At 46.5% G+C, this 71,793-nt stretch overlaps 2 protein-coding genes across 2 annotated transcripts; one reads left to right on the top strand and one right to left on the bottom strand.

Annotated features, from left to right (window-relative positions):
* Window positions 1-27,922: 27,922 nt before the first annotated feature.
* On the top strand, window positions 27,923-39,969 carry CCDC167 (coiled-coil domain containing 167; the record flags this gene model as incomplete). The annotated part of the gene is made up of 4 exons (XM_081997046.1): window positions 27,923-27,961; window positions 35,227-35,321; window positions 37,799-37,851; window positions 39,866-39,969. 4 exons carry the CDS (start codon window positions 27,923-27,925, stop codon window positions 39,967-39,969), a joined length of 291 nt encoding a protein of 96 aa, XP_081853172.1.
* Window positions 39,970-43,799: 3,830 nt separating this feature from the next.
* CMTR1 (cap methyltransferase 1) lies at window positions 43,800-68,731 on the bottom strand (the record flags this gene model as incomplete). Its single annotated transcript, XM_081997571.1, has 23 exons — window positions 43,800-43,932; window positions 45,714-45,822; window positions 46,366-46,478; window positions 47,065-47,112; window positions 48,615-48,683; window positions 49,324-49,415; window positions 50,077-50,199; window positions 50,702-50,833; window positions 51,008-51,076; window positions 51,697-51,754; window positions 52,699-52,755; window positions 53,162-53,341; window positions 53,905-54,037; window positions 55,265-55,361; window positions 55,614-55,732; window positions 58,789-58,987; window positions 59,196-59,268; window positions 59,373-59,467; window positions 60,111-60,182; window positions 60,901-60,993; window positions 62,150-62,308; window positions 64,648-64,790; window positions 68,602-68,731. The coding sequence occupies 23 exons, from the start codon at window positions 68,729-68,731 to the stop codon at window positions 43,800-43,802; spliced, it is 2,496 nt and encodes an 831-aa protein (XP_081853697.1).
* Window positions 68,732-71,793: the final 3,062 nt, after the last annotated feature.

Here is a 71,793-nt window from a genome sequence, read left to right as displayed (position 1 = left end):
AGTCCCTCTGAGAGTGCAGCCTCCTCCAGATGCTCGGGACTTGTGGGCTTCCCTCTGTGAAAAGCCTTGCTGGGAGACTGCAGGCATGCAGCAACATCTACAGAAATTCAGGGTGTACTGCAAGCTGTACAGAGGGAAGCAGAGCCAGCAGCAACCGGGAGCCAAATTGACGCTCTTTCAATATACATCAGCTTTCCACATCACCACCTTCCCATGGCAGCCAGAAATGTGAGAGACACATCTCAAGCACTGCGCAGTAATTAGAAAAGGCGAAATTCGGGTTTGTTTCCATATTTTGCGTATCAAAGCTCTGAAGCGAGGGAGGCTTTGGTGCAATGAGCCTTGAAATATTCTCTAGTCTCCTGAGTCTTAAGAAGCAGCAGTTCAGCCTATTTCCATGAGAAAAGAGGAACCAATGGGCTCAGTGTGACCAGCCCTTGGCACTAGCTGGTGCTGGACTCTTCCAAGGGAGACAGTAAGAAACCTGAAGATAACCTATCCCTGGGGAAGTTTCTCCCACTTCAGTCAGCCTGTATTGCATGCTGTGAGAAAAGCAATAGGTTTGTGAGGGTCATGAGCCCTTAGGGCTCTGTGATCCACAGGTTTTTTTCCCTGGTGCTGCGGGTAGTTCAGGATTAAAACACCTGTAACATCTGGGGAGGTACCAAGCTTGGGACATCTCTCGTACCCAGGCTTGACCCAGTCTGGGCTCAATTTATCCAGCATATAATAACAGCCCATTGCCTATGCTGGGGCAGCCTCCCAGCTCAGGCTGGAGTTTATAGTGCAGATAGACGGCAAGTCTGGAGTGGCTTTGGGCTATGGCTAAGTGAGGGCACAGACAAGCTCCAGACCTGGTCCACTGAAACATGATTCACCTGCACATGAGAAGCTCAGGCTCTGTTCTCAGTGTTCCTCTAGCAGGCACCAGTGAGCCTTGGTGCACATGGGTGAACCTTTGTCCTTCAGTTAAGTCCCTTCTGGGCTAAGCTAGGAGATGCAGCAGCATCCCCGGCTGATCCCACAGCCCTTCTCTCCTGGAAAGCTTCTGCGCACTCCTAGGCAGCCAAGGATTCAGGCAGCTCGCAGAGAAGTGTTGAGTATGTGGCCAGGACCCTGCTGTGCACCCATCTTCTGAGGAGGCACCAGGAGCACCCCAACAGAGTAATACCCCCGTCACCTCCATGCTGGGTGCCATGCTGCTTTCACAGGCTTCTTGGGCCAGGACTGTTCAAGTTACAGCCTACTGAGGAGGAATCTACAGATTACTGTGTGGATCTGCTGGGTGACCCTGTCACTGTCACTTGCTTGCATTAGGGTAGCACTTCGAACAAGTCAGCCAGCAACACAGCCAGGAGTGAGCTCTGCAAATTGGAAACAGTGGGGGGAAACAAGAGGTGAATAAAGTGTTTGCTAGTGGACTCATTATCCCCTTTTTACTGACTGGAGGACTGGCACAACAAATGTGGCTGTCAGCCCTTGCTGATGGAAAAGAAGTTAGCCCAGGAACACAAGACCTCAAAAGCTCCTCCTGCCTTTTCCAGAGAGCAGACACTGCCAGGCTCACGGGTTGCTCCCTCCTCACTCCTGTGGGGTACAGAAAGGGCTGGCAGCTCTAAGCCCCCCTCCACTTCAGCCCCCAGCTTCGACGAGGGTCCCAGAGCAAGGCAAGGCTGGAGAAGGCTCTGAGCACTGGCTGCAAGGGGTGCTCCCTGGTGCTGTACCTCTCACCCAGTGTGAGCCGGGCCAGGTGGGACTCTGGCCGTAGCCAGAAAATGCCATGAGTGTCAGGAGGGATGCAAACAGGATCCTTTCTCATTTTTCAGATTCTATGCGCTCGCAGCAGCACTAGAGAGCTACACCGAAAGCCAACACCTTGGCCTCTCTAAGCCTGCCTCACCAGCTGACCAGACCACGTCCTACGGTTGGGAAAGCTGAGCATACGCAGCGTATTCACAGAAAGGAGAATATCTCTGAACAATACTTGCGAGTGCAATTGCATCATTACTCTGAGCTGCAGCATCTGGGCTGCTGCTGTGGTGGTGTTTTTGTTCGGCTGGGGAGATGCACTGTGACATTGCTGTTATCTATGATGCAGAGAGCAGAGTAGCAGAGATCCCCAGCGTGTCACGGATTATTGTCTCCTAGCTCAAACATCTTTCTGTTGTTCTTTTACAGTTGAAGCTGTCAGTAAAATACACACCTCAGTACCAAAGGAAAAAAAAAAGCAATGATCCTTCTTAGCTGACACATCAGTGTTTTGTTGTTCCCTTTGGCTTGCAGTTAACTCCATGCCACAGCTCCTCCATTAGCCCAAAATAAGACCTAACACTGACCAGTACCCGAGTGTGGGGCTGGGGAGTAGGACACGCTGATTACATCCTTGCCTGGATGAAGGGACCTGAATTTCATCTCTCTCCTTCCTGTGTTTATAAACTTCTAGCAATGGGAGTTTGGCTGCAGTAGCTGGCCTAGGGCTCATGGCAGAGGTTGGGGTGGGTATGTCCTGCCTGGAATCAGCTTCTCTCTGGGAAACCTCAGCTCCATAACGCCCTGAGTCCTGCAGCAAGCTGGCTGGGGCTCAGGAGGCTCCGCACTGCAAGGCACGCACCAAGGTCCGCGCCAGGCACGTACAGAGGCATGGCAAACACAGCGGGGCACAACGGAGCCTGCACCTGGGAGACAGCTCACAGAGCTGTCCCTGACCCTCTCCTCCAGCTCCTGTCACCTCCAAGTGACACAGGACCTGCACACCTCTAACCTCTCTCCCTGCCAGCCTTACCCCCAGGCAGGCTCGTGACAACTCCAGGAGAGCAAAGGTAAAAGCAGAGCGACCCACCAAGGGTGTGAGCTGCTGTACCTGAGCAGGAAAATTCAAAGTGGGGATACAGACATTTCCTGGTGCAACGTGTAGAGTGGGGGGCTTCAGCTCACTGCTCATGCCGTCAAGAGTGCTACATTTCTTAGCAGAATGCCCAGAGGTATGAAACTGCTGAATGGAGACATTTTCCCAGAAAGCGCCATTAAAGCTATTTGGTATATTACAGGAAAAGATAACCCTCCGATAATAGGAAATACTGCACAAATCTCTGTCAGGGAGCCGGGAGTGTCAGGGAGGCAGCCCAGGCCAATTAATAGTGACACATTTGATTTCCCAAAACCTAGACTTACAGCAACCTAGAAAAGCACAGAAGATTGTATCATAAGTTGCTACGTCTGTACTTTTTCCCAATTTAGGAAGCCAACAGGAAAAGGTAAACTTTCAGCAAGGGCTTAAAAATTATGATCTAGAAAAGGAAAGAATATAAAACATAACACTGGCCTGCTGATGCCAAGGGACCCACTCTGAAGCTTCAGGTTTGGAGAAATACCCTAACAGGTGGATTTGTCCTTCTTGGCAGTTCAAAAATACAGGTTTGCAATTGAAATACCTGAGCCCAAGCCCCTACTCCCTCTGGCAAGCAAATGACCATATTCCTTTTACATGTTGGCAAGCTCCTTCTTAAATCCCACTGGAGCTTTTTCTCCATGTTACATGTGCTGAGAAGCTATTGTGGAACCTCACTACTTTCTGATGCTTACAAAGCCTTTTCTTTCATTTGTAAGCAGCCCTTCTGATGGCAACAGTAATTCCGACTCTTTGCAGGAAATACCTTATTTGAGAGGACAAGCATTTGCCTTTCTCCTGGCTGTATCATTTTCACACAGAATCACAGAAAGTTTGAGGTTGGAAAGGAAGCCTGGAGGTCATCTTGTGCAACCCCCTTGCTCAAGCAAGGCCACCCAGAGCCGGTGGTCCTGGACTGTGTCCAGATGGCTTTCGAATATCTCCAAGGATGGAGACTCCACCATTTCTCTCTGGGCAACCTGTGCCACTGCTTGGTCATCCTCACAGTGAAAATGTGTTTCCTGATGTCGAAGAACCTCCTGTGTTTCAGTTTGTGCCCATTGCCTCTTGTCCTGCCACTGAGCACCACTGAAAAAAGCCTGGCTCTGCCTTCTTTGCACCCTCCTTTCAGGTACTTGTACACACTGATGAGAAACCAATCATCATTTTTGCCAGCCAATATGATGCAGTAGCACCCCCAGGATCTCAGTCTCTGACTGTTTCAAAGACGTGGACCCCCAGCTAATAGCTGAGCATAAGCAGTTTCTCAGACTTTCTGACACTGCATTTTGTAGTATCAGACCTCATTATCCCTCTGTTATTCCAGTCTTCAAAGTGACCCAATTTCTGCTGCATGATATTCTGATCCTCTCCTGTCCTGCTGCTGTCTCCCACCTTTGTGTGAATATCAAATTCTACCAGAGGACACCTATGCTTCCATTAATGAAAATATTCAATCAGTCCTAAGATTCACCCCTAAGAAACACTGCTAGACCCTCAAGCCTGGTGAGTACACTCTGCTCTCATCTCTTCTTGAGCCAGTTTTTTACCCTAATTGTCAGCTCTAGTGGTCCCCGAATAGTTCAGCTCCACTGGTTTCTCGGTGGCATCCTATCAAAAATGTATTTGAAGCATAAATAGATCTCCCACATCTCTTTGTCTAGAAAATCAGCTGAAAGAAAGAAATCAGATTGCTCATGATAAGCCCAGGGCAAAACCCATGTTTTCATTGTACGACCTTTTGCATTTACCTCTGCTAATTTGTCTGTCCTTCACAAGTTACTCAAAAGCTTTAAATATTGCTGAGGTCAGACATGGCCATGTACATGCCCAGAGCCCATTCATTGCTAGAGATACTACCTTTGCTAATCTCTAATCGGGTGTTATTCACAGTTTGAAGGATGTATCAAAGCTCCATGCCAGCTGCTTGTCATTTGCATGCAAGCCTTTCGGAGTTTGCAAATGCAAATTACCCGTGCTTCCCAAACTGACCACATCCAGCGTTTGAAGTCGGCTTCCACCCTGATGTGATCGCTCGGCTGCCTGGTACCTGATGCTCTCAGCTGGCCATCTAAAGAGGGAGAACGTGCTGAGAGTTTAATACAGCTGCCTCTAGCCGAAAAGCAAATCGAGAAGGGCTGGGGTGGGAATGAGAAGGCAGCAGCCCTGGGTGGCTCGTGCCCGGCGGGTGCAGGATGCTCAGAGACACTCCCAGGTGGCACCAGGACTGCTTTTCCAACACACACCACCCACAGTTTTGGTCTAGGGCTTTCAGGAACTCCAGCACAGAAGGAGATGTTTTATTTTATTCCCTGCATTAAGAAAGGTTGTTGAGCTGGCAGATGGGTAACTGTTGTGGTAAAAGGTTGTGCTAGAAATAAAGTAGGTTAGGAGTAGCAGATCAAATTAAGAGAAAAAACATGCTAGTAGCTTGGCTGAGGAACAAATGAGGACAGCATGTAGCATCAACAGTTAAAATTAAACACACTGTCCTCATTTGTCCCTTAGCTACCCAGGCAGGTTTCTTACATGTTGCTGCCAGATTATTTTCTATGCACACACAGAAAGAAAGTCCAGAAAGTAGCTTTGCAATAATCCAGCTCTCCAGAAGTTGTGTCATCAGTGTATGTCCTCAGGACACTGACTGTGTGCAGGCACTAGGTGGATGGGTATAAAAGAGGTATCTGGCACTTTCTGTACTACAAATCCTGTTGAGCAAAACAGCAGATTCTGATGCTTGTTCAGTGCCTACAAAAATGGGCATTTCTAATGGCATTCATACGGGCTCTCATTTTTAAGTTTGACAGCTCTCTACAATTTTTTTGAGTCTTTTCCTCTCCACATCCAAACCAATTTGACATCATGCAGCTGGGTGAAGATGTTTAGATATCATTGTCTGAGTTTGTACCCTGAGATTATATCAATGCTTTTTGTCATTATATCAGTGACTATGGCCACTTCATACTTGATGTTAATAACCATTTTCCCATCTCAAAATCAGACTGAACCCAGCAAAAGAGTTCAAAGTAACATGTTTCCCACATAGTTAAGCCACTCATCACTCCAGTATGACAGCTCTGCAGGCTCCCAGCCTCCCTGCCTCCCTGGGCTGCTCCTCGGAGGGCTGTGGGGCCAGTGAGAACCCCCTGGATACCCCAAGGTGTCTCAAACAGCACGAGGCATCTGTATTTTGGCAACTAAGTCCCTGAGACTGAGCTGCATGGCTCACTGTGTGGCAATTCCCGCTGGGGAGATGCGTTGCCCTCCAGACTGCTGGCTGCCTTGACTCCATCTCTGCTGGCTGAAGTGGGAGCGCTGAGCCCCTGCTTGGCACCGAGCGTTCAGTGGCTCCTCCATCCCACCCCTAACCATGAGACAATCGATGCTGGATGAGCTGGTTGCCTCCTGTGGAGCACAGCAGATGATAGTATTAAACCATGTTTTCCCCATCTCCAGATAGATAGGTTTGGACATAGAGGTGGGTAGATACTGCTGATGATTATGGTGTGATTTAGATGCGTGTGTTAGTAGCCACCACAGCTTATCTTGCGCCAGCAAATGAGAGTATATGTTTAAATGTCATACTAAGAGTTTTCAGACACATGTATTAAAGTCTCTAAGTGAGACATTACCAGGAAAATGTAGGATAAAATTTAGCTGGGGGTGATCTGAGCCACTGTTTAGAAACCACCACTGGATTTCTGATACAGCAGCCTACAGGAATGGAGAAGGCGGTTGAAAGGCAGATGCATACACATACAAAATCAGTATATTAAGAGGCAAAAGACTCATTTGACAGATAGTGAGTATGAGAAAATGAAAAGCAAATGGGATGCTAAAATGTTTTACGCTACATACTCATCACAGAGAAGGGGAGTTGTGTTTTTAATGAGCAAAGATGTATCATTTCACTTACTGAGCCTTCCAGCTGATGATAAAGAGGCTTGCTTTAGAGCAGCAGGATTAAACAAGGTGCAGATATGGATTATAAATTGCTATGTACCAAATGTGAACAGATTGCCCTTAAATGTCATTCTTATGTAGATAAATCAATCCTAGTTGAAAAGAGCAGTTCAGCATGGGAGGAAGTGAAGGAAAAGGCAATGTACCTGCCTCCTCTTATGCCTCATAAAGGACCTAGTTTTACTAAGAGATCTGCCCCAGGCTTTATTCACCCATAAAGTCATTTGTAAGACCCCCGACATGTGTGTAACTCCCTTTGTGGTGCTGAGGGAAGCAGGACAACAACAGACTCTTGTGCTAGCCCATGAAAAGCTTCTTTAGCCTCCTGCACCTGGGCTTGGAGGTACCATGGACCACCTTGAGCCTCCAACAGGAAAGACTTCTGTCTTACCCCCTGCAGCACTCGCAGCACAGCCTTTTCCCTGGCTTAGACCCCCAGAAAGCCCTTCAGCCCTCCACCTGAGTCAGCCACCAAACCCTGCGGTGTCCAAACCCCAAAGACCTTTTCTTCTCGGGGGCTCTTCCCCTCACCTCACGAGAGCTCAGCACTACTGAAGGAAGCAAGAAACAAGACAGCAGCAGTCTGTGGACCCAGAAAGTGATTTCACACTGTTTATCCCCTCTTTGCTCCCACTGTCTGAAATGCAGGTCCTGCCTAGGTGCCAGCCTGCAGCAGTTCTGCTGCCCTGGGGAAGCTGACCTGGGGAGATTCTAGCCCCAAAAGCCTCACAGAGCCCCACAAAAGTGATAGCAGAGACTCAGCCTTGAAGAAATGAGCTTTGCAATGAGGCAGTTTCCCTCCACAGCTTTCATGCCCTGCTTGGGGATGTAAAGAGGAGTAAGGAGTGCACGCTGGCCATCTGAGGCCTTACACCTGGTGGGTACTGGTCTGTACTTTCTCTGGGAACCACGACTGTCAATCCATGGAGCAAAATGGCTGGGAAATCTCTGTTCAAGGCGTTGCTGGGAGGAGGAAGCATTGCCAAGAGTCAACTGCAAGGGACTGAAAGAGACTGCTAGAGCGGGGAAAGACACTGCAGGGAAAGAAGGTCATCTCTCCTCGGCACTCCTCTCAGCACGTTTGAGGGACAGGGGAATAAGAAGATGAGTCTAGTCCAGGATCACTCTTTTCAAGCAAAATGGAAAAAGGATTGCAAAGAACTGAGAGGCTGAGAGATTAGGTGCAGGAACAACCTAATGCATCCACAGATCCGGAAGGCACAGAGCCTCTGTGGTTTATCCAAGTCTTCTAATGCTTATGATATTTCATTAAAATAAGCCACTGTATTGAAGGAGGATTAGAGGGCAGTAAAAGCATATCTATCTTTAAAATTGGCATTAGTGGTGATCCTGGGAATTACAGACCAATGAGCCTTACTCTGAACTAGGAAAATTAGCTGAAAAGATAATTAAAGTGCAAAGAATAAAACATCTAGATGACAGTGGTGACATAACAGGAACAAACCAACACTGCTTCAGCAAAAGTATTCATGCCTCACACATCTGCTAGGATGCTTTGTGCGTGTCAGCAAAACAGCTCATAAAGGAAAAGTGAGGTGGTTTATTTGGATTTTCAAAAAGCCGCCATCCACACTCCTCACACTGGCTGGCAGCATTTGAAAGCACAGCAGTCAAAAGTAAGATATAAGCAGTTATTCAAGATCAAAAACAGGTTCAAAGAACTGCTAAAACAATCAGTGGTCAAACTGGTGAGGGATTTCAAATGCAGCAGCACCTATATGGGTAATAGAATTAACAAGTGATCACAGCAGCAAGAAGACTTTAGCAATCTCCTCCTCGCTTTATGTAGCTCTATTACAAGTGTACCTCTGCCACCTCTTCAGCTCACACAAGAGTAACTGTGTCCATCAGTCCTGGAGGAGACTGTGGAAAGCCAGTCTTCACCTTTCTTCCATAAATCCTATACTATTTAATGAATAAGAGAAGGGGGAGTCTCAAATCCTCACTTCCTGGAGGCATGCTATTTCCTCAGCTTGCCTTCCCCCTGTAGATTTTCAAATGACATGACTGAGGAAAAGAAAGTTGGAAGCTCCATTTGCTAAGCATTTTAAAAACCCAGATAAAAGGAAACTCAACTAAAAAAAAAAAAGAAGTCTTTACAACAATACGACTTTGAAGCCGACTTCATTTTGGAGGTGCTTCCTGCCATATAATGTGTTGGGGGACCACAGCCGTGACGACGCAGGACTCTAATGACAGACATGAGTGGGGCACAGCAAGCAATGCTGATTGATAGGAAGCACACCTTTCCTTGCCAGACATGTCACCCCAAAGGATGTCCATAAGGCCAAGGCCATCTGGGCTATGTGTTGCCAAGGTCAACACAGCATCTTGGTGCATAAAGGATGAGATACAAAGAACAAAAGCCTGATAATAGCCTGTCCCTGCTCTGTCATTGTGTCACCCAAGTGCAGCCCTATTTGATTCTGTGGGATTGAAGCTTGGGACACACAGGGGTGAGTCCCATCTTCTAGGTTTGACTATGGCAGCTCTGCCTCCACAATGACACAGTAGGAACAAAAAGCGCAGCAAAAACAATTAGAAGCCAGTTAGAGCCTTCTGAATGAGGAGAGACAGGAAGATTGAGGCAGGGTAATATAGAAAGAATATGAATTCAAGGGATGAAAAAAAACAGGTACAAAACAATGTCTAGATGGGCAGAAGTAAATCATTCCCTCATATAGACTGCCCAATAGTACCAGAACAGAAGACATGCAATTAGAGCGAAAGCCAATGCATTTTGAATGGATAAAAGAAGAGACTATTTTTATGCAATGAATAATTAACCTGTGAAGTTCACTGCCACAGGATTTTACTGAGGACAGAGGCTTAGCAGCATTCAGAACAGGAAAAGCCATTGATATGAATAATATAAATATCCACCATTACACTTAACAGAATAAAATCTCTCTGGAAGGGATTTTAACTCCTCCCAACCCAGTGTAGGACCTCCACTGCTTGACTAGGAGTGGAGAGAGGAGATGTCTCCTGGGCATGTGCTCTGTTCTAGCTTATGGATGCCCGCCATGGTGGCTGCCACCTCCCTCTCTGAAACTCTTGGTGCTGGGAAGAGAAAGAGGACAGATACCAGGCTGAGGGACAGCAGAGCCGCTCTCTTATGATAACTCCAGATTTCTGGTAAAAGGGGTTTTAACTGTTTTTCATTTCCGTCTCTGCATTGTTCAGCCATCTGCCGGTTCCCAAGGCCTAAAAAGCTTGATATCTCTGGAGGAAAGGAGAATTCAGCCTGCTTTCTGCCAGATGAGGCTGTTGCTTTATCTCTTGCAAATCTGACCAAAGTATCCCTCCTTGACAGAAGAGTTGGCTAGTTTTCAGCTAGTCACCTTGACCTCACCCATACCCTTAGTATTTTCACAGGAAAGCCGAAGTTATAAAATAACTTCAGGTATCTGAAGCTGGAGAGTAAATACTTAGGTGCTAATGACCCTTTAATGGATTTACAGAGGAGAGTGGACTTGTTTCTGTGCCATTCCGCATTCAGTATTTAACTTCTCTCAGAAGAGCTCAGCCTTGTTTACCGCTGCTCACTAAGATCAGCACTGATGGTTCCCTGCGAGATGTGTTGCATTATCCCTTCTTCCCAGAAGGAGAGAGTATGGCAGAGGGATGTGGTCCACCATCTATCCCAAAGAGAAGAGGTATACCAGATATCCTAGGCCTTCATGCTCAGGCCACCTTCTGACCACGTCAGCTCATGCCTCTGTGGACCATCTTCCATCCCAGGAATGCAAAACATATCATTAAGATTACCTAGGCAGCCCAACACGCCAAGGAAGCAGGTGGGTGAATACCATCTCCGTTCGGAACTGAAAAATTAACATGTGAATTAAGCAGCATGTGTGAGCCCAAAACACACATCCTTAAAACATCCCTGCAGAGCCTGTAAGCTACAATTATTGCTCCACGAGCAGCCGAGCGCGTCACAATACATCAACCAGGCAATCCTCCACCTGCCTCCTTCCCCCTGCTAGGCCTTTTCAGCGCGTGCTGCCAGAGCCAGCCACCACGACAGCGCAGCCGGGGCAAACGGTGCTGCTGCCTTCCCTGCAAGGCCACAGCTCAGCCCAGCAGGCAAGAGGCATGGCCAAGGCACAGCCAAGGCATGGCAAGCCCAAGCGTGCCTTCTACCTCTGCCCCCAGAGAAGGACTGGGGAATGGCCTGTTGCCACCAGCTCTGGTGTTCAGTTTGGTGGCTCCTGTGAGGTTTGGGCTTGACTGTCCCCAGCACACCAATGGGAGCTCAACCCATCTCCCCTGTGGGGTGAGGAGTGTAACACCCTGAGGCTTGCTCGGTCACACCAAAGCCCATCTAACCAATTTTGATTCCTTCTCCATGAACCTATCCAACTTCCCCTTGAACATAAGTAAAGTTTAAGCACACACAACACCCCAGGGCAAGGACTTCTACTGCTTAGCTACATGACGTGTGAAGAACAGATGTTTCCTCTTTTGAACCTGCTAGATGTCAGCATGGCTTGATGAGCTCCTGGTTCTTGCATTGGATGGGTGAGAAGTGGAAGGCCAGTGTGAGGAGAGGATGTGTTTTTGGGCATTGCTTCCTGTTCTCAGAGGAGGATTGCAAAGGCTGAAGTGGGAGTACAAGTCCCAGAGAAGGGCTGTGATCTCCTCTCTCCCCATCAGAAAGCCAAGGTGCCTAACCTGGGGCTCTGTGGGGCCAGCTACTTCTAGGTGAGGTACCAATCAGCTCATCTTTGCAGGTCCAGGCGAGTGGCAGATGCTTGCTCGCTCTCATGCATCGAGCCCAACTGCACCCAGTAGCCCTTGCTCCCAGGTGTTGCTGAGGGATACACCCAGTCACATCAGGGTGTCACCCACAGGGAACAAATCAAACCTATGTGATACTGTGCGGGGGTGGCAGGAAGGAAGGAACTAAGAGCAGAATGCAAAGCAAATAAAAAACTGTTTGAGATGGAGTGCTATTAAAATATTGCTGAACTTAGTGTCAAAGAACAGTACAGTATATACCAGGCATGGGGAATAGTCCAACACCCATGAGGGTTGCGATAAACCCAGGAAATTATTAATCTGTCTAAAGAAAAAGACAGAAAGAGATAAAAATATTCTTCCTACAGAGGATAAAGTGGATTCTTTATAAGCCAAGCACCAAGGTATCAGTGCCGTTTTTGTGGATTACTATAGGCGATTATATACACAGCTAAGTAGGATGAAGTCAGAAGAGGGTTGATCATCTTCTGGGAAGACATGAATTAAAGGGATTTTAGAAGATGAATAAAGAACTCCAGATAAGGCTCTAATGGATCAGAGGATACCGCAGACATACTGTTACTACATTAGGGTAAGAGCTACCTGGGGGAGGCTTTTCATCAGCAATTAACCCTTAGTCAGTCAGCCTTTCTAAAGTAGGTAGCAAAGGCATGGTGCTGTTGCACTGCCTACAGATTGAGCCTGTCAGACCTTGAAATGCCGCTTCTTGGGCTCTCTTGTGTAGCCCCAGACAAAGGCAGCCAGCTGAAACCTCCAGAAAACCTGTGATTTGTCTCCAGAAAAGCTGAGGAAGAACACTGCTGGTTTCCCTCCCTCTGCCTTGTAATGAATCTGGCCCTAGTTCTTAGATCCCAAAGGCTACTGGATTCTTCACTGGCCATAGCCAGGCAAGAGACAAGCTCATGGTTTCTGACACCTATACCTACATCTTAGGATGTGAAATGAGCTTGCCAAACTTATTTCACACAGAAGCTGCCACGCGTTCACCAGGCCTTAATAACATTAGCTGACAAAGATTTTGCTAAATAGAAAATAGACTCTTCCAAGAGAAGCTAGAAGACCTGAATCTCTTCGCACCTGAATAAAGCAGAAGACAATTAGCCTTTTCCTTGCATGAAAGATTTCTTTTACTGAGCTTAGATAAGACTGGAAAAAGGTAAAGCAAATAACTTCTCGTCTCGCCTCTGTGATTAAAAGCCCACTGTCCTTCACCACAGGGCTTACACTAGGTCTCAGGGTGACCCCTCCAGAGCCTCTGGAGAACAGGTCCTGCGGAAGCAGTGCTCAGCAAAAGGGCAGGTGGGAAACGCCATGTCTGTCACTGCAGAGGCGAGGAAGCCAAGAATCAAATGCCAGGAACATTTCCACAAATCTTCCCAGCCGGCAGTGAGGAACAGATCTCAGTGGAGAGGAGCGGAGGGAGTGGTCTGCTGGCTAATGTCTGTGACTGTCCCCACAGCTGGGTGCGATACCAGGGACCAGCAGGAGGTCCTACAATTTGTTTTATCCATGTGGGATGAGCTACTGGTTTGTCTGGCCTACAAATCACCAGTTGTGCCTGGAAAGCTCTGAAAGAGCAACCTCCAGAGTGGCCATGAAAGTCATTGCCTGCCTCCCGTCTACACAACCCTCTCACAGCCAGGCTGAAGCATGGTCAGGGAGTCAAACCCACCTCAGACAAACCCAGCCTCACCTGAAGACGGGTGCCTGGTCACCTGGAGAGCATAGCACAGCGAATGGGCAGCCAGAGCTACCACAGTTAAAGCTGAGAGAGGCAGATGGCAAGGGTCAGGATTTCCTACAGTCCCGCAAGCTGCTTCGACAAACTCGGGGACAGACGATGTCTCGGGAGATGGCTGTGGATCGCCCTGTGCTGCCTGCGTTCCCCCATTAGCCTGCTCTGAGCAAACAGGGCCAGCTGTTTCCCCCCACCCAGTGCCTCCAACCTATTCACCTGCTTCGTGCTCTGCCGGCATCATGTAGGAAACACATTGCCCTTGTGCCTCAGTTTCCTCAGGTATAAAAGACTGATTACTTTTTTGCTGTGTTTCCCAAGGAGTTGCAACCCATTACTAATTAGTGTCTGCAAAATGCTTTCAAGCTCCTCAAAGGGAAGGTGCAGAAGAAGGACTAAATATCATTAACAGCTTTATTTTACACACAACAGAAAATTAATGAGGTGTTGGCTCCTTGTGAACTGCAACTACCATCCTGCTGAGCAAATTTTGCTTTCATAGCAGGTATTGCCCACATCTGTGTTCCCGGAGCGCTACCGTTTGGGCTGTTATCCTCTAAACCAAACTGCTACCAGCTCCTGGTGTCTGCTCTCTTGCCGAGGCCTGTGGATCTGCCATGCACAGCTTTTTCGTTCATTTCCCTGGAGCTGCCTGGGATGCTGGTGACAGGACATGGAGCCTGGAGCGGGAGAGCCAGGAGACATTTCAAAGGGGTGAAGGTGTCTGCTTCCAGGTTCCTAATAATAAACTGCAAGAGGAGGCAGAAATTAGCTAATATCAGTTTCCGAATTGAATGGCTCTGAGGGCTTCTCCAAGCAGCTTATCCAGGGTGTTTCTGTTGCCAGTCCCCCATTGTCGGGGCTTTCAAATGGCGGCTTTGGGTCCCTGCTGCTTGCAGTGCTGGCAGCCACTGACTGCAAGAGAAGTCATAAAAAAATTGCTCTTGCTAATTTAAAAGTCAGGTCTCCCGTTGAGCACATTTGGAGTTGGAAAGAGCGTTGCCTTAATGCAGACAGTTCACGGAGTGGGTCTTACCTCAGCTGGCGTACCTCCTGCCTTCATACGCCAAACATATGTCTGCTGGGGAAAAAGCATTTCCCTCAGCAGAGACAAGGACACGGTAGGTCCCAGCCATGCCCCAGGCTCCTCCGGGGCAATGCACCCAGGGCTGGGTGTTGGGGACCCCTCCTGCAGCTGTGCTCTGCAGCATCCTCCGCTCCCCAGGGCCCCTCTGCCCCTGCAGTGGGGAAGAACAGACCCAAGGGGTTCGTACCCACTGCTCCCCCTGCCCTGCTGTTTCACCCTGACATCAGCTCACCCACATGCTCCATTACTCCCCACAGTCCCTCAGGGCTGCCACGGAAAAGCAGGCAGGATCAACATGGAGTTAGGGCTTCCACAAGCTGGATTCCCCATCACGCCATCCCTTTCTTGCCCACGTGCTGGGCACCACTGGATGCAGAGCGCTTGGACAAAGCTGTCAGCTGCCAGGTCTGCCCAAAGTTGGGACAGTCTACACAGAAAAGCGCTGCCTTTGGTGCACTCCCATGGATCTGCATGTGGGAAATTCCAGGAGAACAAGGATCCCTTCCTGGCCTCCTTGTCTCTAATCCACTCCAAGCTCTGCTACTGGCAGGGACCTCCAGAAACCAAAGAGTGAAGCAGGGGAACAGCATGTTTTTTCAGGGAAGGAACCAAATGACCTCCATCTGCAAATTTTCCTGCATGGGTAACAGCCAACCTCACAGCAGCAGAGTGGAAGGAGAGCATCCCTGTGTGGGAGTGCTCAGGAACTAGCACTTTCATGATATTTCAATGTTTCCAGTCCCAGCCTAGGTCCTCCTTCTTTAAAGGAAGTTACAGCAACCTTAATACATCAGAGACTGGTGCTCTGGGCCAAGGTCTCCAACATGTTCCAGTATACAGATAAACAGGTCAGTTTATCTGTAAAGCTCTCAAAAGAGCATCTACCAGTGCGAGTGAGGTCAGTAAGGCATGGTGTTCGCTGAGTTGCATGTGAACCAAGACAAAGCACTCCCCTCTGAGGTAGAAAACCTGCAGGGATGAACATGTGTCGAAAACACCTGAGTACTCTCCACCTGAGAGCAAAATATGGCCAAGTTTGTCAGTCTTGGCAGCAGCTGGTACACAAAATGGTTCTGTCTGTCTATTTGTTTCCCCTATAGATGTCTTCCTCTCTTTCATGGCACTTCTCCAGCCTTTTCCAAAACCTGACAGCATCTCTGAAGCAATACGCTTGATGTCATTTCAAGAACTGGCCACTGGACATCTGAACTAAGTAGTTTGGCTGATTTCCTTCTCTCTCCAGGTTGTGAAATCTGGGAACAGAGATGTCCTTTTGTAAAGTGATCAAAAAGCGTTCAAATCCCACATGCATGTGCCATGCATAGTTCAAATCCCAAATTAGAAAAGAAAATGCATGCCTTGTGTTGCAGCCTCTTTCCCCTACTGCTTCCTTCCATGCCCTGGTGTGGTGAGTTTGCCCTTGACTAGATTCCAGGTGCCCATCAAAGCTGCTCTATCACTCCCCCATGTCATCTGGGTAGGGGAGAGAAAAACATAGCGAGAGGCTTATGGCTTGAGATGAGGACAGGGAGAGATCATTCAGCAGCTATCATCACAGGCAAAACAGACTCAACTTGGGGAAATTAGTTTAATTTATTGCCAACCAAATCAGAGTCGGATAATGAGAAATAAAAACAAATCTTAAAACACCTTCCCCCCACCCCTCCCTTCTTCCTAGGCTCAGCTTCACTCACGAGTTCTCTTCCACCTCCCCTCAAGCGGCACAGGGGGATGGGGAATGGGGGTTGTGGTCAGTTCATCACTCATTGTCTCTGCCGCTCCTTCCTCCTCAGGGGGAGGAGGAGTCACTCTTTCCCTGCTCCATGGGGTCACAAGTCCTGCCAGCAAACCTGCTCCAGCCTGGGCTCCTCTCTCCATGGGGCCACAGGTCCTGCCAGGAGCCGGCTCCGGCGTGGTCTTCCCACGGGGTCACGGCCTCCTTCGGGCATGCCCCTGCTCCAGCGTGGGGTCCTGCTGGATTTGCTCCCCCGTGGAGCTCCATGGCTGCAGGGGCACAGCTGGCCTCACCGTGGTTTTCACCAGGGGCTGCCAGGGAACCTCTGCTGTGGTGCCAGGAGCCCCTCCTGCCCCTCCTGCTGCCCTGGCCTGGGGGTCTGCAGGGCTGTTTTCACATTCTCACTCCTCTCTCTTGCTGCAAACGCTGCATGCTCGGGTTTTTTCCCCCCTTCTTAAATATGTGATCCCAGAGGTGCTACCACCATTGCTTGATTGGCTCGGCCTTGGCCAGCGGTGGGTCCATCTTGGAGCCGGCTGGCACTGTCTCTATCGGACACAGGGGAAGCTTCTGGCAGCTCCTCACAGAAGCCACCCCTGCAGCCCCCACCGCTACCAAAACCTTGCCACACAAACCCAATACACCTGCTGTCCCTACTGCCTGCCAATGCCATGCTCACAGCCAAGGTGATGGCTGTGACACACAGCCAGGAGCAGCACAGCCAGCTGTATCTGGCCTCATCTTGGAGATGTGGAAGCTGCCCCAGGTTCAGAGCCACTAGAGGAGCATAGAGCGGTCATATTCTTCCTGGGAGAGCAATGAGCCCAACCATTATCCTTAATATGTAAGGCAGGGCAATCGTTTTTCCAAATACTCTACCTGGAAAAGACAGATAAGCTTTTGGGTATTTAAACCTTTTCTCAGCTCTGAGACCCAAGCAGAGAACATCAGGTGAAGGACGAAATGGAGAAAATGGTGCTGATGTTTAACTTCTTTACATTAATCAGCCAGACAATCTGAGAGGAAAAGGTACTAAGGCTATTAGCCTGCTTCACACAGCCACAGCCTCTCCCGTCCACAGAAGGAAAACCTTGCAGCAAAGGCAACTCCCCTTTCACACCAGCATCCTGATGGTTGAGGTGCCACCCTTAAAACAAGACAGGAGCAAATCAAACTGTGCCTGAACCACCTCCCAGCTGAGCTAAAAAGTCTCTTGGGCCGTATCCACATTGCTCTGTCAGAGCAGCATGCAGAACCCGCAACAAAAAGGATGCTCCTGCATCCCCCCAGCACAGCTTGTACATGGGACCCCATCCAATCTTTAAACTGTGCTTAACCTGTATGCACGGGTTCACCTGTCTTCTAGGGGATCCCATATTTGAACACAGTTGGACTGGGCTAAAAAAAATACACTGTCAACCTTGAAGCAATGCTGAGAGACTGGCTTTAACAGGAAAGCTGGAATGGGCTCTCAGCAAGGGCAGAGACCCTGTAAGCATCTCCTCTGAATGGGGGTTCTATTCCTGCCCCCACAGCCAGGACTGCCCAGGCCCAAGGAAGGGCAACATTGCCCAGTACAGCCTATAGCTGGTAGCCTGAGCCCAGCTCCCCACAAGGGACAGGAAGACAGTTAATGCTTTGTGTGTCAGAAACACAGTCTTTGGGGTTCGCCCAGAGCTGGTTCATCTCAGCAGGAAAGGGAAAACACTCATTTCTTAGCACTGATTTTAGGAAGGTGCCTATCTAGGGAGGCACAGCCCACAGTCTTTTTTGTTGAGGGGAGAGGACTCGGGGCACTCCTCCGTGGGCTGCTCTGCCACTCATGCTTCAGGGGCTTACAAAAGCTGAAGGGGTGCGAAGCATCTCTTGAAACAGGGACAGTGTCGCATTGCCAGGAAAAGGAAGGAAGTGGGAGCCTGAGCCTGGTGGAAACACAGACCTCTCTTGCTAGCATTTTCACAAGAAGTGTCTTCCTGCTGTGTCGGAAGAATCCCAGCAGCAATTGACAGGGAAGATTTCAATCAGAAATCCATCTCCCATAAGGACTGCTTTGGGGGCTGAACAGAGAAGAAAACCTGCAATCTACTTTGTATTGCTGAGAAATAATGGGGCTAGCTCAGATGGAAAGCGGATGGAGAGAAAGTGAATAAGGCTCCCAAACACTGGGGAGAGTGGAAACAATCAGAGCACCGACTGCCACAATATAGGCCAACGCCACTTCAACTAGCTGGGCAATAATCAGAGCCCCCCCTCTTACATCTGCCTCATGACATTCAGCCAGTGAGCAAACATTTTCCTGACCACAGACTAGATTTAAAACCACTTTGGCTGCAGCTTATCTCAACAAATAAAAGACTAGGAGCTGGTCTGAGTGCGTGACTCTGGTCAGCTTTGCCTACAGGCAGCCCGTGCACAGCTGCTTTTGCTTTTCACTCTCCCTGCAGGATTAGCACCCAGAGTACTCACAACCAGACAGATAAGGTGCTGTCTGAGTCTTGCCTAAACTGAAGGCACGGCAAGCTGTTCCGGCTGCTGCTGCCACTGATGAGGGGGAAGTGAAGGGAACATCTGCAAGGCATTCAGGAAGGAAAGCAACAACTTGGTCACCGTGCACATCCCACCTCATCTCACCAGACAGAAGCAGCAAGCCTGCTTCTCCCAGGCCCTCCCTCTCTGGGCAGGACTTGGCTTTGCCACTGGTTCCTGCCCTCCTGCCAGGATTCTGTCGGCTCTGCCTTGGCACCTCCACCAGCTGCCTAAACTGCAGAGAAGCCTGGAGCTGCCTCTCAGCAGGTCAGCCGGGGACAGCATCACCCGGACATCTCTGCCAGGGCACGCTCCAAAAGCTTCCTTGCAGACAGACCCTTGCTCTGGAAGGAAGCCCAAAGGACACAGCAGTCAGCGCTGGGCAGCAAAGCTATCACCTGCCTTTCTCAGGTTGCTCAAGCAGAGGACTGTGATCTTTTTTGATCACCTCTGCATTAAATGGAAATCTTATGGAACTGGTTTTGTTCCCCACATCCCTGCCCCAGTAGGTTCAGGGTTCAAGGGACAACCTGGAGGGAACACAAAACATGGTTAGGTTGGAGAAAGGCTGGAATATATCAACTGAAGTAACACAGGAATTGCTTCATGGAGCCCAGAAGGATTTCTGGCCGAAACAGAAGGAACACAGACCAATTTAAGGCCCTGGAGTACCTCATGAGGAGAGGAACAGCACCCTGCTCTCCTCACCATGTGCCTTTCATTCAGGCACAGTGCTTGCCATGGGGTTCTCCTGAAGCCAGGTCACTGGCCAGACTGGACTCCCCATCTGCCCCAGTACCTCTGTTCTTCCTGAAGAGCTTTGGGAGGCCACAGTCACACCCCTGCACAGGGAGGCAAAAGGGACTGCAAAATCTCAGAAAGTTTTATATAACCACAAAGCTGTTTCCCAGGAAGCTGTATTTGTGCCACCTTTTTATATTTCAAGCCTGTTCCAGTTCTCTTATCTTTTTTTTTTTCCCAACACTAGCAGCAGCAGTGTACTTAGGCTGGTAAATAATGCATACCGCTCTCGCTGCTATGCAGACAGACAAAGGCAGGTAATGTATCAAAGAATAAAATTGTACAGTGAATTGCAGAGTAATAGCTGTAATTTAGTGCCCTGTGGGTGATCACAGATTCAGAAAGTATCAGAGACCCATGCTCTGCACTTACTGGTAGGTGACTGGAGATACAGCACAGTGTTTGACCCTTGGATTGTTTCCAACCTAAGCAGAGCCATAAAAAATTCAGGAGACCATGCTGTCTCCCAGCAAAATGGTTTGTGGGGTGGATAAATAGATGGATTTTGTGTGTACGCACACATGGTATATTTATGTGGGTGCACAGAGATAATCAAAGAAACACTGATCAAGACCCGGACTACTTATGTAACAGAAATGCCTGGGGAAGCTGGGGGAGTATCTGGGTTGGTTTTTATTGTCTGCCTGCAAGAATGAAGTCTTCGTTAGGGTGCCAGCTGGATCCCAGCTCAGGAAATCTCAATTCATTTCACATGCAGGCTAGCGGCTAATGATGTGTGTGCGTCTGTCTGATTTCAGTTCTTTGGCCATCTCAGACTTGGGGGCATTCAGATTCCTTGCCAGGTTCCCATTTCTGGAGCATTTGTCTCCACCAATCACCCAGGAAGTCATTTGAGGAAGCAGAAATGACAGCAGGAGAAATAATGCTATTTTCAGACTCCCTAGTAGCCCCTTGATCAGAGGCAGTGAGCCACACATTCCCTTGGAGCTCAGCAGAGACCTGGAAGGATATAATCACACTCTTTCTACCTAAACAACACAAAAGCATGCAGGGATGCAGAAGGCTGTCACCTCCCATTTGCAGACATCTCAGCGCAGGAGCAACCTCCTTTATTCTCCCTGCTCGAGGAGCCCCGAGAACCCCTTGTCCTCACAAGCCTCTCTCCCATTCCCCAGGGGAAACAAGAAGCAAAGGGTCATGATCCAGAAAACCACAAGGACACATTAGAGGGCAAGTCCCTCACCCTCCCTGAAGATGGGGACAGACTCAGCCTGACTTTGCAGTGAGGTGTCTGAGCCAAGGAATACATTTACATGGCTGTGCTCTCTCACAACAAGTGACAGCTCTGTTTGGATCACCTGCAGCACTCAGCAGCCTGTCCACCACGTGACAGGCCTGCAGAAGAGATGGTGTAGGAAGAGGCACAGATTTGGCTTCTCCCACCTCTGTCAGCAATGCTATGAAATCCTCGAGCACCTCACTACTCCAACAGCACCTGGAACCTTGTAGAACAAGTCCCCCATGGGATCTGGATAGAGAACATGGCACTTTTGACAAACAGCAGATGTGCTTCAGCTTTTCTCATTTCACAGCACCACCAAACAGCATTGGAGGTCTTACTGCTGCTGGGACAAGGAGATGAGGAAATGCCACACATAAATTGAGTGGGAAAGTCAAGATGGAAACAGAACAGAATTGGGCACTGGCCCATTAACTCCTAACGACTGCCAGGCAAAGGAGGTACAGCAGGTGAAAACAGGGTAACTGGGGCAGGAACAGAGACTGTGGGCACCAGATGACTGAGCTAGAATCCAGCTGCCCAGCACAGGACCAGAAATGCAGTTGCTGCCTCTGATGCCAGCACAGATGCGTGTATGAACTCTGTCTCACCAGGCCAACCTTGCCCCGCTAAATCTCTCCAGCCCATTTGCCAAGTAAGTACTTTCCAGCTCTGTGGAGCCTGCTCAAGGGGATAAATCTCCAAGAAAGGGCTTAGGCTTTTCTGAATGCAGCTGCAGGACCTCAAGTTAAAAACATGTTGATAAAGCCAGTCACCCAATTTTGAAATGGCATGGAAGCCCAGGAAGGTCTCCTCAAGAGACCTTCCAAGACCCCACATGCAGGTCAGAAGCAATGTCCTGGGGAACTGCGATGGCCATGTTTTCCCTCCCCTGATACTTGCCAAATGTTAAAAGCAGGGCATGCTGTTCCACTCAGCCATGCCCTGATTTAGAAATACAGAGGTCCCCGTGACTCCCCGGGCAACCAGTGGGACCCTGCACTGCCTCTGCACCACGGTGCCCATCTCTGTGATGGATGCACCTCTATTGGCTGCAGAATAAACTTGGCCACGGGGTTGTGGCCCCAATAACACAGCACTTCATAAAGCTGTTTGGGTCTCTCCCTGTGTTCTCAGATATTTATAAGGGGCCCATCCCTACAATATATCTGAGAACTTCACACTCGATCAGATATTTCTTCTTGTAACTGTGCTCTTATCCTTGCTCAATAGAGAGGAACTATGCCCACACAGCTTTTTAGACCCTCGAGATGATGCAGCAATGGGAGGACAGCAATGCTTTCATAAAACAAAGAATGTACGTGGCCAGGACAGGCCCAAAAAAATGCTTCAATCTGGCACCTGGCATAAGAAAACTTGGGCTGACACACCCTGGGGGAACAGGCAGAGACGAAAGCAGAGGGGAATGTCCAATTTTCAGTAATTCATTTTGGCAAATCTGCACCCCAGTGCTCAGATTTGCAGAGTGGGATGCACCCACTGGACTCATGGATCCCTCTCATCTCTAAAAGCTCCAGTTCTCCCGTGTCCTCCAGAAAAACACAGCACCATTTGGAGTTCAGCTTCATTCTGCGTCACAGCGAGATCTATGACTACACGCTGTGCCTGGCTCTGTGAAAAGCAAGACTCCATCTGTTCCCACTGCCATTACTGCACTGCGTGGACAGCCATGATCTAGCATGAGGCACACAAATCCTCAGAGCCCCACATGTTTGAGCGAGGCATGTAGGACACGGGATTTCATCCAAACAGAATCTATCGATGAGGGCAGGCATCAGCCCTGCCTACAGAATCCCTTCTTGTCCCAACCCTGCATTTCACCAATGCCAGTTTTGTCTCTGGGTAGGTTGTTTTGATTAATTTCATTTAATTAATTCTATCACCTCAAGCTGTTTGCAGAATCTATGTGGAGCCCATCAAGGTGGGAGCAGAGAACATGATGCACACAAACTGAAGATGCAGTCCATTGGCTTCTCTATATTTATCTTCCCTGAGGAAAAAACCACCCCACACTACAGGAACATCTTTCAGCCTGACTGTTTTCTGTCGCTCTTCTGTTCCCTGGTGGCATATAATTCTGCAACTGTCCCTGCTAGGGGCAGACATGTCTGCACAGGAATTTGTGTTCCCTGGTCATCACCACAAAGGTGCAAATTTATCCCTGCTTATAGGGTGTGGGGAGAAATGAGGGAATTTATGTGTTGGTTCTATAGGAGGGAAATGGGGGAAAAATGAAGCTCCATAGCTCAGATCTAGATGACAGCACCTCACAGCTTGTTGTCTGCCTCCTTTGCACTCAGGTTTTTCTTCCTCCAGGTCACCACACAACCTCTGCCCCTGGTGACATTTCCCGCTTATTTGTGCTGGGAGTCATCCTGTCCCAGGGATTACCCATCCTTGGTTGCCCTCAGCAGCAAGATGGTTTCCTTCCATCTCTTCATAGGTCCAAGCGTACAGACAGAGGAAGACTCACTCTGCCTGCTCTCACCTCGGCTTTCCCCTGCAGACAGGCTTCCCCCTTGACATGGCGTAGTGACTTCTTTCATTCTGTGACCCCAGTGACCAGCTGCATTTGGTACAGCAGGGCTGGGCGGGAAAAGGAGACGTGGCACTGGGCGAGAGCTGGACACCCACTAGTTTGGGGAAACCTGTTCTCAGAAGATCCCTGGAAGGTCCCCTCCTGTCTCATGGTTCATGAGGCATTGCCTGACAAGCTGGGGAAGCAGGTGCTTGGAGGACGGAGGACTGCTCCCCACGGTATAGCCAAGGACAAAAGGTCAGGCCCCTGAATTCAGTTCTCCCCCAGCTACTTACTTGCTGCAGAGATTAGGCAGTACTAATACTGCCTCACTCTTCACATCTATAAAGTGAGATGTCTGGCCTCAGCTTCCTCTCAGACTTGTCAGAGTTCTGATTCATTTGTGCTTACAAAGCACAGTGAATCTTGCAGATGGAGAAGGCAAAACTAGGTAGGAAGGCAGTAAATCAAGAGTGCCCAGGAACATTCTCCTAGACACATCCTGAAAACTAGCACCAAATGGTTCACGTCCGTATTATTAAACTCTCTTCACCTCTGAAACAGAGTGATCTCGTGCAAAAGCCTATTGGGAATGGTCCTCTGCCTATGGTAACTCCCAAATCATGCCTGGAAATTGTCTGGGACAGTCCTAGTGGGACCAAGCCAAACCATGCCAGGGGTGTGCTGACACTCAACACAGATGACCGAGTTTATATTCTGGGAACATTTCCTGATGGAGTTTAGTTTACTAGTAAAGACTTAATTACTACTGAAGACTTAATATCTGTTCTATTACATTACCCTCAAAGTCAGCACTGCCCTGATAAAAATCAGCAAGTGTCCCTAAACCTTCCTGAAAACGTTGATCCCTCAGCCCTCAGTCATTACCTTTCCATCTCCTCAACGAATGTGGAACAAATTATTAAATAATCAATTTTTTATCACTTAAAGATAATTAGGTGGTAAGAAAAATCCAGCAGAGAGAAAGCCAAGAACAAATCATGTCAAACCGGTTAACTTTGCCACACTAACTGGAATAGTGGAGAGAACAGGTCCAGCAATGCAGGCTATCCTGATGCATAGTAAGGCTTTTTGAAACAATCCTGTATGATATTTGTCACAGGTATGTACCCTGAAACTACTTATCAGTAGTTTGCCATCAGACCAGGAGGACTTACAGAGATCAGTCCCAGGGGTGCTGATCTATCAACTAGTTTCCTCAACGACTTAGGTGACAAAATAAAGTGTATTTATATACTTTAATGGACATATATTTAAGTATATTTTATACACTTTTATTTTTTATTTATATACTTCATTTTGGGGCATAGCTGGCCCCATGTCTGGAAGAGCTTGCAAGACTGAAGGCAGGATAGGGAAAAAAATGGTCTTGACAAATTGGAGAACCAGCTCACAATCAGTCAGCTAAAATTCCATAAAACCGGTGCAAAATACTGCACTAAGAAGGGAAGAAGATTAAATGCACCAGTAGAGAAATGGGGAACAACAGGCTAGACCACAGCACTGAGGAAACGGATTGAGGAGTTACAGGACCATGAACCGAATGTGAATCACTATTGTGAAGCTGTTGTATAAAAAGGCAAATTTAATTCTTGGCTATATTACTAGGGCATACTGCTTATAAAACAAAGGAGGTAATTTTTTGCTTTCTCAGTACACCCAAATTAGATAGGCTCAGCAAGAGAGGCTTAGTCTAGGTTTGGACTGGAGGAAAGTAACAAACAGTGTAAGAGGTACAAAATGCATAGGGTTGAAAGAGGAGGATTGAGATTAGCAGGGAGAAAACAGAAGAGGGAATATGGTAATGAACCTCAAATATATAAGGTTGTTATAGGAAAGATGCTAACCAATTGTTCCCCATGTCTCCTGAGAATAGGTCAAGTTGCAACAAGCTGAATTAGGTTAAAAAGAGGAGGGAAACCTTCCCTGCTATCAGTCAATGAGCAGTGTAACAGGTACTGAGGAGGCGGTAGCATCCCTAGCATGTGTTAAGGGCTGGTAAGGTAAACGCCTGCTTGGGTGGCATCAGTGTATCTGATCCTGCCTCTGGGTACGTAGACGAAGTGACTTCTGAATGTTCCTTTCAGACTGACGCTTGTGTAATTTTTAGTTTCTAACATCACTTCATCACTCATTTTGGCTGCAGATATGTGACCCCTAATGCAGTAGGGACAGCCTAATCAGAGACCCTGAGGGTCTCACCAGGGACTTACCCAGGCTCATCACTGGGTATGTTATTTTGGTGTTCACCCATCATCACATCCTGTGCCTTCCTCTTACAGGCTTTGTGTTAGCCCGTCCCATTCGAGAGCTAACTAAAAACTATTTCATTCTTTTCCTCTCTGGCAGGAGGTGTGTTCCATAACCTGATTGCTCTCACAGCTAGAAACTTCTGATTTCCAGCTTAAAAATGCTTGTGGCCAATCAGCAGCCACTTGATATGGAGTAGTTCAAATTCATACTCATGTCTGTGGATATTCTAAAATACAGAAGCTGATGTCATTGCATGTGAAAAACTTCCAGATCTGTTCTTCAGGTTTCAAGAAGATTATAAATTTGCAGAGGAAAAGGAACAGTTTTTCTTTCTTACATCAGCACGTAGATGACCTGAATGACATTACATAGGAAATAAAGATGTAACACAAGAAAGGCTGAAGAGAGGGTGCCAGCTGAGGCCAGAACCAGGCGACCCGAGATCAGGTGACAGGCATAATGAGGTTATCAGCTAGATGGATTCAGGAGGGTCAGCAGGAGTAACACGTGAATTGAAAACTGCTGCTTGCAATGGTGCAAATGGTGGTTTGCTTGTGAGGGAGGAACTGGTTCCCCTTTTCTGTCTTCCCAAAATATGTGACAACAAAGGTCACACTCATCTGCCCGCAAAATGGTATATGTATGTCTCTGTGGAGAAGTGCATATGTGAGAATTGACAGTCCTCCCCTGAATCAATACTCACCTTCGTAAAGGAGAAAATGCCTTCTGCTGAACTGATGGCTATTTCATCCCATTGCAAACCATAACAGATGGGTTTTCTTCAAACCTCTATGCATTTTAAGATGGTATTTACACTCACTAAGCAAGTCTTCTGTCTAAGAGAGGAAAAAAATAACATTCTCCCTCTTCTTCATTTTCTCCCTCCCCCTGGTGCTGTGCTTTCACAGGGCTGCTGGCTGAGTCCTACTCAGCTTCTTTACTGCCTTCTGACTGAGCTGCTTCTGCCTGGAAAGCAGTTATCTGTGTGTCACCTTGGAGGTGGGAGTTCTGGCTCCTTTGGGTTCAGCAGTGTAGGCTCCCTAACGTAGAGTCAAGTACCAGATTGGGTAGCAGAGAAAAGTACAACTACCCCTCCTTTTCTCCAGAGAGAAAATGAGACTAATGCTGTTACCAACACATGCCACCTCCCATAGTAAAAATCTAGGCTGTTTTTTTGAAAGAAAAGTGAAACACACTAATTAGGTATTAGTATTACCACTCCTTCTATGACAGGCATCTGCACTCCTGCCATCCTAGCAAAATTTCAGTCAGAGGAGAGTATTTAGCCAAAAGGAAAACTCAGTCTGTGCATCTAATAAATGCTGCTGCTGCCCAGCCATCCATTTTTTGGTCAGCAAATGGTTCTGCTGTTCTCTGTCATGTAACAGTCATGCCCAACCCTGAAGACAGATGCATTTCAGTGATGTTTCTTGCTTCTTTTTTCTTTTTTTTTTAATACAAGATAGTGTTTCACAAAAAGCTTTCTTGGGTCAGGACAAAAGCTTCCATGCATATGTAACATTGTGATTAGTGTCTTGCAATGAACTGGCTGGAGTGTGCAAAGTTGTATCTCCTGCTAGATCAAACAGCTGGCTTTCCCTGCAGCTGCTTTAGCATAAAGCTAGTGTTTGGGAAGGACAACGTGAAGTTCTCCATGACTGTAACAGACAGCAAAGCAGCCATCCTTGGTGTTGGTGCCTTGCTTTTCTGACACATTGCTTTCTCCCTAGGTGAGCCCTCAGCCCCAGCAATACCAGAGCTGGGCCGGAGTGGCCTGAGCAGCACAAAAGCTCAAAGCAGGATTGAGCTGGCTCCCCTTGGGGAAAAACCAACCCATCAGTCTGGATCTGCCCTCTGACTGGCCCAGAGGGTATGCCCAGCCAGACAGCACGCTGGAGACCCCCACTAATAACCCCTCCGAGGCAGCAGGCGTCTCTGAGGGGTGGAAAAGCAGAACCAGGCAGATAAGAGAGGGACTGAGAGGTCCCACCTCAGCTTCCAGGCCTGCTGGTCCTTCCCCAACCACCCTTCCTCCACCACCGCTGGGGCAGGCAGAGCTGGCTGCGGGCAGCACCGGCACAACGCTGACTGCAGCGGACCACCCTGCCGTATGTCTTCGGTACGCTTCAAACCACGCCAAAACGGGCTCACACGGCCAGAGTCGCCGCCGGCAACCCCCGGCGGCCTTGCCGCAGGCGGCCGGGCGGAAGCGCCCTCACCAAGATGGCGGCTGCCCCACAGAGCAGCCCCTCACAAAGATGGCGGCAGCAGCGCGGACGTGGCCGCGCTCGGGCAGTGGCGCAGAGCAGGGGGCTGCGCATGCGCGGCTGCTGTCGGCCCTGGGACCATGGGCAAGAGGCGACAGGGGCTGAGCGTGGCCCGGGAGGTGAGAGGCGGCGGCGGCGGCGGCGACGGCGACGACGTGCAGGCCGGGCTTGGCAGGGCGAGGCGGCTGCTGCCGCCACCGCCGCCAAAGCAGTGTTCCCCTGGAGAGTGGTGGGTGTAGGGGAGGGCCGGGGCAACGGGGGCTCAGGGACACTGCTCCAACCAGGCTGTGTTGTGTCGGTGCCAGGCCTGGCTTTCATCTTAATGTGCGACGGCACTGGAGGAGGCCGAGGCAGGACTGCCTGCGCCAGGCCCTCCCGCGTGTGGAAAGCTCAGTGTCTTGTCCTCTGCCCCAGGCCTTTGACTGGGCCGTGGTGTTCGGTGCCCTTGCTCCTGCTGAGCCTTTGAGCCAGTGCAGGGAGAGGCAGTAAGTGTGTGTGCCTATGGAGGGTGCTGCGACAAGCCCTTGCTCCTAGGGAGCAAATCCATGCACAGCACAGCCTGCGTGTGTGGTGGTGAAAGTCAGCAGTGTGCTGGGCACAGGCTGCTGCTTTTGAGGAACCCAGTGATCAACCAGCACAGGAGGTGCCTGTAAATCATACCAAGGAGGAGAGGAAAAGACTACAAGTTTTTAAGAGTGTGCCTTCCTTCTAAAGCTGCCTTTTTATTATTGTGCTTGGGTGTTTTGTCGTCTCCTGAGTGGCAGGAGGGCTGATGGTAAGCTTTGTTTAAGCTTTATACTTGTATTAACAAACTGAGATATGTTTGTTAAAGTCTCTCTGAAGCAGACATCATTCTTGCACTGAACAGTGCTATCTGGACTGATTTGCAGGAGGTAGTGGAGAGCCCATAACTCAAGTCTGTGGATTGTGGATACTTTGAGGACAACAAAAGCCTGAACTTTCCTGACAAATGTCTGAAATGGGGCAGGATTGATCCAGTCAATCTCACTGGTCATCTCTCTGTCCTGAAGTCTTTCAGATCAGCATATGCACAAAAGACCAAGATAGGCAGGGTGGAAAAGCCAGGGAGAGCACTTGGGGCTTGTCGTATATCCTTCATCAGCTGGTAATGTAAAAGTGAGCATCCTACTGTGCCATATGAATGAGAGTTCAGTTTGTAGTAGTTTTCTGATCTGTTTCACCTAGTGAGGCTTTCATGGGAGAAACAGACGTTTCTGGCCACTCTAACCCAAATATAACCACCAAAGTGAGTCCAGAAGGGAGTATGCTGACTGTCCAAGCTTCTCTTCAGTGAGCCTAGTGGGGAAGAGTTGAACTAATGAATTTTTCGTGGTGGTTGTTTGAGATACGACAGACAAGGAGAGTTGAGATGGTAGGGTCTACCTTACAAAAAGAGAGGTGGTAAAAAGGGTGAGTTTGTCAGGGACCTACCAGTCACAGAATGAAAAGGGACTGATTTTAGATGCCACAGAAAATTCTTAGAAAGTGTTTGGGGACTTCTGGTAGTTTTAGATTTTTATTTTTTTTTAGGAGTTATCATGGTAGAACACACTACTCCTGAAAGTACTGTAGAACTATTTTTCTTAGGTGTGTTAGAGATGAAAACTTAACCTGTTAGTACAAAGATTCTATTAAAAGATAAAATCTTTCCCCCTTGCAGTAATGAGAAAGGTATTAAATAGAAGTTAGGGAGGAAGAAAACAAAATCCCTTTAAGCCAGAGGAAGAGAGGGCTGTGTTTCAGATGTCAGAATGCATGACAACAAAGATATTGATATCATAATTTAAACTTTTATTTGGTTCAGTATTATCTTCTGAGCTGTTATGATTGTAAAGAAAACTTTCCAAATGAGTCTTAATATGACATGATGCATGGCTAGCTTCGAAAGGCCTAATCTAGGCAGAGTCATGCTTGTTTAACTGAAGTCATGATGCTAAATGAATGCAATTTTCTATAAGGACACTTACCAGATTAGCTTACACTTACAAATTGCAGGTGTAATTGATATGACCTGGTTTAAACTGATATAAATGTGTCTCCATAATGTTGTAGTGGTGTAAACTCATGCCACTTCTTTCATATAGCTCTGTAGTCTTTCGACAGGCAGCCCTATTGACAATGCTGAGCTGCACAGAATTTGCTTGAGGAAACTCATCAGGAAAATGAAACTGGAAAGACTGGGCCCTTTTATAGCAAAATAGTGAAAACGGAATGAGCTTAAGAGAGTGACAAGGATGATCGAAGGTGTGGAAAACTTCTATGCAAGAAACAACTAAGCATGCCAGGTCTTTTTAAGCTTGCAAACATGACTGCAAGGGGACCCTATATAGGTTTGTATTTTCTGCGTGCTATTTGTAACTTTAAACAAAGAGTGAACGTTCACTGTTGATACAAAATTAGGGCTATCAAACGAAACTAGCAGCTGACAAGTTCAGAACAAACAGGAGGGGGTTGGTTCTTCCCATAACCTGTGGCTGTGCTGTGAAACTCCTTGCCAGAGGATGTTGTAGTCCTTAAAAATATACCTGTGGCTCAGACAACAACTGAAAAAAAATCATGGAAGCAAAAAAGTGTGGCTATTAAATACAAAGAGAACACCCTGCGCTCAGGCATTGCCTGAGAGGCAAAATGTCAAGTGTGTGGAGAAAGTATTGTTACGTGTACTGCTGCTTCTGACAAGGCAGTGGCTGATCAGCGTCTATGCAAGAGCATAAAGAATAGGGAAAAGGCCAACATAGTCTTTACTTAGTAAAGATGTTCTGACAGGATTTTTCAAAAAGCTGTGGGTGGTGCCATGCGGTCATGTCTGTGTGCTGTCCTGCAAAGACACTGATCTGAGCTGAGGCAGGGTGGGCTGACTAGTTAGTCTCCAGATAGTCTCTGCAAGGCTGAAGGAGGACGGGCAGGTAGGATCCAGCAGTTTCTCCTTTACCAACACAGAGGGTTGATGTGCAGGATTTATCTTAGACTTTGCTGGTGGCTCATCCTCTATTGTGTAGTAGCTTGCCTGGTAAATATTTCCAAGCATGCTGTGGGCACGGCATCTGCAAAATGATTTGCCAGCACGCAAAATGATTCCAGAAGCATGGTGAAAATGGAAGTGTGTCCATGAACTGCAAGCTAGCATGTGAATTTAAACAAAACTTGACTCTGCTGGACTGATTTTAATAATCCAGCCAAATTTGTGGATGCAGGAACCACTGATTCTTCTGTGAAAAGAACTGCTCAAGTGTGCAGGCAGGTGACAAGGCATGAGAAGACTGCTCAGGGAAGGTTTTGGGTTTTTTTGCCCCCACCTCTTCAGTTGGCTTTGATCTGTTTTATGAGGGTCAGAAGACGAAAACCTCATTACCTAACGCTGTTGGATGTCGACGTATGTGTGATATGGCTCTTTGCCAGTATCTTAATTAGGGAATTCATAAAAGCGGAGGGTGGATGCCAGTTCTTAAAAAGTGCTTTTAGCCTTTCTGCTGGAAAGAAAGCTTTTATTAATTCATTACACAATGTATTAAAAGGGGTCCAGCTCAACTCTGTAAGCAAAGCTACTTCTTTTTCTCTTCTCTCTTTGTCTCTGCCTTTGTGAGCCATTTCAGGCTCCCTGCCCAAGATGGTCCCGACAAATGAGATTTGTAATAAGCATGTAAGTCAGTTTGGATTGAAATCCATTCCAGGTCTCTCTGGTTTAAAAAGGTCTCCAGATTGTGAGCAAGTGTTGCCAGAATTCAACAAAAATGGCTCAATGCCTTGTCATACCTTGTGGAGCAAGGGAGGCATCTGCTCTTAGATCCCTGTGAGTGCCCGAAGCTGCTGGGACTTGACTTTCTGGAGCGGCTCTTGAGGAGCAGAAGGGCAGCTCTGTGTGCCCCAAGCTGCTGCCTGGATGTGAAGCACCTGTTTCACTTGCCCCTTTTAACTGACACTACTTTAAAATGTTGCTGTGGGTGAAGTCCTGTGTCCCTGCTACAGGCCATGTGAACCTGAGGAGTTGTCATGAGCTTTCTGCATGCTGCACTTCAGCTCTGTCCCAGAGGATCCTCTTCATCGAACGGAGACTCAGAAGGAGCAGGGTTCATCTTTGCAACTTACAAGCCACTGTGCTGAGATTGCCACTGAAAAGATAAGTAAGTGTGAAGTGCAGTGATGGTTCAGCTAAGCAAGCTCTTCATTTTCATGCGGGCTTCCAGTAGGCCTAGGTACATGCCCCAACTAACCTTCTCATGTATTAGTAGGAGGGAAAGCTTTCCGTCTGCAACAAGCTTAGGTATGTGCCTGCTTCTAGGACTGCTTTTCTGGAGAGCTGCTGTGGGGAATTATGCCAAAGCTCTACAGGTTTTCTTGTGCTACAGCTTTACAAGGCTGTGGCTCCCTGAGAGTTTTGTCAGCAGACCAGAGAGTAATAAGTAATGCCCAGGCATTGCTCCAATTTCTCCCTGTGCTTATTTTCTATTTCTCTCTTTCCTTTGCCTTACAGTGATGAGTTAATTGGATGGCTTAGCTGCTGAGAGACTCCTAGCTTGCAGGAAGAGATCCCAAATCCCAAGTGAGGCAATGGCACATCAAGATGTGCTCTGCCTGTAGTTTGGGTCGGTGTCTGAGGCTCCTTGTGTAAATCCGCCACCTCCAGGAGACAGATAGTATGGTCCTAATTTATAAGTAGGGAAACTGAGGTACAGTGAATGGATAACATCTAGGAACCCTCACTCTTGCCCTGCCTTACAACCCTTAATGCCCCAGACTATCCTGAAGAAAAGTAGTAGTGAGATTCTGGAGGAAGAATATTTTGTTCATTCAGCAATCTGTTCCTCCTCCTTTTCTTTTTTTGATTATTTTCTGTCCCTTGTGCCCCCAGCTCAGCAAAGCTGATGGTGCAGTTCTAGGGCATGTGGTTTATTAGCAAATTATTGCTCTCCAGCAGGGGACCCAAACTTTGGTTTTGATTTAAGAGCAGTAAAGCCAGTTGAAACTTTTAAAGCATTATGTAGAATCTGGAGATTTTTAGTCAGCAGAAAGTAAAAGCATTGGCAGAGTTGGGCAGAATATCCTCTTGTTATGTCTCATGAAATGGTGGAAGTGTGGGCAGAGAGTGTACTAGTGAGAGCAACTGCAAACTGAGCAAGAGGAGCAGTTCTGGAGGAGAGGATAAGAAGTACAACGGCATGGATAATTTAGTGGTGGGTTTGGCAGCTGACTAACCAAAGCTCTCATTAAATTGTATTATTTAGCATGATTTTAAAACGTGTTTCCAGAGAAGGCATGGTGCATTGTAATAAGTTTACTAGCTAAGGATGAGCCAGGTAACACATACTGAAGTACCTCTTGCTGTGTGTGTATGTGAGGGTTTCCAACACATAAGGGAGCAGAGAGACAGTCATTTGGAAATGTTAGGGACTGGTGAGGGAGATGATCTGGTCTGGACAGACACTCCACCTCCACTCTACGGCACTCTGCTATTACATTAGCTTGCTGATAAGCGTGGTCACAGCTGACTTGGGTGAAGCAGACTAGGGCAGTGCATCTTGCTGACTGGGCTGTAGTGGATGAGAGACAGTGATGAGCAGCTGGAGTTAACATTCTTAACTGGCACAGCTGGATAAGGAGGAGGACAATTATCTTTGCCCTGACCAAATGCATTTTCAGCTAACATGCTTCAGAAATATCCGTGTCTCCATCCAGGCAAACCTAAGCATTGCCAAACACAGAAGCACCATTTGCTGTGCCCTGGGATCAGATGATGTGCCTTGGTGTGCCACTTGGGCTCAGGGGAAGCTGTGTAGGTGCCTCTGAGGAGCCTTACATCTCAGCAGCCTCATATAGCCCAGTTGCCTAATAATAAGGGACTTTGAAATTGCTATCTGGTAAGATGCAAAGATTTATTTGAGCCTTGTTATATGTGGCCCCCTCCCCAGCTCTACTGTGCTCCTTGCAGTGACACTATTCAGCTGACTGGCTAAACTCCTTTTTGAAGTCTGCTTTGTTCTCCCCTTTATATCAAGCCTCTTCTCCCGTCCTGCTTATTTATAACGCTTGCCTGCCTTTCCTGAGCAGAAAGTGTGAGATTGCTAATGAGCTCAGGATGGAGCTGATCCCCAAAGCAGCAATAATTAGGGATCACTACCTTTGATTTTGTTTCCTATATCACTGTTTATGGGAGCATTTGTGCTCTGGGCTACCTCTGAGGCTGATGTCTGGGCAGCTCGTTTCTCATTCCACCTCAGTACTTTACCTGGGACCACGCTGCCTCTTAGCTTCTGGTTTGTGAAGGCTCATACCACAGAGAGGCCATGCTACCAGCCATCTAGCTGGCGTTGGCCTCGCTTGGAGAACCAGACAAAGCAGGAGTGTTACACTGAGTAGCTAAAAAGAGCAGTCATTGCCACCTCAGGGCACCAAGGCCATTTTATTTCAGGCTAGGGTGTTGTGTTCATATTATCTGATTAGTCACACTGTTTCGCTGCTGGAAGCAAGCCTCAAAGACAAGGTTTTCCTAAAGATGTCTACACTGTGCTTGCCAAGCAGAAAAGAGGAACGATTCCCAGGAGAACTGTTGTCTGTGGTAGGATTCCCTCCTGGGCAATCCATTTGCACAAATGTAGATAACCCTCTTGTACTTATCCATGGTTACTCCCCTCTGCAGAAGGACATGGGGAGGGGGATGGCTGTTAGGAAACCTGGCAAGGAGACACAAGGAGATGACCAGTGTTTTTCCTGCATGGGAACATGTTGCTGCCAAAACTTCGTGCAGGTCAAAGGTGTGGAGGAGGTGGTGAATGCTCTCTTGAACATACTCTGCAGACTGCTGTTGCTGTTGTAGATTTAGTTGGGTAAAAGAGATGGTAGGTATCGGTGTTTCCCCTTTGTCCCTTCTTCACCCAAGCAGACAACTGAGGGTTTTTTGTAGTCATATCCCATGAACTTCTGCATCTGTTCACAGCACTAAATCAAGACCTTGTCCCTCAGGCTTTGGCCAAGGCCAGTCTCTCTCATTTTATCCTCTCTTAATTGCATAAAGACGCTTTAGGTCACATCTTTGCTTGTGGAGCCACATGCAAAGAAACTAGAACAGGCTGCAGCAGGATTGGAGCTTAGCAAAAGGTGCTGGCCAGCCACGCAAGTGGGAGTGTTAGAGATGGCTTGGCTGTGTCTGGGATTACAATGTCACAGTTGCCTGGGGTATAATACAGGCTGGTGTAAGAGGTGGTGGGCTCCCTGTGCTGTGATGTCTATACAGAGCTGGGGCTGTCGCTCCCTTGACTTGGCAAGGAAGGAGGTAGGGTGGCTAAGCTGCCACCCTTCCCATCCCAGGGAGGATGGATCCATGTTAGCTGGGAGAGGAAATGACAGTGACTGGTGTGGTGTTTTTCAGATTGATGGACTGGAGGAGAAACTGGCACACTGCAGACAGAGCATGGAGGAGATGGATCTTAAACTGCGCAGGGAGAAGCTCAGCCCTGAAGGAAGGTATTGATGACAACCTCCTTTTACAGCTGTGGCTGTGCACTTCAGCTAGCTGTCATCCTGCTGTAGTACTGAGCAACGGCTCTTGAAGGAATGGGAATGTGGTTCCCCATGACAAGACTCTCTTCCCCCAGCTTGGAGCTTACTTGAAGAGCTTGCTAGGGTGAGAAGCTCAGTGATACATGGAGTGAGCTTTATTTATCAACAGCCTCGCTCTATAAGCTGCAACGCAACCAGCCAAGTAGTGCCCAAAACTTGCCAGTTCATCTGCAGGGCTTACTCCTGGCCCTGCTAGGAAACAGCTCTGTGAGTCTGGCAAAGGTTCGCTGCAAGCTGCTACTCAAGCCTTGCTGAAGCTGCCTGAGTTCAGCCAGGGGAGATGTGCAGCAACTACTACAGAGGGCCAAACCAGGCTGGGATGCAACTGGGAAAGGGGCTGAGGGAGGTGGCTCTGTCTGTGCCTGTGTTGCAAATGTGTCTGGATGAAGGGATGCAGTGACACACTGGCTTTCCTTGGGAAAGGGAAGAGGGACAATTCCCCTGAAATCTGTCACTGACATAGAAGAGACAACTGTAGGCTTTTAGAGCTGAGACTCAAGCAAGGACTTTGACCTGGATTTTGTAGCAGACACAGGCAGAACCTGCTGTTTTTCTAGAATGTGAAGCAAGAGATCCTAGATCTCCTAGCTGATTCTCAGATCTGTCTGCTTGAGGACATTCTTCCAGTCGCCAGCATCTTACTGCTTTGCTCCTAGCAAAAAGGCTGGGAAGCTCAATCACAGGCCCAGGGAGCAGTCCTGTTGGTCGTGGCTTTACAGTACCGTCCTACAGAACCCAGTTATAAGTGATCCTAGCAGTGGTGGCATCTTCACACCCCAATATTTACTAGTCTTAGGTTATCTTCTTTGTTCGTCCTTTCCACTCTGTTGTTTTGCTCTGTCTGCCATTCCTTGAAGCCAGCCTCTCTTTCTCTTTCCTCCTCCTTTACTGGGAATTTTATATCCCCATCCATATTTGGACAGGTTCCTGTCTCCTTCTGTCCCTTGTCGCTCTAGCTCCTCGTCTCATCAGTCCATCATCTAGGCCTAAATTATTCGTCTTCTGTTTACTGTCTTTATCTGCTACTGAGGTGGCCAGCAAGCAAACCTACAGTTGTAGTAACTTGACAGGACAGAATATATCTGTATGATTTCCTCTCTGAAATATAGGGCCTAGAGAAAAGAATTAGGATTAGAGGTTCCTGGGGCCTTTTCTGAATTATATAACTTGTATGGATATGGAAACAGAAATTCTGTTGCCCTAATCCAGACCATTTGAAAAACCCTGCAGGAAGGTACCATGATCAAAATTACTGATTCAGTGAGTAGTACACAAAGGAGAGCTGTGCTTTCCCATTTTGAAGTTCAGTTGTCATGGTTTCTTCATGTCTTACTCTCAAAGCATCTCCCCTTGACTCTCTTTACAAGGCAAGTTTGTACATAGCAGCTCAGTCATGTTGGTAAATCTGTCTTCTTGCTTCCTACTGGCTGCACTCCACCTTGCTTTTCCCCAGTTGCCTTTAAGAGCCCTTTCCTCTCCCACTACTCTGATGTAGCTTGCTTTCTTGCCATCCCTTACTTAACTAGCTGTACACATAGATTTGGATCTCTTTCTTCCTACAGGTTCTTGCTCTGCCCCAAGGGGAACAACAAACTCTGTTACACTTACTGCCTTCTGTGTCTGCTCTGAACCAGGAGATAATTTGTTAGTGCAGGTTTATTTATATGCACACGGTCTGAAAGGAGTGACCGTGTCCTCCCTGCCGTAATGGAAATGCTGATGCTTTCAGGCAATTTGTTTTGTGTTTAAAATATAAACTCTGTATTAATTAATCATCTTGTGCAGTTTAAGACAAGGGCTAGGTTGGCCCAAGTTACTCTTTGTTGTTATTATCCTGAGTCTTCAGTCTAATAATAGGTTTTTTAACTGGTTGTTACTGGGCTTGGATGGATTCAGCTTGTTTCCTTGATTGACCAATTTGTGTAAATTGGATCCTCTGGCAAAGGGATCCCAGCTCCAGTTGGTGAGAATTACCATTCCAGCACTGAGCCAGAAGTTCTTGGAGGGGCAGGATCCTGCAGAGAGCATGTAGGGACCCTGCCCCATCCCGTAGCTGTGGCAGAACTTCCTTCCCCACCTGGGGGAACAGAGTAGGGGGCTGACACACAGACCTCTTTCTAGCCTGCTTGCATACACTAACACTGTCCTGAAAGGAGAGATATAAAGCAGTTTGGGGTAACGAAAAAGTAATCTAAAACTGCTGCATCTGTTCTCTTGCACAGCTGAGGGTTTCTAAACTGTCACCTCTCCTCAGTGAAGGGTGAGGGGCTCATTCTGTGAGCAGATATCCCTGGCAGTGTGACAGTCTCTCTTCCAGTATATAAGCAAAGAAATAGGCTGTGTTGTGCCTCACAGGTAATGAACTCCTCTTCTCATTACAGAAAGTCACTGGAGAGAGAGAGAGACTTACTAATGACCAAAGCTGACAACTATGGTAAGAGCTTCATTAAAAATGGTCCCTCTGGGCTGGATGGGACGAGTGCTGCAGCTTAGCTTTGTCTTCAAGCTCCTGCCACCTCTGACTTCTGCCTTTGAGTTTAGGCACAACCAAAGGGAGCTAGACTGAGGGAAATCTGGTCAGCATATAATAGGACTCTGGATCCTCCTGCTTGAGCTGTGCTATCATATGTTAAAAAAAAAAAAAAAGCATCAGCTAATGAGAGGGGAAAGATGTTACTCTCACATACCCCAAATCACCAGTCTTCAGATAATCTTAGCCAACAAAAGCTACTTGAGTAGCTTTTACCATCCCCCCCCCCTTTTTTTTAGTAGAGACTTGCTAAGCAAGCTTGCAAGTGCTGCAGTGTAGCAAAGTATTCTTGGGGACGGTTCTCACTGCATCAGTTTCTGGGGCCATTCAGCACCTGAGCATAGGGATTCACACTGATGTGCTGCCTGCAATTCCAGAGGGCCAGGGTCTTTCCTTGCTGCAAGTCCTGCTGTAGACACATTAAAATGAGAGTCCCTCTGAGCTACAGCACATTTGACAGCACTTCCATGCTGCTGGGGATGCCGCTGTGCATGTCTTCAGGCTCCTGGTGTTGATGAGTGTGTTAATGGCTTGACAGCACTCTGCAGCAGTGCAAGCACCGGAGGTCACACAAGGGAAAGAAGTGTTTTTCTAGGCCTGGAGAGTTGAAAGCTGAGGCATGGCCAGCAAATATATAATTTTAATTCATGTTAAAGAACTGTTTCAAGAAGACTAACGGTTACTTTCAACAGATTCAAAGCTGTTCCCTAGGGGCCTACCAGTAGAGACAGGGAAGATTCTGCACATTGCTGCCACCCTTTTACAAGCAGTCAGCCATCACTGAGAGCAGCAACAGCCTCACCTAATGGTGATGGCCGCTCCTCCTGGAACAGGACAGACAGTGCACACAGCCTTTTTAGCTCACTGCTATGGCCTCTGAATTAAATATGCTTATAAGTATGCTTATTCCAGCTGACACACTTGAGGCCATGAACTGCAGTTGCTGACAATGGCATTGCTCCATCACTGTAAGCTGGCACTGCTGCCAGCTCCTGCCCCTACCACCTCCTCTGTAGCCTTGCAGATTCAGGCAGTTTGCTCTGTGGTTGCAGGAGAATGCTTGAACTTAAAAGCTGCTTTCAGTAGCAGTACCAGAGCATTCCCCTGCCAGTGCAAACCGTAGAGGCCATAACTGTGTAGCCACTGCAGCTGAATTCAAGCAGCAGGAGCGCTCTGGAGACAGTCTGCACCCAACCTTGACCTGCAAAATAATTACTGCTGTTTGGCCATGCAAGGTGTAATGCTGTAGGCCTCACTTTGCTGCCTGTACCATCCAGCAGTCTTGTGGAACAGACTAGTGATCAGTAGGACTCCATACTTTTGGTAGCTGCTTCCATCCTCTCTCTGCATTTGCAATTCTTGCAGGGCCAGGGCAAGCGACCTGCCTCTAAACAGCTGCAGACCCCAATAGAGTGAGTGTCCAGCCTCAGACCTGTTCCACACTTGTTCTTCTGGGGCACAAGGAAACGCAGATTCTGCAACACTCAAAGGTGGCCACAGTTGTATTTAAATTTAAACACTAGGAAAAGGTTCTGGGCTCTTACGTCTAGAAGATAGTAGAAACAGCTCTCTACCCTCTGTCTTCATTCTCTTCAGGAACAAGCAATTATTCTGATGACCCATTCTGTCCTTAGTAGGGTACTAGAACAAGGTCATTTGCAAATCAGGAGCTGGTCTGGCACTGAAGTATTCCCAAGCACAGCTTCCGAGATTGACAGGATGACAGTTAGTTAGCAAATGAGAGGGTTCTTCCTAATTTACTCCTGTTCAGCACATCTTATAATAAGCACCTTCGCATACTGATCCCAAAAGAGTTGCCCATGGCCAAGGTAGCATTGTGCCTTCAAGACAGTTTTGAAAGGAGGTGTAGCTGCAATATGAACAACATTCACAGGCAAGGCTTTTGTTTGTTTCCCAGAGAAAGAACTGAGTGCACTTCGTAAGGAAAATCGCAAGAATGCTGCTCTTGCTGTGGCCATGGGATTGCTGATTGCTCTTATTTACGCTTGCTGGACAATGTGATTGCACTCAAGAGTTCTCCCTGCTGACCACATGACTCTCCTGCAAGGAGCTCTTTGTCTTCTCACCACTGTGCCTCCCCCAAGGGTGAGGATCAGCATTTCAAATTGCTGTTCCTTGTTTATCCTCTCAAAGCCTCGTTGTAGGGAAACTTTTTCTCTGAGAATTGAAGGGGACAGGAGACAAACCAGAAATCACAGCACACTTGCACTGGGAAATCAGGTCAAGCAGAGCTCAAGGTGGTGCTGTCTTACCCAATATGCAACTTGATGGAAGAAGGCAGTATGTTCTCCCTTTCGAAGAGGACCTCTGTGGTTGCAGAGAAGTGTTCTATGCCCAGCCCAGTCAGAATACATGCCACCTTCTTGGTTCCTGTGACTCCGCCATAAGCTGAAGGGACACCAAGCTCTTTGAATCAAAGGGTAACTTGGGTATTGTAACCCTAAAGACTCCATGTGTCCCCAGAGCAGAGCTAAACAAAGATGTTGCCTCCTCCACACTGACTTACAGGACCAAAAGAATCCTACCTCCACAAAAACAGATGGGAGGTAGGCATCTTTTTTTTTCTGCGAGCAGGTAGCATTCAACTTGAGATCTAGGTGCTCAGGCTTTGAGAAGAAGATCTACCTACCTCTCTAGTGAATCAACACTTGCAGAAGAGAACTATCAACTCCCAGGGATGGGAGTGCAGCTGCAGGGCTTTAAATAAAATAATTTGACCTTGTAATTTCCTGATTTTTTTTTCCTGTTTTGTAACAGGTCTCTCAGCTACTGCTTTATTCTCAGCCAACCATCTTCCTGCTGGCACACATTGCACCATAGTAAGCTGACTGGGTTAAGCCCTTAACACCCCTGGTCAGTGAGGGCTCAACGGTAGGTTATTGGTCTGTTGTGGCCTGGAATCTACTTGAGTGTTTGCTTGAGTGGAAAAGCAGCCTAGCATGCTGCAGAGGAGTGCTAGAGACTGTCCTCTGTAGTCCCCTTTCATTCTGACCCAGTGACATACATAAAGTGTGCTCTGACTTGCCAGGAAAGCCTTTAAAAGGGGACTGCCTTGAAAATTTAACTGTGCAAGGCATTTCTCTGTCTCCACAGTAACACACACTGCTGGCCAGAATTTTGTGGGAAGCAAAGTAAAGTAAACAAGCACTGTTGTGAACTAAAGGGGCTGTATTGGTAAGAGAGACAATGAAAGCAGAGAAGTCAACACAAAATGATACACAGCCTAATAACAATACATTATGCAATTAATGTACATAAACATTCCCTTCAGCAAGACCTCACCCCCCTTCCTAACATAGTCCCATCCATATTTACCCTGCAGCAGGGAAGCAAGTAGCATGGTGGCTCATGCTTGCCTTCTTGAAGGGGGATCCGGAATCAAGGTTCAGTGCATCAAAAATAAAATTAAAAATAAAAGCAAATTAAAATCAGGAGGAGCTGGAGACAACTGGGTAAACAAAGTATCTGTTCATAAAAGCTAGCCTGCAGGCTAACCAGGTTTGGGGTTTTTTTGTACCCTCAGAGGCCTACACTCACACTAGTGTACTTCCTAGTCACCCTTCTGTCTGCCAGCCCACAAGAGACCAAAGCCTTGAGTGGAGACCACAACACTTAGCAAAGGAGCCTGGCAAAGGGAACAGCATGCTTTGCTGGCATTGGACAGCTTCAGGGCAGCCCAAAGAAGTGCCAGAGCTCAAATTACTGGTTGGTTTAAAAAGCCAACTGCACACAGGCCTGGAAGACATGCAGTTGGAGGTTCTTTACTGCCCACTGGGAAAGATTTCTTCTCGACCCTCATGGAAGTTCCTTTACCAAAACAAAACTGCCAGTGACAGGCCTCTTATTCTTTCCGGGGAAGGGCCACCGTTCCTTTCATACATGTTTTACCAATGCTTGAGAGCAGAGGGGTGCTACAGGTCAGCAAGAGGATGCACTAACAGCATGCAGTCCCTCATTGACCAACTGTCCATACCAACTTCTGTGCTGCTGCTCCTTTAGCTGGGGGTGTGGTTCTGCAACAATCAAGCCTGCATACAATTTTCTCTGGTGCAAAGAGTTGCAGCTGCTAAGTTAATTCTCTACAGTTTGGTATAAATGAATACATGGGTATATGGAAACAATTTGCTCATGAAGACATGGAAGTGGTCCAAGCTCAGAGTGCACAGCCTAGTTGTAGGATGACATTCAACTGCGTGCTGAGAATGAGCACAAAAGCTACGCATGATGCTGGGCCTTAGAGGGTGGAGGTGGGACTTCTATGACATACCATCCTTGTTCTGGCTTCTTCAGGTGGGGTGCAGGACACCCGTGCACCTACAAGTGAAAGTTTCCATGTCTTGCTACATAAAGCTTGTTCAAATCATACATATGGGTGTGGAGAGAAAGAAACAAGATTCTAAACAACTGCTATAGATTCTAGGAGAACTATAGCTTTCTTTAAGGCACAGTTCAGACAACCCCTAAATCAGTTTCCTCCCTACTGCCAATCTGTGTTTAAGAACAAGCCAAGAACAACAACAAAAAAAGGGCCATTTTGCTGCTTGGCCAAAAGCAGTCGACTGTCAACTGTATGTTACCTTCCCATTTATGGGGAAGACCTGGCAAAAGTGCCATGGAAGCCAGAAGTGAAGGTAAAACATGCAGTGCATGGAGAAGTCTGCTGACACACAAATACCATGCTGAGAGTTTCACAGCTCTGTGCCTTCACCCCAGATGCAGTTCCAGGGCCAAGTGAGACATGGAGGGTTTCAAAACCCATTCTGACATGTAAAAAGGAAAGTCTGGTAACCTTTCCAGTGGGCACAGTCAGGGGACAGGATTTCTTCTGATTAACCAACATGGTCAAAGTCAAGATCTCTTCACTGAAGCCCCATTTTGTTTGTTTTTTCCCCATCATTTCCTCCAAAGACCTTCAGCATCCCAACCTTCCCGTGTCTTCCCTCCCACATCCGCATTCCTCTCTAAAGATTTGCGTAATAGTGTTGGGTACCAAGAATTGAAGCACCTTGGTCTCAGAAGTACCATGAGGCATAGACACTTTCACAAATAAACCCCAGGCTGCTGGCTCGGGATCAGTCACGGACCTGGAGAGGAGAAAGCCTTGTCACAGCAGCTTCCTTCTCTAGGTCTGAGAAATCCCTGGCACTGAGCACATCAAGTCTGTGCCAGGAACTCCACTCATCACCTGGTTGCCTTTGTCCAACAGGATACCATCACATAGGAATCGCCAGTGGCCAGCCAAGTGCCTTGATAAGCAGAAGTGTTGGAGACACCAACAAGAATACATCCTTGCATCCCAAAGCTAGCATTCCCCAATGACTTAACCTCCACTGGGTAGTGTAAGCCTTTGACGAGGCTGAGGAGACAGACAGCTGCCAGGAAAGATGCAGGGCCGCTTCAGTGTGCTGTTGCCCAGCTCTGCCACCAAGACATCTCTGCTCCTTCCCACACTTCCAGGGAAGCACAAGCCCAGAGAGTTCTGGCACACACAGAGCTCCACAAACTCGCTGAATGTTTGAACAGGAGCAAAGAAAGCTGCCAGCCACTTGGCCTCATGCATGCAGTAGTTCAGGACAAAAGGATGTTAGGCCTTGGCTCCAGGAGCCATGGGTACTCCAGCAGCAGGCACTGCCTGAGCTGTACTCTTATATACACTGCCAGGGTAGAGTTTTGCCCTGTGCCTTCTGCATGTCACCCCCCGGTTCGATCACCTCCAGGAAGTGAGCTCTGGAGAAAACCAGGATAGAAGTTTTGGAGCCTTCCCAGTCTCTTTAGTCCCTGAAGAATCCAAGCTGGGCTCAGCACCCCATGCACCCCTCAAGAGTGCAGGGTTAGGGGTAGTGCGCTTGGATGAAAGACAGGACAACTTCCTTTGACAGCTTCTCTGGATCTTGCCTTTTCTGAGAGTCGTGCACTTTGACACCTTCCCCCCACTCCCAGAATAGGCGGCTGTAATGGCAGACACTGTGGGCAGAGAGGAGAGCACGATTAGTCTGGCAGGGGATGGGAAGGAAAACACTGTCATCCTAGCCACAAAATGCACTACAGAGACAACTGCCCTTGCAATGGGAGCCATACAGAGATATTCTCTCTAAAGGGTGCCACAGAAAAAGACCAGTGCATTCATTCACCTTACAAACTCTACAGCCTTTAAGGTACAGCAACTTCCAAGCCTAAGAGATTTCCATGGAAACAAACTTGTTAATTCTAGCTTCACTCAAGATTCACTTCAGTATTTGCTGGAAGAGTCAGGTCATCAGGGAAATACCTGCCTCCCCCCAAGTTTCTGAGGGGACAAAACTGTCATTGCAGGCAACAGAAAGGCCTTAATGAAGAATTTCAAAAGTCTGCCAGCAACAGCAAGCAGCAATTTAATCACTCACCACAAACCTACTGGAATCAGTAACCACTGTCCTATGGAGCTTTGCAAACAAACAGCACTTCACACTGTACAAAAGCAGCTAGCATCGCCTCTTTCCCCTCGTGTGAAATAACCAAGCTCCACTTGGCTGCTGAGAGTTCTGGTCCTACAATGCCATCTCCCACTCCATCCACCAAGCACAGCCCTCCCTCACTGCATTGACATAGCCCCAGCTGTAATGAAAACAGAGCTGCTAATTACTGCTGACACAGCAGCCTCTAGTTTTGTACAGCTTCTGACATCTAATATTCATAGCTTATTTAGTGCTACTGTTCTAACAAGGCAGTACTACCATAGTGACAAGAGCACATGTCAGTAGCTAATTACAGACACATCAGTACTCACTAACAACACCACAACACATCCTTTCTGGAGTCCCCCAAAAGCACTCCCTCCACCTCCTCAGCCATTCATGCGGGTTCATGCTGCCCTACTTCCAAGTACACTGGTAGAACTAACACCATCCTGACATATGGAGGCAAAATGCATTGTGTGCCTCTGCTTTTTAAGCCCATCCTTCCATTTAGCTGATTAAGGAAAGCTTAAGGATTTTTAAGAGCACTACTGTAAGGTAAGTAAGGACATTCGAAGTGAGAAAATCAGGAGGCATATTTCATATCAAGCTCTCACTCAGAGGCTCAGTCCTGGGTAGTGGTGGTAGAGGGCATATCTTGAGATTACATGAGGGTCAGGTGTGCAGAACACCTCCACCCATGAGCCCTGAGGTGTCACAGGATTTGCTGTACTTAAGACATGGCCTTAGCCTAGTACTCAATAGATGCAGATGGGGTTCAGCAGCCACAGTGTTAATGACTGGCCAATGACAAGCCACGCCATCCTTTCCCAAGGAGCTGCTGCTTTTCTCTCTCACTCTCTCTTTAAACAGCTCCCAGCTACCTACAGCATATTCCAAAGCCTGGGCTAAACAAACTGGGATTTGCTTTTAAATTAGCAACTTCCAACCAAGCATCTTAAAATACAGAGATGCAGCCAATTACACTTGCTGGGCTCTATTTCCATTTCCCTGTGTGCAGGGAGGTTCAGTAACTTGTACTCTGCTGCAGACGGGAGGGGGGAAAGTTGCGAGATGTATGTTATTCATAGCAATTAGTTGCAAAATCCACAAATCCAGGTGAGCAGTTTCCTCAAAGTCTGAGAAGGTGCCAGCTTCTGCAGCACACCCTGCTGGTGACCGAGCTGCGCATGCACTGCAAACGACTGCAAGAACACAGCACACCTGAACTCCCCTCCAAATACCCAGGCACACACACACACACTCACACACAGCTGTCCTTCCATAGCCTCAGCTCTGGCCTGTACTCACTGAAAGGGTGCGATGGATTCGGGAGGGAGATCATACGTCGCTTTCTTGGTCACTTTGTTGAAGAAGAATTTCCTCTTGGAGTTTTTGCTATATGCCATTGTCCAGGGATCTTGCAGAAGAGTCACAGGGATCGGACAGAAAATGGCAAAGGGAAAAAAGCACAGTATAAATAGACAGTGCAAGCAGGGAGCAGGAATCTATAAGAATAATTGTGATCCTTCTCTTACTCCTTTTTCCTTCCCTTCCTTCAAGAAGACCTGCTTCCCAAGCTGTTCTCTATTCACTGAGAAAAATCCTTTCTCCCTGCATTTAAAAGTTGACATATCCAAATAGGGTATTTCCATGTGCTATTCCTCTGGAAAATACGTTCTTGATGAAAAGTTATGATCTCATTAAAAAAGAAAGCCAGTCATGTAAATAAACGGAACTACCCACACAACAGCTAATCAACTTGCAACAGAAAAACCTATCATATAAGTACCCTAAATCTTATCCAAATCCAAGCTACCCTCATTACGAGCAAACAGTTCTCTAGCCATTGGAATATTCCCATTAATTTTTACCAAGTTAGAACAGGAGCAAGCCTGGTCAATACTTTTTACTTGAAGATACAAAGAAAACTTAAATAAGAGCAGGGACTTTCTCTTCCTACCATTCACCGTCCGTATGATGTAGAGTCCTGTGGGCAAAAAGTGCCGGTCATCTCGGCCAGTGTAGGATAGCCGGGGTATTCCCCCTGAACTCTTGATGATTTTCATCTCTAACCTAAATGTTGAGAAGACAGTGATAGAGATTCCCTGTTTCTTCGTTTACCATCCTCTGGCACACAACATGCCACCTGCACACCCTCTCCAGAGTGTCACAGTGAACTGACAGCACTGCACATGACAGGACAAAATCATCACATCCTGGAGAGTGTTCAGTCTCTTGTCTCCCCGCCATGGCTACAGAAACCAGTCAGAGCTGTCTAGATCAGGTAGTAAATCAAGTGTTGCGATGAAGGATCTGTGACAATCTACCACACTTAATCCAAATGGGGTTCCCATTTCAGGTATGAACTCTTAATCTTTCAAGCCACCGAGAAGCCACTTCTGCATACAAACTTAAGCACCGTTGCTACTCCTACTGTTGTAAAGCACATTGGCCACATCTACAGCATTAGAACTCAGCAGGACAATGCTCTGAGTCAGCAGCATCTCAGAAACAGCAATCATCAGCTGCACAAGCTCTAACGGCTCTTTCTCCAGGACTCTTCAAGCATAAATCAGCACATCCCTCCCGTTCCTGTGCATTGGTGGCTGATAACCTCAGTGGGCCCTGAAGTCTCTTATTTGTGCCAGTCACCACTTACCTCACAAAAATCTTCTCCATTTCCTCCAATCTGTACACTTCCTTCACTCTGGGGGGGGGGAGGGGGGTAGAAGACAAAAATGTGATTAAAAAACCTAAAAATGGTCCTCTTTTTCTGTCCCAGCTACAGGGAGCAGCCAGGCAGTTCATTTTGTACAGCATGAGGTGGTCAGGCATGACTGAGGTTCACCCTTCTCCTCAACCATATGCTCCAGTGCCTTATTTCTGCCAGCTTGAGAAAACCTGACACCTGCATACTTACAGCTGGGTTGCTGTAAGCAGTATACAAGCATCCTCACTGCTAAGATGTGCATTTTTACCTCAGACTGAGTACACAGAAGAGGCAGAACACTGGAAGTCGGGTGCTTTTGTTTTGCCATGAGGTCAGCCCCAGGCAGGTTCTGGCCTCAGCATGCTGGCCTTGCAGCAAAACAAAACTGCCTGATCTTCACCGTTATTATCCTCAGGGACACCACAAACTCATTGGTTACCTTGAGGTAAAAACAGCTCTTTCTTGTTTTGGTTTTGTTTGTGGGTTTTTTGGGGGGTTTTGTTTGTTTGTTTTTAAAATCAGTAAAGATGATTTGGAATCATCATTCTTATCATTATGTCAAACTACTATTTTTTTTTTTCCTGAGACACAGAAAGACAATCAGAAAGTTTCAAAAGCACTGCTTCTGATCAGACATCCCAACCACTCATTTCCCATACACTGTTAAAAGAATCAGGCTTCAAAGAGCACAGTTTGAACACCTTTTCACAAGAGCAGCAAAGGACCCCTCTTACAACCCATTTCTACAGCTCTCCTCCTCACTTCACCTTCAGCCCTCCCCAACATTTTGAGCTCCTCCAGTTACTGCAGCCGTCTGTTTGTCTTGAGTTTAATTGAGATCCTACTCATTATCTTTCATTAAGTCACCAAGGAGAACATCTTCTTTCCCTTCCTCCAGCTTCTCACAATATCACAGCACTTCTAGCTTCTGAAACAGAAGCTGTTTTGTCCACAATACCTATCTGATACCTAGCACAATGATGCTCTTAGGCTCCACTGTAGCAGAATTAACGAAATGGAAGGTCAGGAGGCAACTAAAGCTGAAGCCCTTTGCCAGGAACTTTCTTGGGATTGTAACTAAAGCCTTCTCCTCAGGCTATCCATTTGGAGATTGTAAATGCTGGTCAGCATTTCATTTATCTACTAACAGTCAGCATCTCTGTACCGCTGCTGACCCTTCAGGGCAGACGAGGACATAGAAGTCTTTGCAATGATAAAGCCAACTGGGTGCTTGACCTACAATAGCACGTATTTGAAATCAGCACCAGCCAATCCACCTACGATGAAAACATGACTGTCTGGTATGTGAAAGGAGAGCACAACTTCTCCACCATCAACCTTTATCTTCTGTATTTAAAGGGCTTTTAGACTCTTTCCATTTAACATAACAGAACTATGAATTTCAGCTTGAAATTTAACTCTCCTTCAGCTCCTTACCTTCATCCTCCAACACACTGAAACCAAAACACGCCAGGCTGAGGGAAGAAGTTGTCACTCACCGGATAGGGTTCATATCTGGCCGGCTAGGTTTAGAAACAGCTTTGACAAACTTCTCCGCCAGCTGAATCCTGAATGAGAACAGAAAGAGAATCCAGCAATTTAGTGGGATCTTTGGCACAGCAGGTAGGTAACAGTTTCAGCAGAATAACTGATTCGACACTTCAGTACATGCAGACTGCCTCCACTGCTAGCCAAATGGGTACTAAGCAAGACTTTTTTCACCCTGCCCTCCCAGTTCAGTGCCCAGTGACACTGCCTATTAACCATTAGCAATGGGTCTCCATAGCCTCCTCTGCAAGCCCACATGCTTGCTGAACATGATGTATCAGCAGGAAAGTAGAACTAGTAGAGACATCATGTCCCTAAGGAAGGAAACAGAGAGGTTTGATCCTCTTCCCTCAGCCAGTTATCAGTTATGCTCATTCATATTCCCAGGATGCTCAGTTTACCCAGACTGTGCCTGGCTCACCCCAGACTACGCAAGGAGCTAGACCTGCTCTCAACCTTCTCTGACACAGAGAAGGTACAGTTGGAAAAGGCTATACACATTTCCCTTCAGAGCAGGTTCATTCACAGTTCATCTTTACAGCGGTGTTTCAGCTGAATGCACCATCTTCCTGTGCTCAGCATTCTGCTTTTAGCGTGAATGCTGTCTCCCAGTCACTCCTACTCATGTTCAAGAAAGAAGCTTCTCCAGATCCCACATACCTCTGGTTGAAATGCTGCTTTCGAACATCGTTGCCATTCAGCACCAAGACATCAAGGATGTGGATGGCACTGATTTTCCGCTGGGCTTTCCCCTAGGGAGGGCAATACAGAGACTGTTGCTATTTCTGCTTTGATTTATAGCCTGTTTTTTGACAGGACATCATTCTCTTCTAGCAAGAAAGCACCTTTCCAGATATTAGAAGTCCACAAATTCCCTGCTGCCCATTGTGCCATCCTCCAAGAACTGATGCATCTCAACTACACAGTTCTGTCTCAGGAGAGGGAGAAAGGGCAGGACCACAGCTGCCATCACCAGCTCTCTGTGCCTTATCAGGTACCACAGCACCCTCATCTGAGGTGCTAGAGGACAGCCAAACTCCCAGGCAGCAACACCTTACACTGAGTATACCACAAGAATCTTTTTCCTAAGGCCTGCAATCCCTACTGGGCAGTTATGTACCCAAAAAGCCACAGAACACATTAAGTCATGTTGGCAATGTCATCTGCTGCTGCATGTAGAACAACAGCAGCATGTCAGGTCCAGAGTGTTTTGAAAATAATGTTAAAAGCTCGTATCTCTAGCACTGGACAGAAAGATGGAACTTAATCCAAAATAGTTTCTCTAAAGGTCATATAGAAAAAAACTTGCACCTGGCACAGATGGAACATTTATTTTGCAATGTCTTACAAAGACTAGGCAAAACTGCTCATTATATTTGCAGCCGCTTGGTAAGGGAGAGAAGAGCCTCCTACCTCTCCTTTCAGCTCATGGACAATCTCCACAGAGAGAAGGGTGTCTCGTGGCAGTTCAGTTTTCAAATCCAGCTTTGTCCAGCGATCTGACTGGCGACCATCCCAGGTGTAGATCTGTGATTTCTGTGTGTAGAAGGCAGAGTCAGATTCAGCCAAAGCTTCATGAGGGCAAGGGAAGAGGAGAGACCTCTGACTAATTGTAGAGCATCCCTCAGAGATTTTTTGTCCTAGGCTGGCACAGGCAGTTTCTTTGCCATAATTTTTAAGGAAAAATCTTAATCTCTACAGCAAAGGAACAAAAACACTGATTCTAATCTGCCAGTGACTTTTAATATCTACACAAAGAACCAGAAATAGAACACCTTTAGAAGGACAGTGAAGATAATTAGAGACACTAGCAAGAGTACAGGGCTCTGTGTAGGCCACAACTACAAAAGCAGGGTTAATTAGTGTAAAAAAAAGTGAAGTCAGGAAAAAGAAACATAAAATAACTAGCAGTCTCAGGGACTGTTGATGGGGATCTTTTCAGGCCTTTAAGGACAGGAAAGGATGGGATGAAACTGCAAAGCAGAATAGTAGCATGGAAATGAACCAGCAAAACTCCCGGACTGTTCTCAGTGCTTACCCCTAGCCCCAAGAGGAACTTCTGCTCGCTTCCAGACACCATACATCGGTAATCTAACACTTGGCGGATTTTCTCTAGTGTATTGGAATTGAGAGGAGTGGGTTTGTAACTGAAGGTATCAATGTCCGTGCCCTAAAGAGCGAAGTATGGGAAAGGCAAATTAGACACAATACATCAATAGGTAGGTAAATGCAACTTCTGCATGAAATGATAATCCAGGACTAGCTTCTTCTTCTTTTAATTCCTATGGGGAAAAGTTCTATTTCTATGAAAGGATTGAGAACAAACTTCTGGGTAAGTTCTCACCTGGATCAGCTCAAAGAACTTGGACTTGGGATCTGAAGATGAAGGAGCAACACGAGCCTGATCAGGAATCTGAAAACAAATCCAAATGATTGATAATAAGTGTTGTTGTTCGGCATGTTCATAGGCACTTTTCTGGTCTCAATATCTGACAGAACATCCTGCCCCCTGAAACTCCTGCTCTTGGGATTTCAGTCGCTGGAGAGGTCATCATGTGTTTTGCAAATTTAATGTAGGCACACCATATCTCACAGGAAACAACAGGCCACCTCAGAAAGTTTCAGGCTAAATCTTTGATTTCATGCATGTTTCAGTGAAATACTGTTTCATTGAAGACACACAATTAGCCTGTGAAACTGACTATCTGTGGCCCCACTACAATCAAAAGCTCAGGAAAGAGAAATGCAGACTCATAAAACGAAACCTTTTAGAGAGGTCTGCTGCTTGGGAACTAGGTGTTGAGTGCCCTCTGTATGCACTGAAATAATCTCAACTTTGGCAAAGAAGCCTGCTCAGTTATGTCATACACATAATGAATCAGAAACATCCTGTTTGCTTACATAAACTCTGACTTTCACACAAGACAACATATTTAACGTCTGGCTAGAAAGTCCTATCTGTACTGCAGCTCCATTCTTGTTTCACCACAGCAAGGACACCTTCACAACCTCCCTGCTTGGCAGCTTACTTACCCCCCATAACTGGAGACACTCCTTTCGAATTTCAGCCTGACGTGGTTCAATCAGCGTACTAGAGAAAGACAGCAGACTTAAGATGGTGAAACCTCCTTGCTCTTGCAGAATCACAGGTCCCAGCCCTATAAAACTTGCACCTTTCGGTGTCTTGCTTGGGAATGACAAACATGCACTGTTCTGCAACAGGTTACATAAAAGAGGATGCTGCCTTCTCTCCCCACCCTCCACCCATCTCCAATCCCCATGTTTAGTCACTATTCCATCCCATGAAAGTATCACTGGGCATCAATATTTTCAAGAGGTTATATATTAATATGAATTTATGCTAATCTCAAAGAGCTGAGTACATAGCCCTATTTACAAATAGCAATGAAGACCTGCTGAAGGCCACACAAAAAACAGTGTCAATGTTAGGATTAACTCTTAGATATCTAACTCCTGGCTATCAGACTTGCTCAACTTTCTACTAGGTATTCTCTCTGAATGACACCTGAACAGGAAAGTCATACCAGGGAAACAGCTATACAATACAATGGCTTTAGTTTTACGCAAGAAATTCACATCACAAGCTTTAGGTAATTCTAGGTACATAACTTAGATGCTTTGAATTGCCCCTGGAATACAAAGAGCTATGAACTACACCCAGCTTAGATGGTTATTGTAGAAATGAACATACCAGCTGGGAATTACTTTTCTGCTTACATTCCTGCTAAGAAGCAGGCCCAATAATGGTAATCAGAAATCATGCAATGCATGGAAGCCTTCTCAACAAAGGTGATAATAGACCATCAACTTTCAGGACTCCTCCAGCCACCCACATGTTTCTACAAATAACTCACGAGACACAGACTGAGCTACCTAAAAGCACTATTCGCTTTCCTGGCTCCAAAGGCCAAGCCAAGTACCAGCTCAAATCAAGAACACACTAAAGAAGGGCAAAGCAATTCATTTATAGTAGGTTAATTCAGTCCTCACCGAAAGCCAGAGGAATATACTCACGTGTCTTGAACAAAGGCACGAATTTTGGCTAGTGCCTTTATCTGAACTTTGCAGTGGCTGAAAGAGAGGACAAGTTTTAGTCAGGGAGCAAGTTAGCCTCCACCAAGATTGTTCTACTGTTCAAAACAAGGGAGACTGCTGGGACAACAGGACAAAGCCAGTCTGAAATTCACAGCAGTGATCCATCATTGCCAACATGATTCAAAGTGACAGCAAGACCACTGGAAAGAACTAGGCAGTAGCCTTCTTTCCTTTCTACACAATACTCAGAGGCAAAACAGTCACTAACAGTATACAGCATTTCTTTCTGCAGAGTCCCTCTGCTCTGCTAAGCCTCTCAGGGAAGAAAAGCAGAGCAGTGTAGCAGCATCAAGTACCTCCACGAGTGCAAGAAGCTACAACTGAAAGTCATGTTGGTTGACTTGCCTATAGCCAGCAGCCTTCATTGCCCATAGGCACTCACTTTTCATTGGACTGGACAATGTAATCATAGAAATCCTGGTCGCCTTTGATCACATTCAATGGGACAACAAGATTCACATCCACATCAGAGTTGCGCAGCTGGTTGAGTCTGATGTTCACCGTGAAGAGATAGTCCCGCACATCATCAATCCCTAGCTTTAATCCTTTGCATATCACATACCTGCAGAGCAAGGAAGAGAAGGTGGGTTCAGTTCTTCCACAAAGCCAACCTTCCTGCCACACTCTGAGGACAGTTTCCCAAATCCCAGGAATTCTTTCCTCCTCTGGGAATTTTTTTTCCTGATATCCCTAGGAAAGGGCAATCTCACCTATCACAACGTCTTTATACATTTCCTATGCTCTGGAAACTCAACCCTATTGAAAAACCCCACAGATCTCCCTCAAGTAGTCAATCGATTCTGCCAAACCTGGCAGGTACAACAATAACACACATAACATGCTCTAGCTTCACTGCAACCACAGTTGTTTCATGCAACACATTATTTGTTATGTATTCATAACAAATTCATTCCACTGCTGTCTCCCCAAAAGGGTAACGTGGCAAGTATCTTCTTTACCTTGTCCAACATCATAATCTGCTAAACATCTAAAATGTTTCCTCCTCCAAGACAGCTGCCAATTGAGGCAGTTCACAGACCTTCCACTAGACTTACCCAAATTCATCTATCACTGTATTTAGAGGAGAAGGTTTCTTTAGTAGTCCTCCATGCTCAAGAATCTCACCTCTCTGAGTTAGCAGGGCGGCTTGTCACAGGTTTAAAGATGCACACTCGCTCAAAGCAGCAATACAGCAGATAAACAAGTCCCACACTGAATGGAGTAAACAGGTCAAAGGTTTTGCAGACAAAATGTCCTCCTGGAAAAAAGACAGGAAGCACACAGACACCAGCAGATTATAAGGAAACATGGAGACACCAGGCACCTCAATAACATTCTCTTCTGCAGAACTAGTAAGAGTGTTTTTGTACAAGTAAACAGCATCTAAAACATATTCATGAAGTGGGCCAATAGGGCTCCATGAAGCATCTTCTCTATATCTCTGCAAACAGAAAAGCATTTCCCTGACCAGGATCAAATCAGTATGCATGCTGTCACAGGAGCAAGTCTCCTATCCATCCCCATCCTCCCCTTCCAGGCCCAAACTGTGCCCTATGGAATGGCAGCATGATATGCCAAAGCCTCAACAGAAGAGGAGTTCTGAAATGTGCAACAAGAAACCACAGGCTGGAGGAGAAAACTAACAGATGTTGCCTAAACAGAATAACTCACCATCTAGAACAAAAAGAGTCTATGTTGCCTCTTGCCTTCAAACAAGATTCCCAATTTCCCCAAGCAAAAAGCAGTCAGTCTTACAGAGCTATTATCTACCCAGACAAGAAAGACATAAAGAAGGTTGCTTCTTTTACCGTATCACATTTGAGACTACTGCTAAGTAGATCATTGCCTCAGGTACTTCTAAAGATCGGGCACAAGATAAAAATGCTCATTATGTTATCATTTATCTTCTTCATCAGTGCCAAATGCTAACTAAACTCAGCAGAAGAGAGGAGCAATCAAAACCAGATAGAGCTGTAGTGTCCATCATTTGGCAACAAAGAGGTATAGCTAAGACAATGTGAGACATAATCTTGTTCTGATCAGAGATGGCAGATTTAAAGGAGAAAAGCTACAAGTTAGAGGGAAGGACGAACTGGATAAACACCACTCTGTTCCAACCAGCCTGCTAGAATTTCAGGAAGCAGTTGGTCCCGCTAGTGCCATAAAACTCAGATATACCATCCAGTTATCACACTAGTGACCATAGCACAAGACAGCTACATAACACATTGAAAGAGCTTTAAACTAACGTATTTACCTCATGCATTTAATTAAAAGCAAAATAGACATAATCTTGTTTTTCTGTGCCAGTTCTCTTAGCTTTGTGACAACCATCCCAAGATGTATGCGTACACACTCAATTCTGTGCAACTTAGCCTCACTGCAGAGCAGGCTTCATAGCATGTTAATAACATCGTACAGCATCCTTCCACAATGCCACCCACACCTTAGAGAAGGAGGAAGAAGATTAATGGATAAGACATACCTGTCCGGACAATGGACAGTGCTGTAAGGAACTGGCAAAGCATGAGCTGTTTGCTTAGGATTTCTTGCAGATTCTCCTGACCCTCCACTGAGAAACCCTGCAAAGCACATAGCATACGATTAGTATCTCCACAAATCTGTTGGTCAAGCAAAGGATTCTGTACAGCTAAATCATGGAATCATGATAATTTCTCTTTCTTTAAGATAAAAAACACTGCCATCAGGACTTTTAATGGCAAGCCTTGAAGAATTTCATATTATAACTAGAGACACATGTATATACTCTGCTATATACAGACTGAGGTATCAGTTTTAGTCATTAATGCAGGAAGAAAAAGAAACGGACCAACCCCATCAGCCATTAAGAAATGCACTCCCTTGTGATCAGTATTGTCCAAAACAAAATTCTGGAAAGCAGTAATGTTCTCTGGGCGAGTGATATCTCCATCTCCATCAATCCCTCCCTCTCCTAACAGAAAAAGAGGAGACAATTACTAACATGTTTGCAAGTACAGACAAAAGATCAGTATGTGCAGGTAGTCTATTGTATTCAATCAACATTTAGTCAGAAATTACACAGACCTTGATAGGCGAATAAGCATTAACACATTCCCTTCTTCACCACCAAAGATGCTTATTAATTTAGGAAAATTATTCAGATTGTGTGGTCAGGGCTAAACAAAGCCATATAATAACCATGATCAAATGACAACTTGCACATTAGCCTCAGCAAAACACAAATGACAGAACTGACTACATGACAACATAATATTCTCATCCAAGTAGATGACACATAGCTGAACCTAGTCAAAATGTAAGGTTCAATCCCACTGCACAGCTCACTTGTTAACAAGACGTTTTTACAGACAAGGCAAAATTATTTACACTGTGCATTGGCAGCCTTCCACTAAGAATTCAAATCATTCCAAAGAAACACAATACTCTATTTCCAAACACAACGTAATCTGGATTTTAAAAAAGGAACCCCAAAAAAACCCTTCAAACAAGTTTATAAAGGGAGTAGGGAAAGGGAAATAGGGTTTGTGCATGAATGTTCATACAGTTTTCCATATGGCTCTCTTTAAAGAGAGGTACACTGTCCCCCTATTGTTTTAGAAAACTAATCTAAGGTGTATTCTAGAGCTCACCAATTCTGACTTTGAAGAAGCCTGAACTTCTATGTGGTATTAGTCCCTATAAATCTTCTACAACTACAGCTTCTATTAACTGAACTGGAGGACTAGAAAGCAGCAGAGATCAGGATGCATGATAGTGCTTTGATAACTAAATTCCTCATCAATCATCCTGTCAGTAAGTGAAGTGACACAAGAATTTGTTACCGTTCTTCACAACACAAATATCACAGCAGTCTACTTCCTTCCCATCACTGGAAGAGTTTGTACACATCTCACTAGACTTTATAGCATAACAGACAGAAAGGGATCAAGAAAATGCATCAAAGTCATTGGGCTATTCATTTCTCCAGGTATCTCCTTCTCTCCATAAGAACACCAGTTTGCAGTGAGTTATGACGATCCAAATGCTGCAACCGTTAGAACAACACATTTATCTGCCTTGCTGCCCTTGCCATGAACCTTCTCTAACAGATTTAATCCTGAAGTGCTAACCATTCTCTAAGAGTTCACGGTCAGGTGTCAAAAGCGACAGTCAAAAGTCAGAGTGGTGGAGGGGAAAAAAAAAAAAAGCACAACAATGGAAAAGCAAACCCTCTTCTCTACAAGACAGTCACACTCAAGTTTCCTTTATAAAGTGAGAAATAAGAAGCAAGAATACTAGCAATCCATGTATTTCCCTTCCTGTTCCTAAAGGCTGGGCACATAGAGGGCTCAAACATACCAACAAGCTTAACAAGTTACCATTCATGAGGTGAGATGCAGCAATTGCCTGTGTAAACCTGCTTAGTCTGTCTCAAAGCACGGTAAAACATGTTAGCTTAAACTTCTTTGGATTAAGAAGCTCATTTAGTCACACTGATTCAGATACAGCCTCTAGCCCAGATCTGTTTTATCTATCTTTACTAAGAGCTCACAATCAATTATCAAAGCAGAGCTAGGGAGGTCTGATATAGAAGCACGCTGCCAGTCAGGAAAGTAAGTTTTCCATCTCTGGCTCTGCTAACAGATATTTGTGCAAGTCAGGGGGCTGAAGCACCTCCCCTATGAGGACAGGCTGAGGAAGCTGAGGTAGTTCTGTCTAGAGAAGGCTCCAGGGAGACCTTACAGCAGCCTTCCAGTAGTTAAACAGGGGCTACAGGAAACATGGGGAGGGACTCTTTATCAGGGAGCGTAGTGACAGGATAAGGGGTGTCCTGGTTTTGCTGTCACAGAATCATAAAATCAGTTTGTTGTTCAGGAAAGCTGCGTTTCTGAGACGACTGCAGCGCCCGTTACTGTGAGAACGAAGCTGATAAGACACTTTGTTTTAGTTCATGGCCAGCCATGGTATGCGGGTTTCCACAGCGATCAAGGCCTCTAGCGGTCCTCAGATCGCCAGGTGCCGCAGCTAGGAGGAACGAGGCCGAGACAGCCGACCCAGGCTGGCCAACGGAAGCGCTGCATTCCATGGCTGCCACCTCCGGAGGCTCTCGCCCGTCGCTCTGCTCCCCAGGCCTGCCCTCCCTGCGCTGGAGCTGCGCTGCTCGCAGGGCTCGCCCAGCGGCGTGCACAGCTGGGAGCGCGCAGCTCGCGACCGCTGCCTGAGCCGAGTATAACTGTCTACTTTATATTGCTTTAATTTTAATACTAGTTTTATTGTTTTATTAAATCTGTTTCTATTTCGACCCATTTGAACCCATGAGTTTCCTTTTTCCTCCAATTTCCTTTTCTCAGTTGAGAGGGGGTTTTCGGGGAATAAAGCAAGTACTAGCGTTTAGTCCAGAGGTGGGCTAAACCAAGACAAGGGGTAACTGTTTTAAACTGAAAAAGGGTAGATGTATATTGGATATTAGGAAGACATTCTTTACTGGAGGGTGGCGAGACACTGGAACAGGTTGCCCAGAGAAGTTGTGGATGTCCTCTCCCTGGAAGTGTGCAAGGCCAGACTGGATGATGCTTTGAGCAGCCTGATCTAGTGGAAGGGACCCCTGCCCATGGCAGTGGGGTACTGCAACTAGATGATTTTTAAGGTCTCTATCAACCCAAACCATTCTATGATAAGTCATCTCACTCACTGTGTTTCAGGCTGACATCAGTGAAAAATATTGTCAAGCAATCTTAAAGCACTATGCAGTTTTCAGATAAGTAAAGCACTCAAGTATCAACTATTACAACAGGGGACACATTCCAAGGCAGACTGGAAATCAGTGCAGAAATGTGACTCGATATGCAAGTTCACCAATCTCAACCCCTTTCTCAGATGACAATCCCGTTCTACCTTGCAAAATGGTTCCCTATAAACGGGCTTCTCTTAGATCCCAACACTGGTATCAATACCAGCCCCACTCCTGATACAGAGGCTGCAGCATAAGCAAAAACACCAGGTAAAACTCACACATGCACTACGTACCATAATAAGGTTCAAAGAGCTCACTGGAAGCAGAATAGAAGTCCTCTAGTTTAAAATCATTTGGTCCTTTCAAGGTCATGCCAAATCCTTTTGCATGCCACTTCCGCCTCCACAAGACATACTCAGAAAAGCCTCCAGGACCAGCACACACATCAGCAAAGTAGAGCAGCTCTGCATCTCGCTCCTTTATCAAAGGCCTCTGCAAAAGGAAACTGAGGAAATTGTACTGACCCAGTAATAGCTCCCATCAGTCAAACTAGATACACCATACACTGCACTACTCAGTCAAAGAACTATCTTCTAAGCACCTGTTTTCCCAGCTAGTATCCTAAGGGTTCTCCTTTCTCCCCACCTTCTCCATTCTCCGAGAAAGCACCACTGTTTGAAAGTTAAATAGAGGCTCTCACCCCATGGAAGTCCTTAGGGTTTGTAAACATGTAGTCAAAGACATGGTCCATATTTGCCATCTTCATTGCAGCCCTGTGGACACATAAATAGGGACCTGCTAAGTTTCAACCTTGCCTCCCAAGGCTGAAAGTGGACATAAATGGGAAAGGGGCTACACTACTAGAAGTTCTGCAAACCTGTTCAGGAAGAAAACTCCACGGATCATCTCATAGGGGTTAGATCTTGTTCGGGCTCGACGCATTTCTTCTCCATCCAGCTCATCAAATACACTCTGCACAAACACAAAATTGAGCTGGACCTGGCACAGGCTTGAGGGACAGGCAGGCATGAGCATTTCCTATCCTCATGCTTCTCTCTCCTTTGACAGCAAACTCCATGCAGGGTTTAGTTGACCAATACAGAACGTTTTTCTGTGACATAATGATATTCACTCTTCTTCTAAGCCACCCCAGTCCTTAAGCAAATTTAGTGACACTGAAGAATTCTGTACTGATAGCTCCAGAGCCTGATAATGTCGTTACCCACCTCAGAAGCTGTCCCAGCCTAAGGTATTTCTCTCATACATATATACACACTCTACTGCAGTTTACATGGGCATGACGAAATCCAGGAGGGAAGACTGAACACACAAGAAAAGAAAGGGAGCCTATTTCCTTAGCTTATTCAAGTCTTCAGCCTTTCAGTTGGACTAAGAAAGGGAGCCTGTTTTTATTCATCTCTTTGAAGGCTGAGGTGCAAAACAGGCTGCTGAACAGACAGCAACAACCAGGATGCAAGGTCATACCAGTGTCATGGCAGTGAAAGAGGATGTTCTGAGCTCTTGCCAATCACCTGAGTAAACTACTCAATTCTCTTCAATTCTTTATTTCACCTGCTTCCCCAAAGCTTCAGTTACTCTAAAGAAGGGGACTCACCTTGCACTGCAGGACATTACGTAAAAGTTCTTCACTACAGAACTCTGTTTCATCTTCAATCACCATCTTTCTCTGGAACAGGACGAAAACACAGACAACAATTAGCAAGCACGGTATCAGTCATTTCAGAATGCAACATGTATCAGTAATGGATGAGGGTTGCCAACCACATACTAGGCTGTATTAGCAAAAGCGTAGCCATCAGGCTGACAAATTATTCTCCCCTATTTGGCATCTTGAGACCACATGTGGAATACTGCATCCAGTTTAGCACTTCCCAGTACAAGACAGACATACTGGGGCAAGCCCAGCAAAAGGGCCACCAAGATATACAGCAGGTGCTTCTGCACCCTTGTTGAGGAGAGGCTGAGAGAACAGTTTGTTCAGAAGGGAGATCCTACTGCTGGGATGGCAGGAAATAGAGGAGATTGATCTAGACTCTTCTCAGAGAGGGATAGTGATAGGACAAGAAACAATGGACACAAGCTGCAACACAAAAAATGCCGATTAGCCATATGGAAATTTTCTATTGTCAACTGGGTTATCAAACACTGAAACAGATGCCCAAACAGGTTGTGAAATTTCCATCCTTGGAGATACTCAAAACTCAACCAAACAAGGCCTAGAGCAACCTGATCTATTTGGACGTGCTGTAAGTAGGGTGCTGCACTAGCAATCCCCAGAGGTCCCCTCCAGCCTAAGTTATTCTACAACTCTTTGAAAAGGCAATTGTTACAGGCTGAGTAGTCCTGCGTCATCTTAGGCTGGTAAGTACAGAGACTTAAATTACCTTCCCCACAGTCATCCACTCCTTCAGCTCCTGGGCGTCCGGGATTTCTGTGGTACACTCAAGGCACCAGTCCACCTCCTCATAGGCACTCGGCTGCAGACAGAAGATATGGGAAGAGCCAAAGATTTTTTTGCTAGCAAAATATAATGACTAATTGCTCCCCAAAAGTCTGCCTCCCAGTCCTAGCATAAAGGGTTATGCCATGACTTTAAGGCCAACCAGAAGAGGGTTTTCTTCCTCCTAGTCTAAAACATGTCTTATTTGTTTGGACTTAAAAAAAATTAAACACACCTCCATCACAAAAACCCCACACCACTTTCCTCTCATTAGAGTCTTATAAATAATCACGACAAAGCAAAAACATAGTACTCTCAAGGCACATTTTAAAGACACTGCAAAAGAGACAGTTGTCAAAAAAACACACTACTTGATTGTGCTTTACACATTCTTTCTCGCAGTTCTTTCTGGGAAAGGCTCCCTCATTCCACAACTTAATTCAGGCTTCAAACAATTTTTATAATCTTAGAAAGGAATTGTTTTAGCAGTTAAGATCAAAGTGATGGTACTCCTCCACAAAGAGAGGCTGATAATATCTACTAACCTTCTTCTATTTATTACAGTAGTATCATCCACAGGGGTTAATCATACATAACACTTAACTGCTGTGAGCTGTAGAAACACACTGGAGAATAAGACCTAAACCAATGAGCCTATAGAACAGGTCTCAAATTCCTCAAATTCTCAAGGAATGACCTCTGATCTTATTTTCAACTACTGAAAATAATACAAAGAAACGAGAGCAAAGTACTATAACACGTACCACACATGACTTAACAAGCATCGCTGCCCTTGAACTAACAATGGCTGTGACCTTCTGGCTTACACTCCAGCTGCCAGATCCCTAGGATTCAGTGTTGTGGTTTGTTTTTTCCTTTTTAAATACAAATATACAGCAGCTATTTCGCAACGAATAATATCAAAACTGGGCTTTACTTTCCTGACAACATCTATTCCTATTTCCCAGTGTTCTTCCCTGTTGAAGAGCTTGACAAGACACAGGAATGGAACATTAATACTTATGACAGAAAATAAGTTTTGCCATGCTGTTCTGGGACAAAATAAGGCCTGGGTCTACCTAACAGAGCCACTTGATGGTAGCCAGTTGTATCAGACAGCACTAAGTATCATTCCCAGACGGCAAATCCCAAACACAGCAACAGAAAAGGGATTCAAAACAGGAAGTACTTACCTCTGGCTCATCCTGCCAATCAATATTGAGCTCCCCATCAAATCCTTTGAGGGTCAGCCCAAAGCCTCTCCTTCCCTTCTGATTGGAGGCCTCAACAATATCCTTCCTGCCTTGGCCGTATTTTCCCAGACCTTCTCCTTCCCGGAAGCCCATCTTGGCCTACAAAGCAAGCAAAGGAGGCACAGTGAGGCAAGGGCACTTGAGTTTATGTACTACCACTGGGATCAAAGACTAGCAGGCAAAATGACAAGTCACAAAATGAAGTGACTTGAAGGCATTGAGCATTTTTAATCTCAGTCGTGGCTTTCAGGACTTAATACTGAGTTCACTTCGCTGAGGCAGGACACAAAAGAACTAGATCTGAAGAATGATGTTTTTGACAACAGCAAATTACAAAAGCTTCAGTAATGTGGGAACAGCCTGCTCAGAGGGGGAAGTAGCAAGGAGCCTGAAGCCATTCATCACAATGTTCAGTAAGCATGGAGGGATGCTGGCACGTGAAAAAATTCATGTTGTAATGATATTCTTTGTTGTGAACATGCACTCACATACATTTCAAGCATCAGTTAAAACTTCACCTAAAACTCAGAAGGAATGCCAGACACACTGTTCCTGAAAGACATTCCCATCTCTGAGGTTAAAAGAAATATGTTCATTAACTGCTGTTTTTTCAGGCTTTTCTTATCATAAATTTTAGCAACAAAACCAAAAAGCATGAATGCAGTCGACTTCACTCCCTCCAGTATGCATCTACAAGACAGTAAGTAAATAAAAGATGGAAGGATTAAGTTTCTTTTTGAATGAATGTTATCCATATACTCCTTCCTGTGAGAAGCAAAAAAAACCATTGTCCATTACCAGTCTGTATGAGAAACAACACAAGAACATCTGACAGGTTTTATACAAAGGTATGTGGTGTTTTCCCATTGCCTTTCCTACCTGGCTCTGAATCAGATCTTCAAATATGTACACCAAATACAACAGCCACCAAGCCTGTTATACACCGGTTTTCTGATGACAGAATTTTGAACATCTAGTAATCAAGGACTATTTTCCTTTAACTTACCTAATGCTACCAAATCATTCAACCAGATTTGATATCACATCAGTCTTTATATTCAAATTTATGAGTTCTTAGAAACAAAAGCCTCCCAAATTCCGTAGTAAAAGCTCCTGCATTATGGCAACTGAAAGCACACATCCTTATTGGCTCAGGAGAGAACCCTACAAGTGAAAGATAGTCTTGTGCTAGAATTAGCAAACTGCAGCCCAGTGCCAAAACTGCATGTGGACAGATTCTGCATCATCAGCAACAGGATCTATCTACACAGAGGTACAATCAGCAACTCTCAGCCTTTGGATTCCCCTGAGTTTTGAACTCAGCAAGAGATGAAAGTTCTTTTTTCATGTAGAGGTATGATCCTGCTGGTCAGCAGTTGTTCCACCTTCTTGAGAGGCAGTATCTCCCTGTTCCCATTCCTAGTAGTAGCTAGCACTTCCCAGCCTCTAGTAGAAGACTGAACTTCTAACTTGGCGAAGGTAGGTACAAGCTGGCCTACCACCATGGAATGACTGTTGACCCCTGCTCCTGTGAGTACAGCACCAGCACAGAACAAAAGGAGACCTGAATTCAGTCCCCACTGAGCCCCAAACTTCCTGTCACATTTCAAGTAGTATACAACTATACATCTCATCTTCTTTGCTGCCCTTGGAAAAAACATTTTTTGTTTCTCTGTTACCAAGAATGGAAATTCTTTCAGGATTATGTGATTCTCACCATACCACAAAGTTTGCATCAGGAAATAAGTGTAACAACAGCATGCACCAAAAGAGACTCCTCTTCTCTACAGCCTACTATTGCCTTTCAACTCAAGAACAAGTTGCCCAATTTGGGACTACCACAAGACAGAGACAGTCAAGCATTTTCTCAGAACTTTCTAAAAGTACTTTCTTCCCCACATGAACCCTGTACAACCAAGGGGATGGCGACCACCTTCAAAGTTTAGCTGTCACAGTTGCTACCATTCATGACTCCCTACCTTTCCAAGAAAATTCTGGCCCTGCATAAAGCAGAGTGGCACTACTTGAAAGAAAAAGAAATACCTTAATAATTCAGGTAATAATTCTACAAGGGTATGCCAGCCAGCCTCCAAGACCAAACGAATGAATGACAATCACAGAATTTGTTAACTCAAGCACTGCAAAATAACACATAGTAGGACTCTTTTCAAGCTCAGCAAGCTGCCTGACCCAGAGATCCTTCCCTTCACATTGACCTCCCTGCTCCCAGGCCCTGAACATGAATCAACTTTCTTTTTTAACAAATTCCCTCCAACGAAGCTCTCTCAAGCCTCCCCTGATTGCGCAGTAGCTGGCTCAAAGAAGCAGAGAACCCTGCTACAAGGAGGATCAGAATCAAAGTCTCTTAAAACAGGCTGGTCTTTTCACTTTGCTGTCATCAGGTCTTAATAGTTTGGTCCAAAACTATTTTGACCTACCATGAGCTTTTGGGAGACACTGTTGTACATTGAATAGCGAGATGAAGTACCCTCCACAAGAGAGTCTTGTTTGAACTCATTGCTGAAGACTGGTCTTTTTTCATCGCTCTCACTGTCAGACCCACTGCTGCTACTGGAAGACTCTGAAAACAAAAAAAAAAGAGTAAGAAAAGTGAGTATGAAAATAAAAAGAAAATAGAAGACAGACATCTCAGTAATCACATTGAGAACAGTGCAACTCATTAAATCCTCTCAACAGGCTCACAGAAAGGACACTTCAGTATCTCAAATGTGCTACAGGCAACACACAGGTGAGGTCTAACACAAAATACACCATGGAACCAACACCTGGTTATCTGCCCTTGTGCCTCAGGGCCAGACACAACCTCTCTGAGCCAACGGATTCCAGGCCCCCCAAGGGCCATGCACACCCTATTATAGCAGCAGAGCAGGCCACAAGTGTGGTGTGGCCTGGCCTTTGCAATGATCCTGAGGAGCTGAGAAAGTCCACAGAGATTCTCTCCTGAAAATAATGACAGTTACTGGCACCTTGATAAAACTTACTAGATTTTCCTAAGTTTCCTACCTAACTACAGGTGTAAACACATCCCTAACTTAACCGAAAATGCACATCAAGTACACAGGCATCTACCAAATAGCCAACACTGAAGAAAGAAGAGAGCTGAATGCCTTAGTCCCCATATTAAATTTCCATTTGACTCCACTACCCACCTCAGTAGCAAGGATTCACAAGTTCACTACAGCAAATGAGTTTTTCAACTCTAGAGTTTACTGACGCATACAAAACCAAGTGAAAGACAACATCAGAAGACACCGATCTAGTTTAAAAATACCCTGACAGAGACAAAGGTTTGAGGAAGAAGTTAATTACGTCAATGATCCAATTAAGGTAATGTGTACCACCACACACAGCAGACATTCAAAATAAAACTTTTGTCACCTGAAACTGATGCAGCAGAGCCTTCATGGGCACCAAACAATGAAGTTCTGTCTACGCCCAGTTCCACCCTGGGATCTGCTTGGAAAGAACCTAGGCCTGTATGAGGTGTATAGTCCTTGCTGCTGCTCTGCAGTTGTGACACGCCCAAACCTATTTACTCTGGGCTGAATGTAACTGGGATGGAGCCCAGAAGGCCAACCGTACCCTGGGCTGCATCAAAAGAAGCATGGCCAACAGGTCAAGGGAGGTGATTCTGCCCTTTTACTCCACTCTGGTGAAACCCGACCTGGAGTCCTGCGTCCAGCTCTGGAGCCCTCAGCACAGGAAAGACATGGACCTGTTGGAGAGGGTCCAGAGGAGGGCCACAAAAATGGTCAGAGGGATGGAACACCTTTCCTATGAGGACAGGCTGAGAGACTTGGGGCTGTTCAGCCTGGAGAAGAGAAGGCTCCAGGGAGACCTTACTGCAGCCTTCCAGTACTTAAAGGGAGCTTATAAGAAAGATGGGGACAGACTTTTTAGCAGAGCCTGTAGCAACAGGAAAAGGGGTAATGGTTTTAAACTAAAAGAGGTAGATTTAGACTTGATATAAGGAAGAAATGTTTCACAATGAGGGTGGTGAAACACCGGCACAGGTCACCCAGAGAGGTGGTAGATGCCCCATCCCTGGAAACATTCAAGGTCAGGTGGGACGGGGCTCTGAGCAACCTGATCTCATTGAAGATGTCCCTGCTCACTGCAGGGGGGTTGGGCTAGATGGCCTTTAAAGGTCCCTTCCAACCCAAACTATTCTATGATCTGGGCAGGTATTGTGGTAGTCATATCATTTGTCTTACAGCCTGCTCCACACCAGGTGGGTAGCAAGGGAGGCCCTACAACCCACAGAATCCTTCTGCTTCTCCTGTGGTATTATCACTACAAAGATGAAGAAATGGCACAAATTTCCTTCCTGAAAGTTGGCTAGCATCCATCATACTAAAGTTAATGCTGTGGGACAGGCCATACAGACTACTGGAGCAGCAACCCACAGCAAGCACAGGCACACTCTTCACTGGACCTCTGCCTCTTGAACCTCCCTTGCTCACTGAGTCCTAGAAATCATTCCGTGCTACTTCATATCACTAGAAGTTGAACTACAGAAGTTGCCCTGAGATAATGGCCAAAAATTGTTGTTAGCAGAGTTAACCTTTTTCTGTTTATCACTTAAAAAGTAATTATTTAGCTCCACAGAAGTGTTTAAAAAAAAGACATTACAATTGCCTAGAAAGGAGGATTGAACTTCTCTTACATTTTTCTGATCTAAGAAAAAAATACAGATTATTTCTCTCAACTCACAGATCTCTGTATTTTCCTGTTACAGAAAAGTAAGCATCAGTAACAGCATAAGTAACAGAAAACAACTGGGTAATTAGTAAAGAAAGGCCATTACAAGAAAGTGAAGTGAAAATGAAAGACACCATAGTGAAATATACTACTGTAGTTAAAAACCTTTCCATGTATCCTCAGTCCTTGTTGCTGAACTATCTGCTTTTAAGATTCAGGACTTGTATTCCCACATAACTACTATGCTAGAGTTTTTCAGTACCAACCTTCAAGGCTTCCAGCTCGAGACAAGGAAGGCTATGACTTAACTTTTGTTTGCAATATTATATACCCATCTTGATTTTCAAATGTCTATCACACAAGCTACATTTCTCTTTCCTTCACAAGACTCTTAGATATGAACAGGATCACAAAGGATTTTGCTTTAGGGTCAGCTACTGCTTTCTGCTTCTCCAATACACAGCGTCAATTAACTTTGCTGCCTGCTTCTGAGATGTGTCTTATCTTCCAGAGGCTCACAATGTGCCTCAAAACAACACCCACTACATGAATCTCAAGAAAGTCCCTTCATGGCAAGTCTTGCTTTCACCATTTGCTAGGCCGTGATCAGCTGAGATCAGATCTCAAATCAGACGTAGCTGGCATGACCGTGAGGCAACCTGAAGGACCATCCTGGGAGAGTTTAAAGTGCCCCGCAACAGCGATACCAATTGTGTAGGGCACTTGCCTCATCTTCAGTATATCCCAGGCTCCAGGTGAGAAAGCACACTCTAACTTGAGAAAAAGTCAGCAATTAATTTACTTAGCTCCAAAACAGTTTTTCTTTCTGAAACCAAACACCTGTGAGCTCTCACAACTTCTCCCACCCCCAAAAAAAATCACACTGAGGCAGCAAAAGAGATGGTGCTGCAATCATAGATTCTTTGGGCTGGAAGGGACCTTTAAAGGCCATCTAGTCCAACCCCCCCACAATGAACAGGGACATCTTCAACGAGATCAGGTTGCTCAGAGCCCCATCCAACCTGACCTTGAATGTTTCAAGGGATGGGGCATCTACCGCCTCTCTGGGCAACCCGTGCCAGTGCTTCACCACACTCATTGTGAAATGTTTCTTTCTTATATCTAGTCTAAATCTACCTCTTTTAGTTTAACACCATTACACCTTGTAAGGGGTAATGTGGGAGTCCCAATCAACGCACCCTTTGTACTCATCTCAATTTCTCCCAAAAATGTGGTAAGATTACTGGTTTGTTTTTTTTTTTTTAAACAATGAGGAATTATCATGTTTCTTTATGGCGCAACACCCACAACTCCTCGCTACCGAAAGTTTCCAAAACAGAAATAACTACTGAGACTGAAAAGATTAATGCTGCTCATATATTATAAGAATCTTTTAAGCTTTGGACCACGCACTTGTCATCTACCGCAAGTGCTATTTTCTATGTCTGAATTCATACAATTCCCAGACCGAACTGCTTACAGGACATTTTAAAAACTTTAAAAAAATTGACACCAATCCAAGGTTGTGAACAGAAATAATGTAGTTTTTCTCCTAAAGAGAGAGTGTGCCCCTGAAATTCAGGCTATCAATTAGGATTTAGGAGACGTGGGTTCAATTCCTAGTTATTTTAGATTCCCCGCAGCAGCATATACTTTATCTCCAGCCTTACCTTGAGTAGTATGATTACTAAATTGAGTTTCATCATCTGAAGTAGAACTGAGGGTTAATCCCAAGTCTTCTAGCCTCTTCTTCTGCTTCTTTTGGGGGCTGCTAAATTCAGGTTCTGCCCTTCTCTTCATTTTTGCTGAAAGAAGATGGTCACACTTGGTAAACATTAAGCAAATTAACTTAAATTACTTGCATGCTGAAAAGTAAGGTGCAGCAGCATGGCGGCATAGATCATTTTACAGACTACTCAGTATTATGCTCCTCAACTTAAGTTTGCTTCAGGTAAAAGCATCGGCTTATTTTGAACCTGCCTTTTTTAACTGCTAGTCTAACTACCAAACACAAAATCTATGCAGAAGCTTCCCTGTTACGGATGACTTGAATTTCAAATCATTTCTACAGCCTACTTACCATTAAATGCTAGTAGATGAAGACAACCCAGACATCAGCACTTAAAGTAACTTAAATACATGATAGTTGGTTACTGTTACTGAATCAAAGATTCACTTTATCCAAACACACACAAAAAAAATGAGGAAATAAGATGAATCTACTGGATAACATGCAAGGTGGAACCCATTTCTCAGAAAAGACTCAAAACACCTCTAACCTCACCTCTGCAAATGTGCATTAATCAGAGCTTTCCTACATGACTTCTGTAGCAAAACTTTATTAAATATGTGTGCTCAAATTGGGGGAGTGTTTGTGTTTTTCACCAGGAATCACTGGCAAGATATCAAGCTTCTCGATGTGGCTGATAAACTTTGCATAAACCCAGAGAAAAGACTAATACTTCAGACGGAGTTAATATAAGCTAGCTGAGAAGGCCTGCAGAGAGCAAGAACCAAGGAACAGGAAACCAGGGAAAAATTAAAGGTACAGGTGCCTAGAGCACTAGCTAGTCATCCCTACTATTGATAAAAAGCAATAAAAAACTTGTGTTTATTATTCTACATAAGAATGCCGGGCTAGAAAAGATGCCCCAGGTCACCAATTTGAACCCTCCATCATCAAACTTATTTCCACAAACGTATACAGGGCAGCCTAAGACTAATTCCTTTATTCATCCCCACAACTCTGACTGCAAAATCATCCCACAACTTCATTGCACTACAGCTAAGACACCTTTCTGCTTCCAACAGAAGTTCATTTAGAGCCAACTCTATTTATCTGTTCTTGAGTCAATTTAGGGGTTGGTGGGGTGGTTTTTTTCCCCTCCTCGCTTGCTTATCTCTAACAAACCAAGAACAATTTTCTGTTTCTTCTCAGATATTCTTTCATTAGGCCAAGACACTCTTAGCTCAACCCCGGAGGTCCCCCCTCAAGACCGCCACCCCTGGGGTCCCTCGGCCCACCGCCTTTCCTGACAGGCTTCAAGCTACGCAACCGCCACCGCCCGCTGCGCAGGGCCCCGTCCCCCCGGCCAGGGGCAGCTGGCAGGGACAGCCCCCCTGGAGCACAACCCCCCACCCGCACGGCACCCCGCCGGCCGCCCCGCCAGCCCCGTACCGGCACGGCCGTTGCCGCCGGGACAGCGCAGCCTGCGGGCTGCTCCTCAGCTAGCCGCTTCGCTCACGCCGCACCGGCTTCCCCGCGGCTGTGGACCCCGCTCCCGGTACCAGAGGCCCCGCAACCCAGCGGCGGGCACCCCCCCCACCCCAGGCCGAGGGCAGGGAGCCCCGCGGGAGCTGCCGGCGGCCGCGCCCCACGCTGACCTACACACGCGTGCCGGGAGGGGGGCCCGCGGACACCGCTCCGCAGGACCGGGCGGCACTCACGGACGCGGGGGAGGAGGAGGCGGCGGGTTGCTCGGACCGGCGCCTGAGGGCCCAGCGGCGGGGCGAGGCAGGAGAGCGCGGGGCCGCTCCTACGCTGCCACCGGCGGTTTCGTTTCCCTCCTCGGAGGCGCCGCCGTCACCGTCACAGCCCCCGCCCCGCCCCTTCCAGCGGGTCCTCCCCAGCCCGCCGGCGCGCGACAGTGACGCACCGCCCGCGCCGGCACCGAGGGGCCCCTTCCCGCAGGCGCGCCGCGGGCAGCCTCAACCCGGAAGTTAGACCCGACGCCCACTTCCGCAGGGCCCCGTCGGGTCGCGAAGCAACGCCGGCGGTGCACCGGCGTGGCCGCCCCCTGCCGCCGCCGGGCCTGGGCTGCCTCGCTCCGCGCTGCCCAGCCCGCTGCGAGCGGGGCGGGGCGCGGGCCGCGCCCGGCCCTCTGGGGAAGCAGGTAGCCGGCGGCCTTAGTCGTTCCCGATGGAGGCGAGGTAGAGAAATTGAAATTATATGTAAACTGTTACATAATTTTTGAAAATATATTGTATATAAAAAGGTATATAAAGTGCGTTAACGCACAAATAATTCGGTCACCGCCTTAAAGACGGCGCTTTCTAAGAAAAGCAGCTTTTTTCAGGCTTGCGAAGGAGCCCTGCCTAATAGCACCCCCGCCTTAGCAGTGACGGCAGGCAGCGCGTCCGAGCCCTGCCCGTCCTGCCTGGAAACGTCATTACTCCTACAGGCAGCGCAGGTTTCCCAAGCACCTGTCTGCCTACGGGGCAACTGTCTGCCCCTATAGCCTGCTCACCATTAACTAACTACAGCTCCGTTACTTGAGCAGAGCCAGAACAGGTTTTGCAAGGCCAGTGATGATAGAGCTTTTCACACAATAAAAGCCTAATGCATATCTATAGATTATTTGTCATGAGGATTTCGGGCACTAATTTGAGCTGTCTTGTACTGCCCATTAAGCTTAGAACCCAGGGGCATACAGTTTAGTACACAGACATGAATGCTTAATCTTAAAAACTAAAACTAACACAGTAGCACCAAGGGACAGGAGTATACCATTTGGGAAGCGTAGTTTATGATTATCTAGTTCCTGTAATTTATGTGTCTAAATATGTGAAATTATGGGAAAAGGGACTGGCAGGAGGGAAGAAGGAATATGAGCAGGAAGCAAAACATTGACTAGTCAGAGCCTACCTTTGAAAAAACACTTAACTGGGGACACATACATAGATGAATTACTAAATTGCCTGTCACATGCTCTGCAAAGTAAAATGACAGTTGTTGCTAAGGCTTACCAAGCACTGAAGTGGTAGATCACACATGCAAGAGAAAAGCATGTGTCAGACTGATCTTGGAATCCATAGATCTCCAGGGGTTACAGCGCACCATCTCTAACGGACATTCCATAATC

This window comes from Phaethon aethereus (assembly GCF_964289735.1).
Source record: "Phaethon aethereus genome assembly, chromosome: 3".
NCBI classification, from domain to species: Eukaryota; Metazoa; Chordata; class Aves; order Phaethontiformes; family Phaethontidae; genus Phaethon; species Phaethon aethereus.
This window is presented reverse-complemented; position numbering and strand designations above follow the sequence as displayed.